A 63,839-nucleotide genomic window follows, 5' to 3' on the forward strand; every position below is an offset into this window, starting at 1 on the left:
TGGCTGCTGTGACTCCTCTCTGTAAAATAAATTCACTACTAGCCAGTATATAGTGACAATATTTGATTTGCATCGTTCAGTTTAGACACGGAAAACAACATCCGGCACAGGTTTCGTGCTAAAGTTGCTAAGCTAACGTCAACAAACTAAGTTATTTACAGTCTTACAAAAACTGAGATCCAACACTACTAGTGGTGCTAAGTTCACTGAAAGAAAGTTAACGGTGTTAGTGACAATATTTGATTTGCACCGCTCAGTCTTAGCCACGCAAGACAACATCCGGCACGAGTTACGTGTTAACGTTGCTAAGCTAACGTCAACAAACGTTAGTTGCGGTCTTACAAACACATAATGGAGATCCAACACTACTAGTCGTACTATGTTCACTGAAATAAAGTTAACGGTGATAGGGACAAAAGTTGATTATGCACCGTTCAGTCTTAGCCATGCAAGACAACATCCAACACTGCAGGAGCTATCTCATCGTTAGCTACTGTTAGCCTCCTCCCGCTAGCTTCGTGTTAGCAGCAGCGCTAGCTGGCTACAGGTCACGTTACTTACATAAATATGCTATTGCAAGGTTCAGTAAATACACTTACCCATCCCTAATGGATCCCTTTTCTTGGCGTTGTCCTCTTCATCGAATCATCAGGGCGCTGAAGCTCCGCCATCCACTCCAACATAGCTTTGCTCAGGGTGAACTCTTAGCTGGGCCTCTTCTCTCTTGACTCCCAGTGAAGGTCTGGATGCGTCAGTATCGTATAGCCGGACCCGCGCTGGAAGATCTCTAAGGGTTAACTCACTAGTTGAAAACCACATGTTTTACTTAATGTGAATATACATATTGGTTCAGGTTTGCCCTGGTCCAGCCCCTAGATATGCTGCTATAGGCCTAGATTGCTGGGGAACATCTTAGGATACACTGAGCTCCTCTCTGGTCTTCTCCTCTTCTTTCTCTCCTCTTCACCTCTTCTTTCTCTCCTTCTGGATAAATTATTGTCTCTTCAATGCACATTATAACTCTTCTTCTTTTCTGGAGCCTCTGTGCTTCCTCGCCTCAAGTTTCCATGGATTGTGGCTGTCTGGAGCCGGTCCTACCAACTTCCTCCTTCCGCCCGTCTCCTACCACCTGTCTCCTACCTCCTGTCTCCTGTCTCCTACCTGCTGCCATGGCCCTGATGATGCCCCTCCTCTCTCTCCTTCTGCTTCGTGGATCGTGGTTATCTGCATCGTGGTCCATGTCTATACTCATTATTCATGTAATGTGCTGAGCATTGTTGCACTCAATGAATAGCCAATAACCCACCAACCAAGCTGTTTAGTATACATCCCAATGAGCCATTTTTAATTATTAAAAGGCAGCTGGGGAGCATTACAGCTGAGAGTAAGATGGGAGATGTGCTGTGCCGTATGGTTCAACCTGCAGCGGAATCAGAAACGCATCCAGAGGACAAGGGCATTGTATACAGAAATGGTAAGAGCCCCATTTCTATCATTTTAGTGAAAGGTGCGACTGAGCACATTTCTGCTCAAAAAACGATAATAAATAATTTGGTTTTAGACATTTATTTACCAGTATCTACCATTTTATTTATACATTTCACTGCTTTTGTGGACCTAATAACTTTGGTAAACCAATTTCAAGCATCAAAACGTTTCGTCCACATGGGTAAAGTTATGTTTTCACAAGAGGTATGAAGAATAAAAAAAAAATTGAGATTCAATTTTTCAGCTTTAGGGCCATATTATGTCTTTACACTTGTGCCTTATGCCAATTGTGCCTTTTATATGACCAATTATATAGAGAGCTGAGATTGTTCTGCAATTTTAGATGTACCACATGGGTATATATCACATATGCAAGTGCCTTTAAAAGGTGAATTTAAGAAATCATGTAAAATAGAGAAAAGGCCTAAGATCCTGAAGGGTTAAAGAGTCTGTTAACGAAAACCTGACTGACTGTGAAGAAAAGGTGAGAAAATTCTTCAGTGAAAAACTACAACTTGACCATTTGAAAATAGAGTTGGATGGGACAAATTGGGTTGGAAATCAGATTCCATCTGCTCATAGGCCCCGACCCATTGTGGCCAAAGTTATTATGCTGTGTTCACACCAAAAGAGTTGCGAAACATGCGCGTGAGTAGATTACATGTAAAGTCAATGCACAGGCGCGAATGGTTGCGAAAAAGCATTGCAGAAATTCACTTTTTCGCTTTTCCGCTTTTTCGCTTGAGTTTAAATATTTCAACTCGGGCGAAAAATTCACCCGACGCGGAGTTGCGAAAGCCAATCGGCGTTGAGAAGCTCCGCCTTACATCACCGCCATCCTGCCGTTACTGAATCAAACTGCTGCTGGAAGCGGCTTCATTCAGACACTCGTCCTGGAGGAGGAGCTGTGTGCGACAAAGGATAATATTATGAACCCAGACACAGAGGCGGTTGTGGGACTTCCTCAACCAGTATAAAGCAGAACTAGTGGTTATTTCAATGGTGAATGGCGAAAATGGTAACTGTTTTTACGGAGTAAAGCCACAGAGATAAGCCGCGCCCCCTTTCCGCAGTGAAATAGCAATAGCAATAGCTGCACCGGCCCGTCCTGGTGAAGAGGAGCTGAGCCGGAAGGAGAAGCTCTCCATTTACTGGTCGGTCTACGTTCCAACCCTCACCTATGGTCACGAACTCTGGGTCGTAACCGAAAGAACGAGGTCTCTGATACAAGCGGCCAAAGTAAACTTCCTCTGTAGCTCAGTCTTAGAGATAGAGTAAGGAGATGAGTTTCCTCTGTAGGGCTCAGCCTTACACGTGCACGTGGCGCGAATTCATGCCGCGTCCAGCGTGGCAGTTTACTCGCGTGAGTGAAACAAGGGTGTTCACACCAAACGCGAAAAATCGTGGCACGAAGGGGGCGTGGCTTAGCTCTGTCGCTTGCCTCTGTGAGAGACAAGCGACGGAGCTTTCATTTCCGCTATCGACCATGGAATAAATAACCACTAGTTCTGCTTTATACTTGTTGTGGAAGTCCCAAACATGTCGGAACATGAAACGCCCTCATATTTGGGTTCATAACATCATCCGTAGCCGCACACAGCTCGGTGCAATTCACCAACTCCTCCAGGAACAGCGTCTCACGTATCTCCGTAAAACGATACCGATTATGCCATCCACCATGAACCACTAGTTCTGCTTTATACTTTTTGTGTAAATTCCACATATGTTGGAACATCAAACTCCATGGTGTTTGGGTTCATAGTATTATCTGTAGTCCCACAACAGCGTCTCAATGAAGCCGCTGTCAGCGCTGGTTCTGGCAGAGAAACAGCAGTTTCATTCAGGAACGGCAGGACGGCGGTGATGACGGGCGGAGCTTCTCAATGATATTTAATTCAGCGATATTAACACTTTGGGGGTGGGGCCCGCTTCGAAGCGGGGCTATGATGTTCACGTTTTGATTAAAGTAATTTCTTCGTGATAATACGGCACAGAGATATGGTTTAAAGTCTACCGGAATCAGTAGACTTCAGCCACTTCCGCGTCCTTTTCTCGCGAGATCGTACGAGATTCACACAGCGAGATCTGAGCATCTAAACATGGATGTGTCATATGATGCATGCAAAAAGCTTCACTGAGTCAGAGAGCACAGGGAATTTTAGCCTGAGAAGCTATTTTTTGAGAGAACGACGCAGCTTCACAGCCTGAAGAATACGAACAGGACAACGCCAAGCAAAGGGATCCATTCCAAGATAGGTAAGTGTATTTACTGAACTTTGCAATAGCATATTCACGTTAGTAACGGGACCTGTAACCAGATAAAGCTGCTGCTAACACGGAGATAGCGGTTGCAAGCTAATGAGAGCTAACAAAGATAGATGACTACAGCGTCTCTATAAGACTCAACGGTGCGTAATCAACTGTTGTCTCTATCACCGTTAACTTTCGATCAGTGAACTTAGTAAGCCTGCTAGTGTTGGATCTCCGTTAATCGTTACTACAGTAGTGTTTACGTCACGTTACCTGTTCATAACACGTAGCTAGCGGTAGCGAGCTAACGGGGCGATTGATGGCTACAGCGTCTGTATAAGACTCAACGGTGAGTAGTCAACTGTTGTCCCTATCACCGTTAACTTTCGTACAGTGAACTTAGTAAGCCTAGTAGCATTGGATCTCCGTTAATCGTTACTACAGTAGTGTTTATGTCACGTTAGGTGCTGCTAACACGGCGCGAGCTAACTAAAGCTATGAACGGTGGGTAATCAACTGTTTGTAATCAACTGTTTGTACTAATGGTTGAATGCACTTATTGTAAGTCGCTTTGGATAAAAGCGTCACCTAAATGAAATGTAATGTAACTGATCAACAATGATGTTAACAGAGAGGAGAAATGAGCTGAAACAAGTGGTTAAATAAATAGGTAAAGTCCCTGAACACACATTTCTCTCTTTAGCATAGAACCCTGAGGTCAGAGTATAAAACACTGAGGTCGGAGCATAGAACCATTAGGTCAGAGCATAGAACCCTTAGGTCAGATCATAGAATCCTGAGATCAGAACATAGAACCCTTAGGTCAGAACATAGAACCCTGAGATCAGATCATAGAACCCTGAGATCAGAGCATAGAACCCTGAGGTCAGAGCATAGAACCCTGAGGTCAGAGCATAGAACCATTAGGTCAGAGCATAGAACCATTAGGTCAGAGCATAGAACCATTAGGTCAGAGCATAGAACCCTGAGATCAGAGCATAGAACCATTAGGTCAGATCATAGAACCCTGAGATCAGAGTATAGAACACTGAGGTCAGAGCATAGAACCATTAGGTGAGAGCATAGAACCATTAGGTCAGAGCATAGAACCATTAGGTCAGAGCATAAAACACTTAGGTCAATTCAATTCAGTTTATTTTATACAGCCCAACATCACAAATACAAGTTATCGTCGGAGGGCTTTTACAATCTGTAACATGACATCCTGTCCCGGGACCTCACATCGGATCAGGAACAACTGGTGGAATCTGTTTTGTTAGCTCTCTGGTGGAGAGAATGTTATTGTTCGTGCTGTTTATCGCCTGACTGTCATCAAAGTCTTCAATGACGTCTGTTCTCTTGACCTGACAGACAATAAACCTTCTAAAAAATCGACTACATACTCCTACTGTGGATTTTCTTAATATTCTAAATATTAAAATTACAGAACATTCAGTGACTCTGATAACATCTTAACCAATTCTTTGAGTGAAGGAACTAAATCTGGAGTCTTGTATTCCGACTCTGATCATTTTCCCATTTTTCAATGCATACTAAGAAAATGATGCAGAAAAGAATTATGAGCAAATCAAATATTTCAAAATGTAAAGATATTCTTACCAGTATTTCATGGGAAGATTTATATGTGAAAATTACGCTAATTTGATATATCAGAAGTTTATAAAAGTTATTAATCTTAGTTTCAATGATTGTTTTCCAATATGTAGTTCACCAAGAAAAGCAGTGAAGTGACAATATGTTTACTGAAGCTACTGAAGTACAGATAATATCCTTCAACTCTCACTCTTACTCACGGTGCTTATAAATCCTGTAGAAATAATTATACCCATTAGATCTGCAAAACATACATATTTCAGTGAAACATTTCAAGTGTTCAAAAGATATAAAAACTGGTGGAAAGCAATCAATCATGTGCTACAAAAACACACATGATTGATCACAAACAATGAGTTTCCATCAGTCTTTTTGGATGGTGACAAATCTCTTGACAAGCCGTCTGATATCGCTCAGAAATGTAATGAATTCTTTGTAAATATTGGTCAGGAATTAGCTAACAATATTCCGCTTGTCATGCAAATCCACTGGATTTTATCCCAAGAAATGTCCCTATTATCTCTAATTGTATTCCCCTTTATTCCTCTTACTGTAATTTAGATTCTCACTTTGAAATAATATTTAGTTTTTTAAAAAGCAACATTCCTTGTTGTGTTATGTCCTCAATGTCTAGTCGATTGGGATCAACAATATTAAACTGTGTTGAGTTTCCAGTCCGGTGCTGCGGCTTCATTTCTCTCAGTATGATTCAGTTTGCTTGATTGCATCTCAGAGTTACAGTCCTGGACCACAATGTGCACATCTGTCTCTGCAGAGCTCTGGGCCCAGCAAGATGAGACCAACATGGATGACCTTGAGAAGTAGATGTTGTCCAACCAATCACACTCAGCAGGCCTGTCAGCTGAAAAGTATTTTAACTTTGGTCATTATTGTAAAGGAGCCACCTCGGCACCTTTTAGATTGTTAGGAAACAGTAGATGTGTTGTGTGTGGTGATCATCAGCCATTACAGTTAAAAATGGATTATTAACCACGTTTGCGGTAAATCTTACAGTTAAATGTCAACACAAACTGCCCTAAATCCCTCTGAGAGAAGAACAATCATTTGAAAGTGCATTCACCTGTGAACGTGATATGAGGAGTGCACTCTGAATTACTAAAATAGTATGCATCATATTGACCAGTGGAAATGAGATTGTAGCTGCTGCCACTCTTTTTTTCCTAAATGGAAATGTGGCAAATATATGAAAACTCATAATAATTTATACATTTGACATTGGAAATGTACAGATTTTTAATTTACATGTATGTACCTTCAATATGTGCATATTTAATCATTTGTATTTGTATTCACTATTTACTTCTTCAAAGTGGTGCCGGTAACGTATTTAACATACCATGCATATGATGTGCTGTTACAGAAACACATCAATGAAACATGGCTGCATACTGACCGGTAGGTCTACTGAATGACATGCTATAAATATTCATCTGCACTCTTGAAGTCGCATGAAACATAAATGGTCTGGACCCTGAAACACAACTTGTTTTCAAGCAGGCTACAGGTCATTTTGACTTCCTATAGTTAAGTAGTGTTGAGATCCCAGAAGAGCATTAGACTGGTCTAAAAAGAGAAGGCCGAAGAAAACCGAGCGTTTGATTAGAAAAATTAGTATAAGCTAAAAGTTGATTGATGCATTTGTATTTCGTGTCGCGGCAATATTTTACCTTACTGGCCGTCAAGTATTTTTCACCTGAAATGACCAATATCCCAAATCCCAAAAACTCATCTCTAAAGTATTTATCCTTGCAAGAAGAGGCTCAGTTCACAGAGACACATCGGTTCTGTGGAAGTGAGCGCTGAAGATTGAATATCGCACAGCGTTATGAAGACAGTTTACAGGGGGCTGTTATTGGAATATTCTGCTTTGGCACTTACAAACAAAGGAGTACTTATCAGCATGGTCACAAGACATGTAGAGATACATACATGTGTCCTGTCAGCGTCCGTACAGCCAACATGGAACATCAACAGGAGAGAATGTTTGCTACTTAGACAGCTGCTGCATAAACCTCCAGTCTCACAATGCAGACCTGGATGGTTTCTCAAAAACTAACTTATTTACCAGTTGAACTATATAAGAATATAAGATACTCATAAGAATGACAAATTCCCATTACAATTGGGACTTAATACAAAGTGATGCAATAACTATAAAGTGATTGTCATAATGATCCTGTTGAATGAGTCCTCAAAAGACTGAGTCCTCATTCAACAGTTATCTATCTTTCCGTCATATGAAATGACTGGCTGTGAGTAAAGAATTAAAGTTCCTATTTGACCATATAAGGAGATGTATCCTGTTAGAGTAAAACACGTGACACGTGAGTGTCAAAATGACCCATCAACACACATACATATAAACGGGTCATTTTGACCCCAAGACAACGGGAGGGTTTAATCTGATGCAATGAATGATATCATGAGCAGTTTACCAACAGCCAGGGTCCATTAGAGAAAAGCTGCCACTAACTGAGGCGACTGATAGCTGCATCGGCCAAGAGGGCCTCCCAGTTGGGTGTAGCTGTGAGTGGAAGCTGGTAGACGTCAGGAGGGACGGCAGGCAGTGAGTTTCCTCGACACCAGATCTCCAGTTATCCCGTCAGGCGAGCAAAACCCAACGGGCTTGGAGATCCGTACCCTTTGAACGGAGAGCTGGTTTATTAGATTATCCTGTATTGTGGCTTATCTCCCGGATCTAACACTTGCAGGACAAGCGGCATGAGAACGGAAAGGACGACGAAGAGGAGGACCTCATAACCTGGACTTTGCTGTGTTGAGTTTGTGTTTGTTTAACCACTTTCTTCTCCGGAACGCTTTATGTTTAATGATGGACTTTTTTAAAATGTTTTATTTATACATTTCTTTGTACATTGTGATTGTGCCTGTTCTTCAGGTCTCTTTGCACTGCCCCACCCTGACCTGACCTAGGGACAACCCATGACACGACACTTCTGCAAATGTTGATATACAACACATGAGTATGTAAGTGCCTTTAAGCATATTCCCCCTCATCGGAACGGGGTCCAGGAGACAGGTACAAGGTTTAGAAGTAGAAACCATTGAAGACAGTTGGTCGAGGTTGATGGGAGAAAAGCATCTATCCATATATAGCATATATCCGGTCTTACAGCTGTTTCTAATGCCCCTCTATTTGAGAATTTATTGGTACTGGTTGATGGCAGGAGATTATTAATCTTGCCTCTAATAGCCAGAATCTTACCATTGAAGAAGTTCATGAAGTCATTACTACTGAGGTCTATAGGAATACACTGATCCACCGAGCTATGACTCTCAGCCAGCCTGGCCACAGTGCTAAAGACAAACCTAGGGTTGCTCTTGTTTTTATCTAATAGTGATGAGTTGAAGGCTCCTCTGGGCCTTCTTTAACACATGAAGCATAGACTTCTATACAACCAGAGGAGTCGCCCCCTGGTGGTCAGTAGAGAGAATGCAGCTTTAACACATGAAGCATAGACTTCTATACAACCAGAGGAGTCGCCCCCTGGTGGTCAGTAGAGAGAATGCAGCTTTAACACATGAAGCATATTCTTCTATACAATCAGAGGAGTTGGTGGACAAGAAAGAGAATGCAGGTGTAAAGAACATTATTTATTATTATTTTTAATACATATTGGTGCCTTTCAGGGCGTGGAAGGAGATGACTCAGAAGACAATATAACACACATCAACACATCTGCTCCCCTCAGCAGTGCAGAATGTGACTGTGAGGGAAGCTGAGGACGTGCAGAAGAGGGGAGACCTTATGTCCACCGGAAACATTCATTTACAACATAACGCTAAATAAAAATAACTCATGAAGATAACATTGACAGATACTCAACAGGATTGTTAAATCATTACCAAAATTCAAATATGACAAATTGGAAATAAGAAATGATTAAATGCATTTTTAACTCTGTTATACAAAGCTCAATATATTACTGCAGTTGTCCTCAGCTCAGCACGTCTTTTCAGCTGTTAACTATTCTAATAATCACTTTCCTATTATTGTTTTTCATTTTTACATTGAACTATATATATATATATATATATATATATATATATATATATATATATATATATATATATATGTATATATAATCATATTGTAAGAACTGATCTCCTTTTAATACATGCCCATACCTTGTCAGTTAAACTGAAGCACTCATGATGTCTGGGCTCTTTGGTGCTGTCCCTTTAAGCCGTCAGGATGGCTGTGATTGGTCTGAGTGTGTGTGATGCTCCAGTGGGGTCCGGAGCAGCAGGTAGCTCCACTACAGTCCTGCTCCACCCTGACCAGCAGACAGCATGAGCACCGGGTCGGAGCCTCTGGTCGGCAGCAGCAGGTCTCTGTCTGCAGCCAAGAGGCACAAAAGTATCCGGAAGAACTCCAGGAGGATTTATTCAGCCTACCAGGACCACCAGCAGGGGTGAGTCTGCTCTTCTTTTTCATTTGGTTGATCTTCTACCAGGATTTCTCCAAGTCTGCATTTCTGTCTCTGTCTGTCTCTGAGCCTTCACTGACTTCCTTTAGCTTATACAATTAGTCCTTTCCTCAATCTAATCACCAGACAGAACCACACAGAGGTTCTTGTGTTTTCATCCACTTGTTGACCTGTTGGTCATGTAACCAACGATGTGAGCTGATCTTAGTTTATTCATCACAATCTACTCAGCAGACATAAAAACAGTTGTCTTCATCGACAGACTGTTTCTAAAATGTACATAGCATTTAAAAAAAAAATAATTCAAAAACATTATGGAGGGAAAATGAAGAAGTACACTCAACATACAGCATTTCTTTCTCAAAGGTCATAAACACAAAATAATATAGATACAATTTCATTCTTGTGAGACGCTGCACAGGATATATTATGAAACAGATGATACACAAGATGAAAGGTAGTAAAACGTTATTTCCTAGCAAAAAAAAATATATATAGACAAGATAGACAGATAAAAAATGGTCCCTGTTAATCATCCTTTGTGACCCACGAAGTGTGTGGTGTCTGTATCAAGATGTGTGTATTGACACAGTTAACACTCCATACATATATATATATATATATATATATATATATATATATATATATATATATATATATATAAAATAAGGCACAGAAATGTGCACAATCAGAATCAGCCGGAACCCTGCCCTCCTTATTTTGTTCCTATTTCGTTCTTATTATTCCAAAAATTTCTGTATGCACAAGCACGCATTAAAGAGGAAGCTACAAAAATGGCAGACACAGCACCAAAAAAGACAAATCCTGCAAAGTGGAACGCTAAAACGAGAGAATGAGCTTGGCGGTCTCTTTCTCTTTCTGCCGGTGACGCTGGGCTCTCCTCTGGGCCCTATTTCTCGTACCTGGCTTACTGAGTTAGCGGGCTAATTGTCAGGATAAGATGACGTAGGTCTGGCTTTCTCGGTTTCTCGAAGCAAGCTTAGATAAATCACCATAGCAACACAGCCAAAAATTTAAACCTGCTCCCGGGCAGGCTTACTGAAATTCACTGGATAAGCTGGCCACTCCCATCGGACAAAAAAGGCAGCTCCCTTCCTCATTGATGAAGGAGCGATATTAGTTATATTAGTTTTATAGGGAGAGAGTTCTTTCAGATCGCCAGGATCCATCCTTTACATTATCATGACTTCCTGTATGTGGCGATATAGATTTTGCCGGCAAGAAATAATTTATTTACGAAAGCGAGCCGCGGACATTGATCACCACAGGCGCAGTTGATCGCCCGTCTCAGACACAGACTATCAGCCGCTGCATGCCGCGCTGTTCTTAAGTTTATTTAGCTCTTAAGAAACTTATGGATGTGTTGAAAGCACTCATAATTATATGACAGTGTTATTAGTACACCATACATATCATTATTGTAGAACATGATTAAGGTGATCGTGATGAGAAGACAGAGAATCACACATCATTTATTTTCACTGCTTCAATTGATTTAATTTCTGATTATGAATAATACATACATACTGATCCGCCCATACACATATTCAAACTCATATACACATATATAATACATGATTCATACGTGCATACAGTACACATATCCTCATAAGTATATATTTATTCGTAAATATAATCTGATTGATTTGGGTGATGAAGCACTTCAAATTAGCCGATACATTTTCCCAGCACTGACGCATTTAACTTGTCTGATATATTTGCGACGCTTATGTCTGGCAGCGGGGGCGCTGTTAAAGTTGCGTTCACGGCAACAATGTTGCAAAAACGTTGGAATATTCGCAACGCGTTTGCTGTGAATGATTACGGTATTGACTTCCTCATATGCCTTCATGATCATCTCCTGCTTCTCATTAGAGAAAAAAATAGAGGTTCCTCTGAGTTTATTTGCCATTGTACTGTTAGAACATCGTGGTGTCAGTGCTCAATTATTATCCCTTCTGAAGAAGAGCGGGCGCGCGCATTTATCCAGATGACTGACGTCTGGCTAGAATTAACGAGACCGTTTCAGCGCGGATCCGCCGTGAAGAAACCCAGATAGCCTGATGTCAATCATCTCGCTAATTTAAGATGGAGATTAGGACATTTGCTTGACTTTGTTTAGCCAGGTACGGGAAATAGGGCCCTGGTGTGGCTGAGCCGGGTGTTTTCAAACAGAAGGCTACATGACACGCCCACTTTACTATGAGACCCACACCCTAAAATAACTCTTGGGAAGATCCTGGGAAGTGTCCTGTTGTACTGTGCACCCGCAGACAGACCTGCATGACAACACCTGCATAGAATGCCGATAACGTTTCCCTGCATGCATCCTTTTGTAAATCTCCATCTTTGTTCGTTAGCCACTGGACAAGGGGACACAGTATTGATCCGCACTAATGGTAGTTATCCCATTCACCAGAGATCTAGGAACTTGACAGAAATTGGAGCGTAAATCAGGACAGAATTTTGAAAGAATACAAGTCAGCAAATTTGGGGATTTTATTATTAATGAAACAGTATTTGATGAATGTGTATCAATTAGGCTGAAAGCAGACCCACAGTCAGATTTATATATTTTAAAGTTATCTTGACAACTAAATACGAATTGGTCAAATTAAATGAAACACATTGACTGTCACAGTTTGTCATTTGAAATGTTTCTAATATGATCGGTTCTGTGATGCACACATACATTATTTAGTCCATGAGCAGTATGAGGACACACTTTAACCAGCCTGGACTGTCTTTTGTACTATTTGCCTTTGCACAGCTGACATCAGGAAACTTTACTCTAACTTTATGTATATAGCCATTAAAAGTGTTTACAGAGAAGCAAAGCATAGACATACGTAACGTCAATACAACACAGATAAAAATGTAACAAAACAAAAGGCAAAAAAGACCATGCCATAAAGGCAAAACAAACAAATAAATACATAAATGAAACAAAATGAGGGGGAGCAAAAGAACTGCATAAAAGGCCATAAAAGGATTACATCACTTAAAAGCATTTCTATAAAATGGGTTTTAAGAAGTGATTTAAAAGAAGTCCCTGATTCTGCCAGCTTGATCTCCTCAGGCAGCTCCTTCCCAGTCGAGGGCTCCTGATGGCAAAAGCACGGTCACCTTTAGATTTAAGCCTCGACTTTGGAACGGCCAGAAGGGCCAGGAGGACCAGGAGGGCAAGGAGGACCAGGAGTGCCAGAAGGACCAGAAGAGCCAGGAGGACCAAGAGGACCAGGAGGGCCAGGAGGACCAGAAGGGCCAGGAGGACCAGGAGGGCCAGAAGGGCCAGGAGGACCAGGAGGGCCAGAAGGGCCAGAAGGGCAAGGAGGACCAGGAGGACCAGGAGGGCCAGGAGGACCAGGGGGGCCAGGAGGGCGAGGAGGGTCAGGAGGACCAAGAGGGCCAGGAGGGCCAGGAGGACAAGAAGGGCCAGGAGGACCCCACCGGGGGATCTGAGACTGCGAGCTGACTCATATGGAGCTAACATCTCTACAATGTAGCTCGGGGTCAGACCCAGGTGGGCTTTAAAAGTCATCAGTAAAATCTTAAAATCAATTCTCAAACAAACAGGCAGCCAGTGGAGAGAGGCCAGAACTGGAGTATTGTGATGTCGTCTGTTAAAACAAGTGAGAAGCCTCGCTGCTGCATTCTGGACTAGTTGGAGGCGGGAGATAGACTTTTGGTTCATGCATGAAAGGAGTTACAGTAGTCCAGTCTAGAGAAAATGAGTGACTTTCCAAGTCAGTGTGACAGTACGGTTTGATTCTGGAGATGGTTCTTAATTGAAGGAACAGTTGTTGTTTTTAATCTGTGATTCAACGTTTAGATGTGAATCAAATATTACTCCCAAGTGTATGGCAACAGGCTTTTCTTTAGCAGACGGGACCAAGTTCGCTCTCAATGAGACAATATGGTTTCTGGTTTTGAGTTGTTGAGCTGAAGAAAGTGTTGTGCCATCCAACAGTTAATCTCAGAGATACGGTCTAGGACAGCAGCTCTCTGTGGGTCTCTAGGTCTCAGCGGAAGGTATATCTGTGTGTCGTCTGCATAGCAATGAAAAGATGTGTTGTGTCGTTGGACGATTTGGCCAAGTGGAAGCATGTAGATTGAAAATAAAATTTGACCTAAAATTGAACCTTGTGGTACACCACAGGTAATGTGAGTTGTCTAAGACGAGTGGTTACCTATGGTGACCGAGTAGGTTCTTTCTAAAAGGTAAGAAGTGTCACTTCTTTTAGACCTAAGTGGCACTGCACTTGGCACTGCACCAGCCAAGTGCAGTGTCCTTGATGCCAACCCAGTTTTTGCGGCGGTCGATTAAAATGGCGAGATCTACGGTGTCAAAAGCTGCACTAAAACTACACTCTCCCTCTGTCTGCTGCTAAAAGGAGGTCATTAGTTGCCTTGAGGAGGGCGGTTTCTGTGCTATTTCAATTTAGAAGAGACTTGTTTTAGAGTTTAACAATCATTTATTACAATTGCATATATTTGAATGGTGCAAAGTCTTTGGCGATTGGACTCCACCCTGAATTCTGATAAGCAAGGGGTAGTGATGCTGATATCTGCGAAGGCAGAATCCCCCTGGAGTCCAGACACTGGTGGTGTTGTTGAAGAAGGGAGTCGCTGTGACCCGATGATGAATGATGAGCAGGACTGAAGCTGCCATCGGTTTGAGCTGAAATGACAACTGACAGCAGCAGAGAGGGAAACCTATTTAAAAGTTTGACAACAACGCTGTGATTGGCTTAACGAAAACTGCGCCGACTGAATCATGCTGAATGGTTCATTCAACATACACGGCCCCAATCAGCTGATGGAGTAATCACTGTGGGGGCATCCCAAATCTCTAAACTGCATCCCCGTTTCCCTCACTTGTGTCCTTGCCTTGCGTCTTAGTCCCTCCCGCCAGGGATCCATGGAGAGACGCAAGGAAACCAAGCGAGGAGAGAAGACACAAGGAAACCAAGCGAGGAGAGAAGACGCGAGGAAATATGTTTTAAGAGACATGAGACGTCCTTTCCTCTGAAGCGTCACGTGAAGCGTCACGTGAAGCGTCACGTGAAGCGTCACGTGAAGCGTCACGTGAAGCGACGTCGGTTTCTGATGACTGCGGCGACTGACAGCTGATCACGTCTGAGCTTTAACAGCTGAGGAGTTTTGTCCGGAGAGTTTTTAGTGAACATTCAAAAAAAAATGCACTTAAAATATTGATAAACATGATCGTATGTTTTCAATCGATTTAATGGTTTCAAACTACTACTTATATTAATGAAGACAAAGTTATCATGAGTGTCAGAGTGGAGATATTTTCTCTGTCGTCTGTTATCGTTTAATTAAACTGCATTGAGTATTTATACACAGTGTGTGTAAATACTGTGTGTATTTATACACAATGTGTGTATTTATACTGTTCTGTGTCCTGCTTATAGGCGCAGGATCCATTGCGCAGGATGCTCTGCTGCGCCTGTGGTTCAATGTACGACTCGATGAGGTCTCGGCAGAGTCGATAGCGCTCGTACAGGAAGTCATCACGATGTGTCCGGTGGGAGTGGCCACCTTATCCAGTGAATTTCATTAAGCCTGCCCTGGAGCAGGTTCCAATTTTTGGCTGTGTTGCTATGATGATTTTTCTTCGTAGAACCGAAAACCTGACCTGCGTCATCTTATCCTGAAAATTATCCGGCTAACTCAGTAAGCCAGGTACGAAGAATAGGGCCCTGGGCATGCAATAAATTTGCCTCCTTTTTTGCTGACAAAATTCAGAAAATTTGACAAGCAGTTGGTGGTTCCACACCAACCACAGGGCATGTGTTGTCCCCATCTTTAAATAGCATCCATTCAAATAGCATGACACAATTTGAATCAATAAACCAAAGAAGCCACGGAAGTGAAGTATCAAACTTTTATTCACACCGAGCTGTGTGCGGCTACGGATAATATTTTGAACCCAAACATGAGGGCGTTTGTTGTTTCAACGTTTTGGGGATTTCCACAACAAGTATGAAGCAGAAAGAGTGGTTATTTCCATGGTGGATGGCGGAAATGAAAACCATGATACGCGCAAGTGTCCTGATTACTGAAGTCTGGTTCGAATTAACGAGATTGTTTGAGCGCGGATCAGCCTTTGAGAAACCGACATAGCCTGACTTCAATCATCGGGGTAATTTAAGCTTTAATAAAACATTGGATTTTCGTTGGTTCACGTACGAGGAACGGGGCCCTGATGTATTTTTCCTTGTTAGAAAGGGTGGGCAAACTGTCAGCAATAATAATAACGTAATACTTTTTTATTGAATGAAACATAAGGGTCATCCCAAAACAAAAGAGATGACATTCTTTGTTTGTTTTTCTTTACAATGTTCGCAGATAATTTTTCATTGTGCCCCTGTGTCTTCTTTTGCAGCTCCTCAGATGATGAAGATAAAGAGGAAGAGCGGGTGGACAGCAACGACCCAGAGGAGATGTTCCAGAACATTCAGTACCAGAAGGAGATCATCGCCAACATTCGGACCAGACCCTGGCCAATGAGACGCAAGCTCAAAGTCCTAAAGTACCCTCATCTGTGATTGATCCCTCTGTGTCTGTGGAGTGATAGTTAACCCGTTCTCTCCTCTTCTGCTGTGAACACACACAAACACACTCACAGGGCTACTTTTCTCAATCAAAGTGCTATAGATATGTTAAAGTCACTGAATTTAAAGCGAGTATGACTCAACAGCTCCCAACCGACTGTGTATCCGGCGGTGTTACTGAAATACATCCAAAGATGAACAGCTAACTGATACTCAGCTATCTAACTGATATACAGTATTCCTTATTAGTTTGCCCCTTATGCTGCAAGAGTTGGACAAGACAAGCATCAACTACCCTTCTAGCAACCCTGTCTCCTACAAATGTAAACCTTACTGCTAAATGGTTTTCCATTTGCCTTTTGGACCAAAAGCCATTGCTGTGTGTATCATGTTCCCTGGCAGCAGTTATTCTACTGCACAAAATGCTGTGTGGGGTGTGTGGGGGAGGCTTGTACCAAGCGCTGGACTGTAACACCACAGACCAAGGTTTATGTCCACAGGAGCATGTGGTTAGGCTTAGACTACTAAGGCACTTTGGTGAGGGAAATATGGTCATTTAGGTAAAATACTGAAAGAAAAAAAAGTCTCATATTTGAAGATGCAATGTACCTGGCCATATACTCCCAAAAAAATAGGGGGCAGTGTTTTACCTCTACACATTCTACATTTACAGTCATCAGTTATAGTAAGCCAACTACTTACTAACGTCGCAACTTACTTGCATCATTCCAAAGAGATAATCATCCTGAAAGTGCTTCTTTTATTTTTAGGCGAACCTGAAACATTTTCTTTTTTACTGTGTGCCATCTTCATTTACTCCTAACCAGTAACATATATATAACTTTATTATAACACCAACATTATTCAAAGAGCCCTAGTAGTTGCAGAGATATACTCTTTTTAGTATCGGTATGCAATTTTCGAGCAGAGGCCTAAGAAAATCGGTTAGTTTTTAAAAGGCTAAATGTGCAATGTGTTACACCTGACTAGACTGCATTTCACCTCTACTACTGGTCCATACAATCTACATTTACAGTCATCAGTTATAGAAAGCCAACGACTTACTAACAGCAGGGCCAGAATATGCAAGTTTCACCCAAACTGAAGCAGCTGAGAGACGAAATAACACGCTGCCTTAGAACCTTCAGGTGAGGCGTCGGCCTGCAGTCTACGTCAGACATCTGAGTGTTGACGGGGACAATAACCGGGCTGTGTTTGCTTTGAAAGAGTGTTTCTTGCACGGGTATACAATTCAAATTCAACAAGGTCTAGTTAGTTGTTAGAGAGAATTTCCTCAAAGATCCGGAACATCAAAATAATGTTCAGATTTAAAAGAAAAGAAAATTCAATTGAAAAATATCTAACAATATTTATCATCGGTTTTCGCGAGATGAATTCAAAATAGTACATAATCTAATAATAAATACATTTATTTCTGTCATCATTCTCCCATTCATACACTAATGGGAGGAGCTACCATGCCAGGTGCCACCTGCCCATCAGAACTAATTTAATTTGTGTGCAGGAACTTTATCTGCGGTTATGGAAACCTCATGATCCAGCTCTAATTCCGTCTTTGTTAACATCATTGTTGGACTGTGAATTAATGTATCTGATCATTTTGGGCTCTTAAGTTTATTTTCTGTGCAACGGCACCGCAGTCCACATATTAGTGACCCCTGGTTTACTGAATTAGATCCAGGGACTAGCTGGATAGCGTGCTCATTTCACTCGATATCTGTTGCAACACAATACACAGGCGTGTTGACAGTCAGCACTGAAACCACTTCACATTCTGCTCATAATAGTTTAATAGTTTAGTTTTAAACTAAAATGATGACCAGATCTAACACGTCGCACCTAAAAGTTACATTTGACTTTATTTTCCCATCCTTAAACATAGTAAACATAACTATAAGGATATTCATCATGCTTTAGTTGCCACATGTGGATATTGGAGGAAAGCCCAATTAATTTGTAATTAAACCTCTCGGACCGCCAACAGTTCATCATCATCAATAAATCCAAGTCTGACAGCCCCGGTCCCTCAAGGTGTTCCCCAAGGTTCAGTACTCGGCCCCCTCCTCTTCCTCCTCTCCTTGCTCCCCCTTGGTAACACCATACACCATCACGGTCTCCATAGCCACTGCTACGCCGATGACACACAGCTCTCCATCACACCCACTACCCACTCCACCCTCACCTGCCTCACAGATATAAAGACCTGGATGCAAGCCAACTTCCTCAAACTCAACAGCGACAAATCTGAAATGCTCATCATCTTCATCATCTCCATCCTCATCATCAGCCCTAAATCACTCAACAAATCCACCACAACTTCTCCCTCTGTACCGATGACCTCTGTTCCTGCCTCCACACATCTGTCACCTTGGTGTCATGTTTGATCCAACGCTCTCCTTTGAACGTAACGTCAAGCACATCACAAAAAACGTCTTCTTTCATCTTAAAAACATCGCCCGTCTATGCCCCCCCCCCCTCCCTCTCCCCTTCAGGCACAGAAACACTCATCCTCGCCTTCAACACCTCTCGACTGGACTACTGCAACAGCATCCTTTACGGCACATCCACCAAAACCATTAACAGACTACAATACATCCAGAACTCAGCTGCCCTTCTGCTCTCACTCCCACCAGAGACCACATCACCCCAGTCCTCCAAAACCTCCACTGGCTCCCCATCCAGCAAAGAATCCAGTTCAATTCTCCTCATCACCTACAAAGCCCTTCACAACCCTGAACCCCTTCATACCTCTCTGACCTCCTGCACCGACACGCTTCCACCCACAACCTCCGATCCACAGACGCCAACTTTCTTACCCACTCTGTCCAAGCGTTGGACCTGGGGGACGGGGCCTTCTCCATTGCTGCCCCTCCCTCTGGGGGACGGGGCCTTCTTCATTGCTGCCCCTCTGTCTGAGGGGCGGGGCCTTCTCCATTGTTGCCCCTCCCTCTGGGGGGCGGGGCCTTCACCATTGCTGCCCCTCCCTTTGTGGGACGGGGCCTTCTTCATTGCTGCCCCTCCCTTTGGGGGGCGGGGCCTTCACTATTGCTGCCCTCCCTCTGGGGGGCGGGGCCTTCACCATTGATGACCCTCCCTCAGACATTCTCCATCACTCATTACTTTCAAAACAGCACTTAGAACTAATTTATTTAAATCTGCTTTCAACCTGTGATGCTAGTTCAGTATGTTTTTATTTTCTTTCTCACTATTGTCAGATTTATTATATTGTTGTTGCTTCTATTGTTTGTCTTTGCCATTTAAAGTGCCTTAAGTACTTTTAAAGCACTATACAATTAAAATGTATTATAATTATTATTAATAACAATAATAATTGTGCTGTCAGATATATTCATTCAAACCGTGTCCTTAGTATGTAAATAAAACGGTATTTGCTGTTGCAGATGAATAGTACATGGATGTCATTTTGAGGAGACAGGGTTGGTTCTAGAAGCTCTGAAGCAACTCAGAGGTCCACTGAAGAATTGTTTTTACCTTGTTGTTTACCTTGTTCACATTTACAGCAGACAAAAAATTTTTCAACGTGTGAACATTCTGCCAGGTGTCCCAATGCCACATGGACCTGAATGTCCGCTAAAGAACCACTCCATACTGAATGTAATGAGACAGTAGAGAACAGGCTGAGCCAGGGAAAAGCAGAGCAGATAGAGCGCTCAAGATGTGCTGAGTATGTGCCATGGATAACAGGTTTTTTATGGGCAGTTTGTTATTACTGCAGAGGTTTTATTACCATCATCAGGGATGGGATGCAAGTCTGCGCTTTTACACCCTCTTTAATCTCAGGCTGAATGTCTGCGATTACTCCCAATGCAATGACTGCTCCTATATCACATCCCATTTTTTTTACTCACCATAACAATAACATATAAGAATAGAATGTGACAAAATAAAACCTCTGTATGCTACAACTGTAAAAACTACGGTTGCTTTCCCTTGAGGTTGCTCTTAGTTGACCCCGGTGCTGGATGAGCTGGTTTCAGTCTGATGGACTGGAAACACAATCATTTTGCATTTTGAGTTCATTTGAATGGAACCAGTGTGCTACTCTCCTAGTCTTAGAAGGATCTGTGTCTTAGTACTGGTTTGAACGGTGGCCGACTAGTGCAAAACATTTCCACTGGGACAAGCGTGCATCGTTTCTGTTTTGCAGCATGTTTCTGATGTTACATTTGTTTTGGATTTACTCATGTGTTTTTGAATTGGCAATTTGAGTAAAGAATACACATCCAGTCAGTGTGTGAGTACATACTGTGTGTCTCTGCGTCCCAGGCAGGCCAGAGAGATCGTTCTGAAGTACGAGGGCCGACTCACCAGAACCCGAGGATACCAGACGGCAGGAGCTGATGTATGTATGGCATTCATACTCACACTATGTGTTTCATCCCATAGCTTTGAATGCAGTTTGTAGTCCACTATTAGAACTTCCACTTGTAAAATGTTGCATAACGTTAACCTTCAAGGGTTCTTTGTGTGTGCAGAAATGAAAAGAACGAAAGTGTTTAAACTGATTGGTTAAAATAAAAAATACTAGCAAATGTTAGAATGAATCCAAATTGTTCCTTCAATGCTTCTGGTTTAGAATATTTATTGCATTCTCAAGGATCCTTTTGGTCCGGTTGTTCTCATACACATTCCATCGCACTATGTATAGAACCATGTAGTCCCTCTGATGGGATCCGTGTAATCGTGGACCGGTGACGTAGTCTAAAGAAAGTGGAGGAGGTCCTTGTGTCCCATGTGAACTACAAGTCCACGTTGACTTGTTTGTCACATAACTAAACCTAAACAAGTAGTTTTGTTGTTGTGCAACGATCGCTCATGTTGCTGGTGAACGCACAGAAAACAACGTTTCTTAAAATAACTTGTCCGAAGATACATTTGTTCCGTTGATCCATGAGCATGGTGGTTATGACCAAGGCCCCCACATCTCACCAGTCACGGAGGCAGACGTGTTTATTTACCATGTTGTCCTCAACACACAAAATACAAACACCGTGGTAACAATGGTTCTGCAGGAATATGAAATTGAAAACAACAAAGATGGCGCTGCTCTGGCTGATTTAACATTACCGTTCATCCAGTTTGTCACATGGGCCGCTTTAGTCCAATATGTGCTCGACACACAACTGCCTGTATGTAGGGGTCTTACTGCACTGCAGTCACCAGATGATACTCCACCATGCTGTGGACCACTGCCTCTGTCTTTCATGCACTCATATCCAGGGAGGGGAAGGAGAGCTTTGCAGCTGTAGCGCAGCAGCATGAGTGAATTTATAGCCATTGTAAAAGCTCTGTTTAATTAAAATGTTCAGGCCCCATTAGCATACATTGAGGTTTAGTGAGCAGTCTGATGATGACTTATTTATTTTACAGTTTGGCTCCCAGATAATTGAAAATGAGAATTATTGGCCCAGCTGACATTATCTTGATTAATAATTATCATCTCAGTTCTGATTTTCTGATGATGTAAAGAGCTTCACAGAGTCAGTTCTTATGTGGACAATATGGATACATATGTGCAACAAGATGACATGTGTGTTTACACACACATGGAAATTGACTCCGGTTACACGTTGCTCTCACACACAATAGACAAAAGACAACAGTAGTCAAAATAGTGCTAATTAGTGCAGATGAAGAAATCTGACTAACTGTTCATCAGAGTGACGGCCAGTGGAAAGAAGCTGTTCCTGTGTCTGGTGGTTTTTGGCATACAGAGCTCTGTAGCGCCTACCAGAGGGGAGGAGTTGGAACAGCTTGTGTCCAGGGTGTGAGAGTCTACAGGGTGAGAGGGTCTACAGCAGGAGTGGGCAAACTTTTTGGCTCAGGGGCCACATTAAATAAAAAAAATTGACAGACGGGCCGGGCCAGTATCAGATGGATGGAGAGTGTTTGTGTGAACCTGTCACGGGAGGACAATGTTGCGGACCCAAATGCAGACCACATGAGAGTATGAGTATCTGGTAAAACAGATTATTGGAGCCAAAGGGAAGGTGGGGAGTCTGTGGTCCGCCACAGGGGGTGCTGGGCGGTGTGAGACCCGTGGCTCTACACTTGAGGACGGCGAGGCCGGCAGGGGGCGGTGTGAGAATATAACGTAAATGACTCAGCATTTTTGTTCAACTCGCTGGTTAAATCTTCATCAATTTGTTCTACACGCCGAGTCACTGTTCTGCGTGATAAACTCAATTTTTCAAATATGTTTTTGCTCTCTGGACATAAGAAACCTGCTGTTTCTACCATACATTCTTTCAAAAACTCTCCTTCAGAGAAAGGCTTACTGGCTTTTGCTAATTTGAATGCTAGCAAAAAACTTGCCTTGGTGCTTGATTCTTGTATAGCAGTTTGTCGGAGAAATTTTTTTTGCTGACTCTTTAAATTGGCTGCCAACCTCTTAGCAGTAGCCGCCCGTTCTGTCGTTGACTGTTGGCTAGCATAGCTAGCATGCTTGGCGGAAAAGTGGCGGCTATTATTGTATTTTTTGAATACTGCAATGGTTTCTTGGCAAATAAGACATGCTGCCTCTGATCGTACTTCGGTGAAAAAATACTCAGTCCACTCATTAAAGACTCTGCACTCACTGTGGACTTGTCTTTTCTTGGGTCCACTCATTGTGACAGAAGGGATCAATGCAGGAGGATGGCAGGAGGCTGACAGACAGAACCCTATATGTCACATGACATGAGCGCGCAGGGTGGAATGTGGTTAGTTATGTTAGTTATACTGAGGAAAAATACTCTGCATGCAGCTGTCAGTTCATTTTACAACTCTAAAACTGTTGTAGTACAAACCCTGTCTCCGGCGACAGAAAGTGATTCATATTACCGTAATTTTTCTAAAGTTAACGCTTTACAACATAATTAAAAAGGATTCTGACCGCTAAGAAGTGGAGCTTTTCAGTGTTTTGTGGTATATTACGGTAATAAAAAAAAAAGAAGTGTCGCCCCTTGTCTGTGGGATCAGTGGGGGAGGGGTGGAATTGACCAGCGCAGCACAGCAAGTGTTGTGTGTCGCTCTAGTTCAGCAGAACACGGCAGGCAGCGGTCCGCACGGCGCTACAGACTGCTGTAACGCCTCTCTGTTCTCGATTTGATTTTCCCAAAGCACGATGACCACAACAGACCAGTGTTGATGTTTCTTCATGCTTTTTATTGCAAAGCGCTCTTTTAGGCTTTTCGTGTGTGTGTGTTCTTCTGCAGCAGTGCCGTGTGTGCAGCAGAAGGCATTACAGCGGTCTTTCTGCTGCAGCAGAACACACACACGAGAAGCCTAAAAGAGCGCTGTGCAATAAATAATCATGAAGAAACATCAACGCTGGTCTGTTGTGGTCATCGTGCTTTGGGAAACTGAACTTGAGAACGGACAAGCGCTACAGCGGTCTTTACTATTACTTTTTTTTTTTTTTTTTTTTAATGTTATAATAATTATAATACTCGGCGGGCCGGATTAAAATGCCCCGCGGGCCGTAGTTTGCCCACCTCTGGTCTACAGGGTGTGAGGGGTCTGCAGTGATCTTTCCAGCCAGCTTCCTGACTCTGGAGGTGTACCAGTCCAGGATGGAGGGGAGGCTGGAACCAATGGTTCTCTCTGCAGACCTGATGATCTGTTGTTGTCTGACTCTGTCCTGTTTGGTGGCCGATCCAAACCACACAGTAATGGAAGAGCAGAGGACAGACTGGATGATGAAGAGCGGAGGACAGACTGGATGATGAAGAGCGGAGGACAGACTGGATGATGAAGAGCGGAGGACAGACTGGATGATGAAGAGCGGAGGACAGAGTGGATGATGAAGAGCGGAGGACAGACTGGATGATGAAGAGCAGAAGACAGACTGGATGATGAAGAGCAGAGGACAGACTGGATGATGAAGAGCAGACGTCAGTCATCTGGATAAATGCGCGCGCCCGCTCCTCTTCAGAAGGGATAATAATGGAGCACTGACACCACGGTGTTCTAACAGTACAATGGCAAATAAACTCAGAGGAACATCTTTTTATCTCTCTACTGAGAAGCAGGAGATGATCATGAAGGCATATGAGGAAGTCAAGACCGTAATCATTCACAGCAAACGCATTGCGAATATTCCAAAGTTTTTGCAACATTGTTGCCGTGAACGCAACTTTAACAGCGCCCCCGCTGCCAGACATAAGCGTCGCAAATATATCAAGTTAAATGCGTCAGTGTTGGGAAAATGTATCGGCAAATTTTAAGTGCTTCATCACCCAAATCAATCAGATTATATTTACGAATAAATATATACTTATGAGGATATATGTACTGTATGCGCATATGAATCATGTACTGTATGTATATACATGTATGTGTAGATTACCATATAACTAGGAGTTTGAATATGTGTATGGGCGGATCAGTATGTATGTATTATTCATAATCAGAAATCCAATCAATTGAAGCAGTGAAAATAAATTGTGTGTGATTCTCTGTATTCTTATCACGATCACCTTAATCATGTTCTACAATAATGATATGCATGGTGTACTAATAACACTGTCATATAATTATTGCTTATTGCTTATTGCTTATGGTCCGGGTCCTGGGGGGCACCAGTGCTTATGGTCGAGTGCTGGATGTGATTTTTCCCAGCCTCACCTGCTGCGTCCTGTATGTCAGGAAGTGTGTGATCCACTGACAGGTGGAGGCTGGCACGGTGAGGGTTAGTACCTCCGGGATGATGGTGTTGAATGCTGAGCTGAAGTCCACAAACAGAACCCTTGTAGAATGATTGTCATTGATGTGAGAACGCTGGTAGACCAAAGACTGTCCTCTCCAGAAACAGAAAGCTGGTTCAATGCACAAACATCTGCAACAGCTATGATTCACATTTACTTGCTTCAGAAGCAAAGGCAGAAGCTGCGGCTGTAGCTCAGGGGGATGAGTGGTCGTCCAGTAACCACAAGGTAGCTGGCTCGATCCCCAGTCCCCCATAATTTACGTGTCAAAGTGTTGCTGAGCAAGACACCCAACCCCCCAACCCCCAGCTGCTCCCTGGGCACCCCACAGGGCAGCCCACTGCTCCCTAACCAAGGATGGGTCAAATGCAGAGAAGAATTTCCCCAAGGGGATTAATAAAGGATAATTTCTTTTTTTATGACCTCTTCAAAACCTCTGTTCCAAGCGTGTTTTGTCCATGACCAGAGCATTTTGCCCAAGCTCCATACTATGATTCCTGAGTCCTGGTCTGTTGAGGGACCCGTACTGAGTCTCCTGTCTCGTCGTGGGTTGGTCGCTTGTAGCTTGTGTTCATTCAGCGTACTTCATTGCAGACACACCTGGCGGAGAGCTGCACCTTTCTAGTTTTCCATGTAAAGCGTCTGCGTATCTTGAGAGCTCTCTGTAAACACAAAGTATGATCATTGTTATTATAAAGGGATCATGTTATTACTGCCCATTGCAGAGGTGTGTGTCTGAAGTGTCCTTAACGTGATCCTCCTCCTGCAGCTGCTGAAGAAACTTTCGCGTTTGCTTTACAACATCGTGGTTCTGTTCATTCCCTGGGAAGTGAGGATCAAGAAAATTGAAAGTAAGTCATCTGTTTTTTTTTTACAGAATGAACAGTAACGCTATCATTTGTTTTATATCCAGTGATGTAATGGCATTTTTAGTACTTGACACCAAGACCTTTGGTTCAGGACAGTCATCCTTTAGTAGTGGTCATACAATGTGGTGTTAGCTCTTTTCAGGGCACAGAAACATACATTAGAGTGTGTGGCTGTGCAACATGTCAACATGTTTCCTGTGTCTTGTTGAGGTCACTTTGGGTCAGGTGTGGCCTCCTACTTTATCTTCCTCCGCTGGTTGTTTGGGATCAACATTGTCCTCACCATCATGACTGGAGCCTTCATCGTCCTACCAGAGGTCAGCAAGTCTCTCAAACTGTTACTTTGATTGTTTCATATATTGTATAGTACTCCATATCATGTGTGAGTCATAGGCATAAATCTATGCTGTGCAGAATGTCCCGAAAAACGTCTCTGGTCACTCAAGTGTCTGTGTGGGCCGAGGCAGCCGTTCTGCTGATGGGTACTCCACCCCCTGATTCTCAATAAGAAGAATAGATATGCATTCTATGGGATGATATCACGTTGCCTGGATACCAGGCTGGAGAATTGCATTACCAGGTTTGTTGACGATTCTTCCAAATAGCCTCGCCAAATAAACATGTGTTAAATATGTAAACACATATTTAATAGAAGTCATGTGATGTTGGGAAGGACTTGATATTGGGGTTAAAGAAACATTAAAAGACATTCGCTGCTCTTCCAAAAACATCCATAAACGTTTCCCTTTTGTCAGCTGATGAATTAACTAACTTCAAACACTGCTGGTTTCCATTAACTCTATAAAGCTACCAAATGGTAGGTACAAAAACTAATTGTTTAGTGTTATTAGTCAATTGTTTGGTCAACTGGTAAAACGCACACTCCATTTACTGGCCTTTTTTCTTTTAGGTTAGAGAAAATGCTACTGGATTTATGTTTGTCACTGATGTGCAGACACAAGCAATTTCCCCACACATTACTCATCCTCTCATTACCAATGGCCGTGTATTTCTTCTGCCTCGCCTTGTTGGGGCTAACCTACTAACCCTAACCCTCTCCTGGTTGGGGCTAACCTATTAACCCTAACCCAAGTGGAGCCAGGGCTCGAACCACCAATCCTCTGATTGAAAGACCACTGAGCCACAGTCACAATCGATTGGAAGCACAGATATTGCGCAACTGGCCATATTCATTCGTGGTGTTTATGAAACTTTGGCGGTCACCAAGGAGTTCCTTGAGTTGATCCCCATGACAGACACCACTACAGCCAATTACATTTTTAGCGCTTTTGTTGAAGTGCTGGAGTGGACTGGACCCGTGCTGTCAGTGGGGTACAGACGGTGCACCATCAATGATCGGGAGAAAAACAGGCGTTGTGACGAGATTCAGGGAGAAAGTACAAGCTGCAAATGGAGGATATCGTTGGATCACGTCATGAAGTGGCATCACAAACGCATCACAAAGCGAAGGAATCTGCATAGCTCTCCTCTGCATATTCCCTCAGGCAGATAAACAGTGGGCTGATGTCTGAATTTTTGGTCTCCATGTTGTTTCTAGTTTATTGTAGAAAGACCTTAAAATAGGGTTTATCATTCAAAAACCTTCACCAATAAATTAAACACAGAGAAATATTGTCGTTATGTATGCATTATTACGCTATGATTTTGCTGATCTGGCCCACTCGAGATCAAAATGGACAGCATGTGGCCCCTTAACTAAAATGAGTTTCTCACACTGGTTAACAGCGCTCATCCAATCACATTTCACTTCTGTTTCTCTATGGACTCGAGAGCTGATTAAACTATATGAGAAGGCCTTCTAGCATGTGTTTTGCCACAGGGACCATTAACGTGCGCTGTGTTTGGCCAGTGTGTCAGTACACACTCAATGGGAGTACATGGCCACCTGTTGCTGGAACTGAAGCGCACAGATAAACTGCATAACCGCGTCACTGAACTTTTTTTTAAGGAGAGAGGATGGACTTTGTCTTTAATGAACAGTATCTGGTAAATTTCCTGTTTTTTTGTGTGTTTTCATCTGCGGTGGTGTTGTGTTGATGTGTCTATGGTGCTGTTTTTACGGGTTGGGCTGTCGGGCGAGGTTGGAGGCGTCTGACCGAGAGGCGCTGCGTAAGTGTGCGTTGCTCAGCTGGGGAGTCCGCTGGTGGTTGAAGCTTAATGGGTCGGTCCATTCACCCCGTGTGAGCTCTCCATGAGCCCAGAATGGTGCTCTGTAAAAGTGCATTGCTGAACGGGAGTCGGCTGTCTCTTTTTTCTCTCTCTCAAAGTGGAGGAGCTCCACGGGTTGGTCCCCACACCCCGTGTGACTCCCTCTATGCTCATGGTGGTGCTGTGTGGCGGAGTAGGAGTCTGCTGTCCACACATGGTGGACGGTATGAACGCGCCGTGTATTGAGCAGCGTATTGAGTGGGTCGGTCTGTGACAGCAACTCCCGGGGCACTTTTCCAAAGTGTCATCGCTTTTATATACAGTATTTACAGTATTTACAATGTCTGTATTATTATCATAATGTATTAGTCTGTGTTTGTTTATACTAGCTGCTGGCTGGAGCTCCGTTTGGAACAACAAGGAGTAAAACTATCCCCAAGGAGCATCTGGCTTCAGCCCAGGACCTGGACACCATCTGGTCTCTTGGGGTAAGCCTCGCTTTCATTTTACGGTTCTGTCAATAGCACATTACAGATACAATGGACCATTGTTCAAACATTACTTTACTGCCTCTCTGACCTCTACTTCAAGGCCACCCCACCTTCTAGGTTAGTATACTGGGCATTTAAAGACCTGTTAGCATTATTAAATATCTACATATACATATCATTTAAAGGCAATAATGAATCACGGTCTCCTGTGCATTAAGCTGTTGTGATCGGTCAGGTTTTTGAAAGGCTACCAACCAGGGTCACTGTGGCTCACTGGTAGAGCAGAGTCGTCCTTCAATCTGCCAACCAGGGTGACTGTGGCTAAGTGGCTAGCATGCCTGTCTTTCAATCAGAGAGTTGGTGGTTCGTGCACCGGCTCTGCCAGTCCATGTTGCTGTGTCCTTGAGCAAGACACTTAACCCCTAACTGCTCCCCGTTGCTGTGTCTACGGTGTATAGAGAAAAATGTAAGTCACTTTCGATAAAAGCGTCAGCTAAATGTAATGTAATCAGATGATCGGTGGTTTGATCCCCGGCTCTGCTAGTCCATGTGTCCTTGGGCAAAACAGTTAACCCCAAATTGCTCCTGTAGCTGTGCCTACCATTTGTGAATGTTAGTTTCTCCTGATGGGCAGCTTGCCTGGTAGCCCCTGTGAATGGGGACATGTAGTGTTTAACACTGTTTAGATATTGGCTCAGTTGTCTTTTTCATACCTGCACCTGTTCAGACATGAACCTCGTTACTGTTTTTTGTCATTAGTATTTTATAGATATGTATATATGCTGTACATTGTCACATTTTGGTCAACAAATCATATTAAGATAATTAAGAAAAATTCTGGCTCTGCTTCAATCTTCAATCAGAATCAGAAATCAGAATCAGAAACTGTTTATTTGCCAGGAATTTTATTTGCCAGGAATTTTTCTAGGCGGAAGGTGTATAAACGTTAGACGAGACAAATAACAATCAACAATCAACGACAACAACTGTGCGTATTAAATTAAGTATAAGATAAAGTGCTCACACAAACAGATGATGGTTAATGTAAGTGTATTTTAAAGTGACATGTGTGTTTAAATATGAAGTGTGCAGGGGATTGACCAGTAACAGGAAAGAAAAGAAAGAAGAATAGTCCTGGGTCAGTCAACTCTGTTGATGAGCCTGACTGCTGACGGGAAAAAACTGTTGGTGTGGCGTGAGGTCTTGGTCCTGATGGAGCGTGAGGATCTCAACCTCCTGCCAGAGGGAAGGGACTCAAACAGGTTGTGTCCAGGGTGAGAGGGGTCAGCTACAATCTTCCTTGCTCGCTTCAGAGTCCTGGAAGCGAACAAGTCCTGGAGGGACGGCAGATTGTAGCCGATCACCCTCTCAGCAGAGCGGATAATGCGCTGCAGCCTGGCCTTGTCCTTGGCAGTGTCTGCGATGTGCCAGACGGTGGTGGAGGAGCAGAGGATGGACTCAACGATGGCAGTGTAGAATTGCACCATCATTTTCTTTGGCAGGTTGAATTTCTTCACCTGCCTCAGGAAGAACATTCTCTGCTGGGCCTTCTTAGTGATGGAGCTGATGTTCAGCTCCCACTTGAGGTCCTGGGAAATGATGGAGCCCAGGAAGCGGAAGGACTCCACAGTGTCGACGGGGGAGTTACACTGGTTGATGGGGGCGGGTGGGGCTGCGTTCTTTCTGAAGTCCACAACCATCTCCACTGTCTTCAGGGCGTTGAGCTCCAGGTTGTTCTGGCTGCACCAGGTCTCCAGGTGGTCAGTCTCCCACCTGTAGGCGGACTCGTCCCCACCAGAGATGACTCCAATGAGGGCGGTGTTATCCGTGAACTTCAGGAGCTTGACGGACTGGTGACTGGAGGTGCAGCTGTTAGTGTACAGGGAGAAGAGGGGAACTGGTGCTGATGGTCCGAGAGCCTGAGATGTGTTACCCCAGCCTCACAAGTCTGTGATCCACCTGCAAGTGGAGTCAGGCCAAGGTGGGACAGGACCAGGCGCTCAAAAGACTTCATGACCACAGAGGTCAGGGTGACGGGCCTGTAGTCATTGAGTCCTGTGATCCTGGGTTTCTTGGGCACGGGGAGGATGGTGGAGGCCTTGAAGCAGGCAAGTACGTGGCATGTCTCCAGGGAGGTGTTGAAGATCTCAGTGAACACCGGAGACAGCTGATCAGCACAGTGCTTCAGGGTGGAGGGGGAGACTGAGTCCGGGCCCGCTGCTTTGCGGGGGTTTTGTTTTTTAAACAATCTGTTGACGTCCCTCTCCAGAATAGTGAGGGTCGTCGCTGGAGAGGGGGGTAGGGAGGCGTGAGCCCCTGATGGGCTGGGGGAGAGGGGATGATGGTCTGTGGCTGGTTGATGGGCCTGGGGCATGGCATCAGGACTGCTTCATTGTCTATCAAAGCGACAGTAGAACTCGTTCAGCGTGGGGGGGTTTCGGCTTGTAGCTGGTGATCTGTCTGAGACTCTCCAGACAGAAGCAGAGTCATTTGCTGATAGCTGTTGTTGCAGTTTCTTCGAGTACAGTCGTTTAGCATCTCAAACTGCCTTACTAAACCTGTATTTTGACTCTGTGTACAAGTCCTTGACCCCACTCCTGAATGCCTGGTCTTTTTGCAGTCTTAGCTTCCTGAGTTCCGCTGTGAACCAGGGTTTGTCGTTGTTATAACTCACCCTGGAGCTGGTTGGAACACAGCTGTCCTCACATAATCTGATGTATGAAGTTACAGCCTCTGTGAACTCATCCAGACTGTTAGTAGCAGTCCTGAATACATCCCAGTCTGTACAGTCCAGGCACGCCCGAAGATCCTCCAGGGCCTCACTGGTCCACTCCTTGAATTTCCGGGTGGTCAGAGTTTCCCAGAGCAACACGAGGAACGGCGTGATAAGCCCTACTGATTGTGGTGTAGCAGTGGTCCAGAATGCTCTTCTCTCTAGTAGGGCATTTAATAAACTGTCTGTATTTAGGCAGTTCATGGCTGAGGTTTCCTTTGTTAAAGTCCCCAAGGACAATAACTAAGGAGTACGGGTAGGTCTGCTCCACACACCGTATCTGCTCGGCGAGTGTCCGCTGTCCTGCGCATTGGCCTGCAGCGCCATGTAAACACCGACCAGGAGGAATGAGGCGAGCTCATGTGGGGAGTAGAAGGGTTTACAGTGGATGATGAGGGATTCCAGGTCCGGAGAACAGTGCTGTAGAATCACTGTTACGTCGTTACACCAGCCGTTGTTGGAGTAGAAACAGATTCCTCCACCCTTCGTCTTGCCGGAGAGCTGCGTGTCGCGGTCCGCTCTGAACAGCTGGAAGCCAGCCAGCTGGAAGCCAGCCAGCTGGAGCGCGGAGTCCGGAATCGATCCACAGAGCCAGGTCTCTGTGAAGCACAAAACGGAGGATGAGGAAAAGTCTCTGTCTCTCCCCACAAGAAGCTGGAGTTCGTCCAGTTTGTTGCACAGTGATCGGACGTTGGAGAGAGCAGCGCTGTACGAATTCCCCGTTTATGGAGACGCATGAGCGCGCCGGCACGTTTCCCTCTCCGGCACCGTTTCCCTCTCCGGCACCGTTTTACTGCGTGAGCCAAGGTGAGCGCACCTTTCACGAGAATGTCCAATAATTCCACAGAAGTTAAAAAAGTTGGAAATAAGTCCGCTGGAGTTGTTCCCCTGATGTTCATGAGTTCATCTCTTGTGAAAGAACTCGGGGAATCACAGCAGAAAACAGCATTTAAGACAAAAACAACAAAAAACAATGAGCACCAACACACCAAGGCTGCCATCTGCAGCGCCATCAATACAAAACCCCCAGACTTAACCCCAAATGTCTCCCATAGTTGTGCCTACAGTGTGTGTATGTTAGGTAGTCCTGATGGACAGGTGGTACCTTCATGGTAGCTCCTCCCATCAGTGTGATTGTTAGTTAGTCCTGATGGACAGGTGGTACCTTCATGGTAGCTCCTCCCATCAGTGTGAATGTTAGTTAGTCCTGATGGACAGGTGGTACCTTCATGGTAGCTCCTCCCATCAGTGTGAATGTTAGTTAGTCCTGATGGACAGGTGGTACCTTCATGGTAGCTCCTCCCATCAGTATGAATGGTAGTTAGTCCTGATGGACAGGTGGTACCTTCATGGTAGCTCCTCCCATCAGTGTGAATGTTAGTTAACTAACAAAGTAACATAATGCTGAGTATCATCACTTTTTTAATTCTAATTAATTGGTTTATGATTCATAATTGAGTTATTATTAACCATTACATATTTTGCTATTCATTCATTATTATTGAATTAAATTTGCTTCAAGCAATAACCATCAAACAGATTCATCAGCATTCACGGTGATCTCTAATGATTCTGTTTGCAGAACTGTTAATGGTTTTAGACTGCATTGACTATACACTCTAGATGAAGATGTATAATGTAGATTGAGATGTGCTGTATCATCTTGTTGTTTTATGTGTGTGTGTGTGTGTGTGTGTGTGTGTGTGTGTGTGTGTGTGTGTGTGTGTGTGTGTGTGTGTGTGTGTGTGTGTGTTTGATCTCCACAGGGATACCTGCAGTACTCGGTGTTATTCTATGGTTACTATGGCAGGCTGAGGAAAATTGGCAGTGCTGGCTACCGGTTGCCCCTCGCCTACTTCCTGGTTGGGATGGCTGTCTTTGCCTACAGTTTCATCATCCTTTTAAGAAAGTAATGCTCTTAACAACTCATACTGACATAATAATGATTTGATGATAAAAATTACTTGGTCACTGCATTTAAAACTTATTAAGGAGCAAATTCATACAAATTATGCAAATGTCTGCTGTTGACCAACAGCAGGCCATCGAGACAGTGCAGACTTTTGACAGACGGACAGTTGGAGAGTCTGAAACAGAGGAGGCTGTTCCATCTCTTGGGACTATCGAGAACTAGCATGTTCCTAACTGGCTCTGTGTTAGCGGTTAGCTTGCCAGCCACACAAGTCCATCAGCTAGCCCAGTTCATATCTTAGTTATTTGTATTATTTTCAGTGCATTCCCCTATGAATTTTCAGCAACACAATCAATCTAACCTGTTTAGGCAACAAAACTACTTGATGAGGAAAAGGTTGTGGTTTGTGTTGAAAGAAGCGTATTTGCAGCGGTCTCTTGGGTTAGATTTCTGTTTGTTTGACCTGTTCATCAATGGAGCTTTCTTCCTATATTCATTCAATGTGTTTTTTTTCTTCAATTTTAGAGCATGACTCATTGATTTCACATTCAGATTTCGTAATGCATTCCCTTAAAACCCTGTCCTCACACAAATAGCCCCATAGGATTTGTGTTGCGCATCCTCATACTTCTTGCACAGATATACTGTTTGCACATATTTCCTGCTCTCCAGCTTTATCCCTTCTTTTTACAATCTGATGCTTCTGTGTGCTCGTAAAACATCTGCTCTTTTATGTGCAACAACCATAGACTGTATTTTAGGAGCGGACATAGTCACCTTAACATCACTCCTTGGTTTGTGGACTCCAATTTTAAAGCCTTGAGTATGGCAATTTGTCGTCGCCAACTTGGACTACGACCAATGCCATGTTGTTCTTCTTGCAACCAATAATCGGAAGTTACCATATTTGGAATGCAGAGGAGAGACTTGTTGGAGGCAGTGACCTGTCAATCACAGTAAGTCGCCCTAAAGCATATTCCTTTTTATGGTCTATTTTACTCTTAAAGGGACCATCATTTACTAAATGGACACCATACTGTATTGAAGAAGACTGGAAACTGGCGATTGAAACCATAAACTCACATTTACAATGTATACTGAGGAAATAAATCAAGAGAGAAGGACGTCTTTTTGAAACCGGAGGAGTCGCCTCCTGCTGGTCAGTTGAGACAAGGCAGGGCAGGCAGACCAGGGAACCAGGAGGATGAACCAGGTACATGCAAGGGAACAAACACTTGGATAAACTCCCAACAGGAATCATAGACTGAGCAGCCGAGAACAAGCTGCACTGAGGTGTAACAACGATCTGGCGAAGAGTGAATGAAGAGATATATGAAGATATACTGTTGTGATGGCGGTTACTCTTTGACCTGGTTCATCCACTTATATATATAAACCAGTGCGCCTCCGGTACTCTTTTCTTGTACTACAACAGCTAAATTGGGCTTCTGTCGATATGCTAGAGGGGAACATATAGTGGTGCCGGCATAGTTAGAGTTTGTGTCAAAATTAAAATCAAGGTAGAATATCCTGAGATTGCCAAAAAAGCTGAGAAAACCTGCTTCCCTTTCCAACATCCTGTCTTTGTGAAGCGGGTTTAAGTTACAGAGTAGACTGGACTAAAGGTTTAAGTTACAGAGTAGACTGGACTAAAGGTTTAAGTTACGGAGTAGACTGGACTAAAGGTTTAAGTTACAGAGTAGACTGGACTAAAGGTTTAAGTTACGGAGTAGACTGGACTAAAGGTTTAAGTTACGGAGTAGACTGGACTAAAGGTTTAAATTACGGAGTAGACTGGACTAAAGGTTTAAGTTACGGAGTAGACTGGACTAAAGGTTTAAGTTACGGAGTAGACTGGACTAAAGGTTTAAATTACGGAGTAGACTGGACATAAAGAACACATGTCGTTGTCTGCCATTATCCTGAGATGGGACCGGCTCGTTGCAGAGAAACAAGCTCAAGTCTCCCACTAATTTGGCGTGATGGTGAGTTGTATTTTTATGCACTTTATATTTATTTTTATGCCGGTCGTATCATATTTATCGCCCACACCATGAAGACCGGTTCGTGAAAATATTTCCACCGGTCCGTGAATCAGATACGTTTGGGGACCGCTGCTTTAAGAGACAAACCGTGGAGAAATGCGTCAAACCTGGCAGAAGAATTCCAGTAACTCTCAGATGCAAGGTTGCAAAAGTCGAGTGCGTAGTCAGAGACTCTCCCGGACCAGAATCCTAGAAGATTCCGGTAAGTCTCTGCTGCTGCTGCTGAATGCGTCTTCTTTGAGTCTGCAGTGCGGCCCGCTCAGAATCTGACTCCACTGAATCTATTTCGGCCAGTTGGTACATCAATACTGAGCTGACTCAGGAGACAGATCACTGGTAAAACACTTTACTAAAGCAGGGTTTGGTACACAGGTGATCAGTCAGGATAAGGAAGTACAAAATCACAAGGCTGAGAGACAACACGTAAGTATCAAACTAAAAGAGGAACATGCTGCTGTATCTAGTTCATGACCTTAGCATTATGCTACCACAAAGTCAAGAGGTGATACCACTGACAGTAATGTTATAAACCACGGCACCCAGACCTTCACTCACAACACCATAGTGAAGGCACTACAGAGCTAACTGTAAATATGCAGTTTAGCATTAAAACGCTGATGTCTTGTGTGCAGCTTTGAACAAGATGCAGTTGATTCACACCATCCTTGTTAGTGTACATCAAAATACAAAAAAAGTGTTGGTATACTATCATTTTGTTTCAAAAGTGGCAAAGAAAGCAAGGGGAATACATACTAATGTCGTGGAGGGCCAGATTGAAGAGTAACTGCCTATCAGGGATGTCCTAAGAAGAAAAGTGAACACATCCGCAATGAGGCAGGGATCATTTCGTTGGTCAACACTAAAAAATATGAGAAGTCTGAGTGCAGACACTTCAGGAGCACCAAGAAGCAGCTTGAGTGCGAGGAGAAGAGCTGAAGCTGGAGAGCTTTACACATCAGCAGCGAAATCACGCTCTTGAATAAAGATAGACCAAAAGCTCAATATCTATCCACCCCGACCTCGACCCTCCACAGACCTTGCTGCTCTTTCTACCATGTTGCTTCCTCACGGCCTGGCTCACGATAACGTTGGTTATATACGGATTGTAGTGCATTCCTGTTTGTATGTGAAACTAAGAGTGAATGAGAACGCCTCCCCTGCAAGAAGTCAACAAGACACAAAGCGTAGCACTAGCTTGTAACACCACCACTAACACCATCACTAGCTTGTAACACAACCACTAGTTTGTAACACCACCACTAACACCACCACTAGCTTGTAACACCACCACTAACACCACCACTAGCTTTTAACACCACCACCAACACCACCACTAGCTTGTAACACCACCACCAACACTAGCACCTGAACATGCTAAAGCGCCTCAACGTGTCTCCTAGTGGCAGAAATGTGCGTTACACCCCACACTACAAATGTAGTGGCTGCACTTAGACTGCCCAACTAAAAATAATACATTATCATTTTTAGAGCCTTAATAATTGTGGAAATAGGATCCAGGTTGAAAAATAGTAAAGTTACCCCCTTTAAGAGGAGTAAGAACGGGCATTTGAAGTGAGGTATGATCAATTTGGCAAAGGCCACAAATGTAAATATATCCTGAGGGTGGTGCCAGAAGAAAGGTTCAGAAATATCCAAATATTTATGCGACTTTGGACAATTTGTTCAGAATCTCACTGTGAACCAAAGTGTTGAACTGGATGAATGAGTGATCGCCCGACTGGCATCAGCGTCGTTGATCATGCATTGTATGGTTGGATCACATGCTCTGGATGAACTCCTGCAGGATGGCCAAGAACTCTCGCCTGAGCCTGGCCAGCGCCTCTGATGAGAACTTCACCTTCTGCTGGAGAGTTTTCTGTGCGTGGGATTACCTGATAGGAAACCCCGAGGCTGCAGAGAGCAAAGGAGCCGCCATCGTCAACAACATCAGGGTCAGAGCCCACCGGACACACTGCTGCACATCTCCAGTTACACTTCCATACGTCCCCTTCTGTATTTCTATTGATTCCTCTCACAACACGGTTCATGCACAGAACACTATGAATCAGAAATTGTGACTTCAATTTACCCTTAAACTAATAACAGCAGGGGTCATCACAACATATTGTAAAATGTTTCTTTGCACAGGAAGCCATCGTTGAGGAGCAGGAAAAGAAGAAGGATACCAGTCTGTAGGTGTCTGTTATTTCCTCCTCCTCCTCCTCCTCCTCCTCTTCCTCCTCCTCTTCCTCCTCCTCCTCTTCCTCCTCTTCCTCCCTTTGAATCATTTTCAAACCCAGGTGATTAACAGCAACCTGGGTGTGAAATCACTACTGATGTCCTCCATTCATCCTGGATTCATTTGAAGAAACAGTAAATCACAAAGAGGCATGACTGGTTAGACAGACACTATTAGAATGTCCTGGATGTCTCTCTCTCTACCTCGACTATCACATTAGTTGTCATCCTCCACTCTGACATACATTTGTAAAAAGAAATTTGTAACCTATATTGTTAAGCAAATAGATCATTATTAGTGCAGTGGGGATGAACACATGCCTGTTGAGAACAAGATGAATTTAGTTTCTGTGTTTTCTGGAGAATCACAAAGAGAGAGAGAGAGAGAGAGAGAAAGAGAGAGACAGAGACAGAGACAGAGAGACAGACACACACAGACACAGACAGACATATAAAAGTGGAGCTCTTCCACCATCAGTGTATTTGTGTTTCTTCAGGGCCGTCCTGATCAGCCTGCGGATCTTAGCCAACATCCTGGTGCTCCTGTCTCTGGCTGGCAGCATCTACATCATCTACTTTGTGGTGGACCGTTCTCAGAAGCTAGAGCAGGAGAAGCCGGAGCTGACGCTTTGGGAGAAGAATGAGGTAACCCCATTGATTAGATTATTCAACATACAATACTGTTACAAGGAATCAATGAAATGGGAGGACCGATCCAGTGCAGCTCCTCATGTCCTTCCGCTCAGAGAGGCTGCTGCTCTATCAGCCACATGAATCCATGTCAGTGTCAGACCAGCAAGTGAGAGGAACATTCTGATGATAGTTTTCTTTCCTGTATTGATGACTTAAGAACAGGTGAAACAAAAGCTTTTGCCAGGATGGTTTTTCTAAGCATTTGTTGCTGTGATCATTTCTCCAACCCTCTAAACACACGTTATGTAAATTATGGCTCAGCTAGAAGAAAAGATGAATTTTGAGATGAACTGATGAACAAAAACCATGTACAAAGACAGTAAGTCTTTGTACATGGTTTTTGACCAGCCCATAAGTGCGTATGGTTGTCATTTTATTGATACAGCTACTCATCTGTGGCTTGTCGGGTCCTTTAGATTTGTTTGCAAGAAAAACAGAATATGAAGAGTGGTATGGACACACATGTAAAGGATTCACTAGCAGGTAGTGCCGGTAGCAGAAGGAGGGGTTGGTCCCAGCATCAACGTCTTCAAGAATTTGCCAAATGTAAAGCTACATGGTGAATTAGGCTTTTACATTGTAAGCCTGGCAAGTTTCTGGCAAGGTGATGTCAAACACACCGAATAGAGGAACAGTATATCAGTATATGCTGTGATCGTATGAGGTAAACTCATCAACTCTCATCCGGACAAAAGGGCTCTGGCTAAAAAGGCAAGTGTATTGTAAAGCAAATTTCAACAACAAGGCCATTCAAAGTGCTTCACATAAAACCAGTAAAAGCATCAACACATAACGCAGAGAAATCAAGATTTAAGAACATTCAGTAAAACACTAAAAAGCTACAAATAGAATAAAAGTTGCAGTACAGTTTTAGGAATACAACACAGTAGTGAGATGCAGCAATTGATACATTTCCTTGAATCTGTTCAATTAAAGGCAACAGCAAACAGAAAAGTCTTCAATCTGGATTTAAAGGAGCTGACAGTCTATGGGGGTCTTTGAAGACCTGCAGCTTTCAGGGACCTTGTTACAGAGGCCTGTGAACACACTGTTACAGTAGTCCAGTCTACTGAAGATAAATGACCTGTGAACACACCGTTACAGTAGTCCAGTCTACTGAAGATAAATGACCTGTGAACAAACCGTTACAGTAGTCCAGTCTACTGAAGATAAATGACCTGTGAACACACCGTTACAGTAGTCCAGTCTACTGAAGATAAATGACCTGTGAACACACGTTACAGTAGTCTAGTCAACTGAAGATAAATGACCTGTGAACACACCGTTACAGTAGTCTAGTCAACTGAAGATAAATGACCTGTGAACACACCGTTACAGTAGTCTACTGAAGATAAATGACCTGTGAACACACCGTTACAGTAGTCTACTGAAGATAAATGACCTGTGAACACACCGTTACAGTAGTCTACTGAAGATAAATGACCTGTGAACACACCATTACAGTAGTCTACTGAAGATAAATTACCTGTGAACACACAGTTACAGTAGTCCAGACTACTGAAGTCAAGTCTACTCAGGAGTCAGTCTCGCCATGCAAGGCCAGCTCAAAAGCCCCACAAAACGTAGCGATGTTGACCTAGCTTGACGGAGTTATGCACGCGTGTCCTCCTGGTGTTCTCATGTTTTCTTAATTTTTGCTTCATGTCCCTTACTCCCGTATCTGTCCATGCTGGATCGGTCCACGTTGATTTAAAAAGCAAGCATGGAAAGTAAAATATGGCGTTAGCACGACTGCATCCAGCAACTAGCTTAGCCAAACCGTCCTGGTGTAGCTTAGCCGTCTGCACAGAAGCTCAAGCTGCTCCTTTCACCCAGTCTGTTGTCTTGTGGTGAGGTCAGGCTGAACTGGGACCAGGTGTTCTACCTGTAGTTTCTCCACCAAAGGTCTTCTCTCTAACGGGTGTTGGAGGAGAGATAATACATATTTAGCGTTTGGTTTTCTGTGAAGAGCTGTGCTCGCACTCGCTGTTGTCATGCCTTCATGTTCTGGCTTTCTCCAGGTGAGTGTGGTGGTTTCTCTCATCACCATGATTGCTCCGTCTGCCTTTGAGCTGGTGTCTCAGCTGGAGATGTACCACCCACGAACGTCGCTACGTTTCCAGTTGGCCAGGTACTCCGTCACCACATTACTGCTGCAGCACTAATTACACACCAGGTCATATGCACACTAACATTGGAAATGTGTGTATGTGTTTACAGAGTGCTTGTTTTGTACCTGGGGAACCTCTACAGCCTCATCATTGCGCTCCTTGATAAGGTCAACAGTATGAGCTCTGCTGTGAGTATAGAACATTAGAAGCATCTGTTTCTTGCATTTCTTTTAAGCCAAAGTGCCCCTAAATAGGGGGTTTGGGAATAAGCTTGGCATAAACCGTGATAAACAATGCTAATTATGAACAAATATAATGATGTTATACAGACTAAACAGCAGAATCTGGGCTACAAGTAAGACATTCCCAGCAATTGTAGAGAAATATGACTTACGGTAAAAGCCGATCTCATCGTTTATCTTGGTATATCCGCATGGCAACACCTTTACGTACTTCCTGTAATGCGTAGAAAAGCATTTCTGGGTCATTTTCTGTCACATTTTCCATGTGGGGGAACTTTCTATATCAGCGAATAAAAGCGAGCGTTTGACAGAGCACTCTGATTGGCTAACACTGCTGTCAATCTCATTTTAGTGGGTTTAGCTCAATTCTATTTGCTCTAGCGATCAAAGGAGGGCTCATGGCGGCTGTAGCTCATGGGGAGCGTGTCGTCCCGTAACCACAAGGTCGCCGGCTCGATCCCTGGTCTCCCCATAGTTTGCATGTTGAAGTGTCCTTGAGCAAGACCCTGAACCCCCAGTTGCTCCCCGGTCCTTTCACAGCAGCACACTGCTCCTTAATTACTAAGGATGGGTCAAATGCAGAGAATAATGTCCCCACTGTGGAACTAATAAAGGATTATTCATTATTATTATCATGCACTGAAATCGCCCAATATGTTGGAGATACAGGCTTGCATAAAGACATGGGGCTGACATGCATATTTGTTCATGAGGACACAGATGAGTTTAGCAGCTTGGTTTGGTTTGGATCGAGTATGTTACTGCTAAATGTGCTAATGTGCCAAAATGGACATTTTGGAGACCTCACCTAAACTGTCTTTACTAAAAACTCTCTTATGTTTTTCTGCGTCACTTTATCAAAGTCAACGCTTGCAGAGATAATGTTCACACTATGATTTTGTCGAGGTTTAGAACTGCACTGCATCATTCCAAAGAGATAATCATTTATTTTCTTTAGGCGAACCTGAAACATTTTATTTTTTGCTGTGTGCCATCTTCATTTACTCCTAACCAGTAACATATATACTATTAGGTACACATCTGAACACATCTCACACGTGTTCCCTTTATTATAACACCAACATTATTCAAAGAGCCCTAGTAGTTGCAGAGATATACTCTTTTTAGTATCGGTATGCAATTTCCGAGCGTCTTTCCGAGGCCTAAGAAAATCGGTTAGTTTTTAAAAGGCTAAATGTGCAATGTGTTACACCTGACTAGACTGCATTTCACCTCTACTGCTGGTCCATACAATCTACATTTACAGTCATCAGCTATAGAAAGCCAACGACTTACTAACAGCAGGGCAAGAATACGCAAGATATACCCAAACGGAAGCACCACTAACCAGCTATCTCGTAGTGTCTCATGTCAGTGTGACGTTTAGCTGGTAATGGATCCTACTCTTGTTCCCTTCCAGGTCCCAGTGAGTCCAGGGAACTGGTCGGACTCAAGCTCCTTCCTGGCCACCATCTCTCAGCCTGCGGTTGACAGCCTTTCCACCCTGGTTTCTGAGATCTCTGTCTCTGAGCCTAGCAACAGTACCATAGCGACCATCGCCACGCTGCTGAGTGCTAGGAACACCATCACAAGCAGCTCAGGGCCCGTCTCCAACCGGACCGCTCTGTTTGAGAAGAACACACGCTCTCAGCAGGACCCGTGCTGGGAGACCTACGTCGGACAGGTAATGGCTTCTGATTGCGTTACACTGTCAGTCATACGGCATCTCTCCTCTTCTACAGTCAGAAGTAGGTCCAGAGGAAACTGTTATGCCGTGTTCACACCGGACGCGACGCGAATTTGCGGCGCGACCAGTTTACATGTTAAGTCAATCCACAGACGCGCTGCGGCGCGAATTTGCGAATTTGCGGCGAGAATCTGCTGCTGTTCCGCCTGAACCAGCGCTGACAGCGGCTTCATTGAGACGCTGTTGTGGGACTATGGATAGTATTATGAACCCAGACACCATGGAGTTTGATGTTCCGACATATGTGGAGTTTACACAAAAAGTATAAAGCAGAACTAGTGGTTATTTCCATGGTGGTTGGCATAATCGGTATCGTTTTACGGGGATACGCGAGACGCAGTTCCTGGACGAGTCGGTGAAATTCACCGAGCTGTGTGCGGCTACGGATGATGTTATGAACCCAAACACGAGGGCGTTTCATGTTCCGACATGTTTGGGACTTCCACAACAAGTATAAAGCAGAACCAGTGGTTATTTATTCCATAGTCGATAGCGGAAATGAAAGCTTCGTCGCTTGTCTCTCACAGAGGCAAGCAACAGAGCTAAGCCACGCCCCTTTGGTCGCGCCGCGAATTCGCGTTTGGTGTGAACACCCTCTTTCTACTCGCGTGAGTAAACTTCCGTGGTAGACGCGGCGCCGCAAATTTGCGTCGCGTCCGGTGTGAACACGGCATTAGGGAAGTCGCACAATTCCATTTTCGATTCAATTTTTTGATAATCTTAATGCAATCTCTATTACAGATATTTACCTTTGAATGCAGAATCAACGAGACAGGATTTGTGGAGGGCAAAATGCACGATGTAGCTTTTTATTAGTGGCTAATTGGATCCTTGTAAAACAATACATGTGTAAACTCTAAACTCCAGACGCTCTTTTCAATGTCAGACTGTAGACAATGACCAAACATCAGAATCCCAGAAAAAATGTATTTTAAGATTTTTGTAAATTTTTAAATATAATTATTTTTTCATTTATTTTACTTCTACTTTAATTGTTTTTATTATTCTTGTATTATTTGATACTCTCTATGTTTTTATAACATCTCCTCATGCAAGTCTTGGCTGTGCTTAAACAAACAGCAAATACAATATTACTGAGCAGGTTTGAGGTTGAGTGGTCTTGTGTATTACATGATGTTACACCACTGAACATGGTGTAACATCATGTAATACACAAGATGTTGCACCATGTTGAGTGGTGTAACATCTTGTGTATTACGTGATGTCCTCACCATGTTGAGTAGTGTAACATCTTGTGTATTACATGATGTTACACCATGTTGAGTGGTGTAACATCTTGTGTATTACATGATGTTACACCATGTTGAGTGGTGTAACATCTTGTGTATTACGTGATGTTACACCATGTTGAGTGGTGTAACATCTTGTGTATTACGTGATGTTCTCACCATGTGTCTCCAGGAGATGCTGAAGCTGTCCATCATTGACATGATCTTCACGGTGGCCAGCATCCTGCTCATCGACTTCATCAGAGGTTTGGTGGTTCGCTACCTGAGTGACTGTTGCTGCTGGGATTTAGAAAGCAAGTTTGTAAGTTGTACACAATTTGAGCTTTTGTGTTATAAACCTTTAAAAGCATTTGCTTTGACCGATTGCTGACAACCAGTGCAGACTTCAGCAGGATGTTATACTCGTAGCCAACAAAGAGTCCAGCACTACTTTGTATCTGCACTAAGCTATGGAAAGGCTACGTGTTAATCAGTGAGCTCTAGAGGAGTTCCCCTGTTTCTAAGCCAACCTTCCTGTCTGCAGCCTCGTGTTTAATGGACAGATGAGAGAGAGGTATTGATCTTCTCACCGCCTCTAATCTAAGTGAACAAGTACATTCCTCAAAAATATCAAACTATTACTTCCAAGGTACCTTATGGACTTTTCTTGGAAACAGAGTTTCTGTTTATCTCTCATGTCACTCCCTTAACCACGCTGTGTGTGTCCTTGAGCGCTAACACATGTGTTGAATGCATTTCCTTCTGCATAACACATGAACAAAACTGTGATCTTCATAAGTAGAAACACAACCTATAATCCTGGGCTACAACACGTTCTAACAATGAAGAAAACAACTCCCTGCTTCATGACATCATCAAACAATATCTTTAGTAATTGTTTTGATTGAGAGACCCCTAATGGCAAACATTATAGGATAGGATAGTTCATGATGAATATTTAAGCTGCATTCAGAAGCAAAACAAACATGTTTTAGGTTTAAAGGTGGTGAAAGCTTGGCTCCAGCTCTGTGGTGCACAGGAACTGCTTCTCCATGTTTAACATGGACCCTCTATCTGCTGAGAGGGTTCATATGGACCTCATCACTTATTGTACCTACTTATTTGAACCCTAACCACAATCCTTTCCGAGGCCTACACTGGTGCCTCGACCTGACCAGGATACCTAAAGTAACCCAAGTAACCCTTTGTTGGAAGACACCATGCAGTGAGTGGAGACTGACCCGCTCTGACACATGAAGATGACACTAACGGACCTAGAGCATTATGTACACCTAGAGCATTATGTATTCCTAGAGCATTATTTATACCTAGAGCAGTATGTACACCTAGAGCATTATTTATACCTAGAGCATTATTTATACCTAGAGCATTATGTACACCTAGAGCATAATGTATACCTAGAGCATTATGTACACCTAGAGCAGTATGTACACCTCAAACATTATGTACATCTAGAGCAGTATGTATACCTAGAGCATTATGTACACCTAAAGCAGTATGTACACCTAGAGCATTATGTATACCTAGAGCAGTATGTATACCTAGAGCAGTATGTATACATAGAGCATGATGTACACCTAGAGCATGATGTACACCTAGAGCAGTATGTACACCTAGAGCAGTATGTACACCTAGAGCATGACTTACACCTAGAGCATTATGTATACCTAGAACAGTATGTATACCTAGAGCATTATTTATACCTAAAGCATTATTTATACCTAGAGCATTATGTACACCTAGAGCAGTATGTACACCTAGAGCAGTATGTACACCTAGAGCAGTATGTACACCTAGAGCAGTATGTGTACCTAGAGCAGTATGTGTACCTAGAGCAGTATGTACACCTAGAGCAGTATGTGTACCTAGAGCAGTATGTACACCTAGAGCATTATGTATACCTAGAGCAGTATGTACACCTAGAGCATTATTTATACCTAGAGCATTATTTATACCTAGAGCATTATGTCCACCTAGAGCATTATGTATACCTAGAGCATTATGTACACCTAGAGCAGTATGTACACCTCAAACATTATGTACACCTAGAGCAGTATGTATACCTAGAGCATTATGTACACCTAGAGCAGTATGTACACCTAGAGCATTATGTATACCTAGAGCAGTATGTATACCTAGAGCAGTATGTACACCTAGAGCATTATTTATACATAGAGCAGTATGTATACATAGAGCATGATGTACACCTAGAGCATGATGTACACCTAGAGCATTATGTACACCTAGAGCAGTATGTATACCTAGAGCAGTATGTATACCTAGAGCATTATTTATACCTAAAGCATTATTTATACCTAGAGCATGATGTACACCTAGAGCATGATGTACACCTAGAGCATGATGTACACCTAGAGCATTATGTATACCTAGAGCAGTATGTACACCTAGAGCAGTATGTACACCTAGAGCATTATGTATAGTTTGAAGCTACATGTTGAGCTTTAAGGTGAGCACAAAGCAGATGAATGTGAACATAGCTTTCTAGTGTCAAACTCTTACTTAACATTTAGTAAAACACATGTTTTAGTGTAGGGTGACTTTAAACATAAGTCTTGTTATGGTGACAGTGTAAGCAAAAACAATATATGTAATGTACCCTATGGTGGAAAAACTGAAGAAAAAAAAAACAACACAATGATTTTTCTGTCTTTTCTCAGCCTGAATATGGAGAGTTCAAAATAGCAGAGAACGTTTTGCATCTGATTTACAACCAAGGGATGATCTGGTAAGTCCATACATGTATCCAGATACAGAAAATGTAATATGGATATCTCTTTCATTCCACTGTGTCACCTTGGCCTTCACTGTGTGTGTAATAGATGTCATTCAGAGGTAATAGTCTCCATGACCTGTTTAGAGGAACGTGGCCCTCTTGATCTCTCCATTACACCTCTGTGTCTGCTGCACTCTGTTCCTTCAACTCATTCCAGAACTGTCGCCTTGCAGCAATGAAGCGAAACTATGAGCCCCAGGATGTAATGTGTGTTATATGAGGTGTGACCCCTGTGTGTGTGTGTGTGTGTGTGTGTGTGTGTGTGTGTGTGTGTGTGTGTGTGTGTGTGTGTGTATTACTGACTCTTCTCCTTCTTTCCTCCAGGATGGGAGCCTTTTTCTCTCCCTGTCTTCCAGCTTTCAACATGTTGAAGCTGATTGGTCTGATGTACCTGAGGAGCTGGGCCGTCCTCACCTGCAACGTCCCGCATCAGCAGGTGTTCCGAGCCTCCAGGTCTGACAAACACACATACACACGCACACGCGCACACACACACTCACCTGCAACACTCACACAAACACACACACGCACACACACACACACACGCACACACACGCTTGTGCTTTCATGTGGGTGCTGTTAATATGCTGTACGTGAGTCATCTTCGCTGATATCAAGAATAACATATTGAAAAGTCAAATGTGTTGATGTCACCAAACTGACATCAATTAATACTAATATCAAACTGCATGTGCATCTGCAATGACAAGCTTTGCAGGTAAGTAAAGCATACGTACAGAACTAAACTAATGGGGAATGCCCACAGAAACAGCTGATTGCCTGAGTCAAGAGTTCCTACCTGTTAGCACTGAGCATCTTAGCTACAGAGCATCATCATGGTGATGGGCTGAAGGCCAGCAGGATGACACTGATCCAACTGCTGACCCGGCAGTCAGAGGTCTCTTTGGGCCTGAGTTGTGTTCATCCTTAGATAAACCTGTTAGCACCTTTAGCATTGGTAGCTTCTAGCCACCAGCTCAGCCGTCTCCATGTTGAGTCGTGTGAAGGAAATATATTTAAGCAATAAGGTACGAGAGGCAGTACTGTGTCGTGCAATAATGTACTGTTCAAGGGAGTTGTTATTATTAGAGAAAGCAAAAACCCTCCTAAGAGGTGGAGGCTAAACAATTCTAAACTCACTATGACAAAAGAACTGAAAATCTCTCTAAGGGAGGCTGTCCAAGATTCAACTAAACTAAGTACTAAGAACCAAAAACCTGGATTAGGAAAGTTACAACAAAAATCGCTCTTTCGAGGTAGGATAAGACTTACGAAAAGAACTTGGTAGCTATGAACAAGGCTTTGGAGCTGGCCTAGGTGATCGGACAAGAGACAAAACACTTTGGCACAGGACAAAGGGAAGACGCAGACTATAAGCACATGAGGGTAATGGGGAACAGGTGGAACCAATCCGGGATCAGGGGAGACTATGGGTACATCCCAAGTCTCTAAATTGTCGTTTCCTCGCTCCTCGCTCCTCGATTGAACCGGAAGTGGTTCTGCGCCGCCATCTTGACGGCCGTTCCAAAGCTCTTATTCTGCTCGGAGGAGCGAGGAGGGAAATCGGAGGAGCCATCATCGAGGAGCCCTGAGAGCAAGCTTCCAGGAAGTGTTTTAACGCTGGACACGCCCCCTCACTGTTCATCTGTTATTTGATTGGACGCTGCAGCTGAGCAGACTGATCGCTGGAGTTTCATACCAGAGACGATCACAGATTAAACTCAAGTTATATATTATATCTGTTTTCTTATTCACCATTTGGTTCAAATATGTTCATTGTAGGTCTGAACAACAAAAGGACCTCAAACAACTGTCTTCAAAGATTTGATCTGTTGTTTCCCTCAATAACTTGTATTATGTATGTAATTAAACTCAGAGAGAGCTGGAGAGAGGAAACACTTGTTTACAACACGTAATAAAGATAAACTATATTTATATTGTGGGTTATTTTATAATGATGTCACAATCAGAACATCCCGCAGTAAATAATAAATAAATAAATAAGACGCATTCCGCCAGTAGAAATGGATCCTGCGCGTATAAGCAGGACACATCACAGTATAAATACACACACTGTGTATAAATACACATCACAGTATATAAATACTCAATGCAGTTTATTAAACGGTAACAGACGACAGAGAAAACATCTCCATTCTGACACTCATGATAACTTTGTCTTTATTAATATAAATTGTAGTTTAACACCATTAAATCAACTGAAAACATACGATAATTGTTATCAATATTTTAAGTGCATTTTTATTGGAATGTTCGCTAAAAGCTCTCCAGACAAAACTCCATCAGCTGTTAAAGCGACTGACATCTGATCAGATGTGATCAGCTGTCAGTCGGCCGCAGTCATCAGAAATCAACGTCGCTTCACGCGACGCTTCAGAGGAAAGGACGTCTCATGTCTCTTAAGACATGTTTCCTTGTGTCCTCTCTCCTCGCATGGTTTCCTTGCGTCTCTCCATGCATCCCTGGTGGGAGGGACTAAGACGCAAGGAAAAGACGCAAGTGAGGGAAACGGGGATGCAGTTTAGAGACTTGAGATGTACCCAATCAGACGGTGACACATGAGGAAGAGCAAGTGACCTGAAACGAGAGGAGAGTTAGGCTTTAAAATAAAACAGGAAGTTATGAGACAGAAACCCAAGACAAGACAAACCTCACCGCGGTGTGACAGTCTGTTCATTGTGTCTGTGTCTAATATGTCTGTGTTTATTGTGTCTGTGTCTATTATGTCTGTGTTTATTGTGTCTATTATTTATGTCTGTGTCTATTGTGTCGATCTCTTTTATGTCTGTGTTTATTGTGTCTGTGTCTAATATGTCTGTGTTTATTGTGTCTGTGTCTATTATTTCTGTCTGTGTCTATTGTGTCGATCTCTTTTCTGTCTGTGTTCATTGAGTCTGTGTCTAATATGTCTGTGTTTATTGTGTCTATTATTTCTCTGTTTATTATGGCAGTGTTTAATATGTTTGTGTCTGTTTCTATTGTGTCTGTGTCTATTATTTCTCTGTTTATTATGGCGGTGTTTAATATGTTTGTGTCCGTTGTGTCTGTTTCTATTGTGTCTGTGTCCTGCGTGCCTCTCGCATTATATCAAGATGACTTGTTCAACAGGTATGTAACTGAAGTTATGGGTTTAACATCATCAATGGGCAATCTATTGCAGATTTGGGGATATTTAAGTTTTTCTTGGAACACTATAACTAAATGCTCATAACTGTAAAGTGTAAAGTGCAACACAGACAGTCGAAGATCAAAAGAAGCTTTCATTGCTTCAGGCAGAGGTTTAAGTGAAGGGCCAGCGGTATTCAGGGTAGCGTGGGTCGTCTGAACCTGCTCCTCTAGTCCAGGTCCATGAGTCCTTGGGTAAGACACTATACCCCAAATTGCTCCTGAAGGCTGTGCAATTGTCATTTAAATGTGAATCAGGTTCATCCTGATGGCAGGTTGACTGTGTGGCCCCTGCTTCAGTGGATGGGTTGGTGTGACTGGGCCCCTGCTTCAGTGGATGGGTTGGTGTGACTGGGCCCCTGCTTCAGTGGATGGGTTGGTGTGACTGGGCCCTTGCTTCAGTGGATGGGTTGGTGTGACCGGGCCCTTGCTTCAGTGGATGGGTTGGTGTGACTGGGTGAATGCTGTAGTTTCACAGGGCTTGTTGTTTGAAGACTAGAAAGCTGTTACACTCGTACAGGTTTCCTGAAGCATAAAACACTGCTGAGCAATCAAGAGTAGATGTACTGCTGTGTGGGGAGTGTGATGGAAGCCAGGTGTGCATTAATGAAAACCTTCAGAATTGTATTACTCAATGCCAGTTACTCTGACCGTGAGTTTGACTTCAAAGGGTTACCTTTCAAAAGAGACCAAAACCATGCATGTACTTTAGGTTTGCCTTGGGTAGGCGCTTCAACACTACGTCATCATTCACCCATTCACACACTGATGGGAGGAGCTACCATGAAGGTACCACCTGTCCATCAGGACTAACTAACATTCACACTGATGGGAGGAGCTACCATGAAGGTACCACCTGTCCATCAGGACTAACTAACATTCATACTCTGATGGGAGGAGCTACCATGAAGGTACCACCAGCACTATCTACTTATTATTACCCATCACACACTGCAGGTACAGCTGTTTTAGGGTTCAGTATTGCCGAGGACATGGACTAGTGGAGCAGGGGATCAAGATCAAACCGCCGATGGAAAGATGACCCTGCTCTATGGGTGTGAGCGTGTGCCTGTGTGTTGGGTCAGAGAGAGAGAGAGAGAGAGAGAGAGAGAGATAACTCTGTATACTGGGAGGCGGGACCCTCCGAGGAATTTCACTCATTGATCAGAACCCTTTTCTCCTTATTTATTAAAACAAATGGTTTCAGTCACACACACACACACACACACACACACACACACACACACACACACACACACACACACACACACACACACACACAGAGATGCCTACGGCACTCAGCTCCCTTTGGATTTATGTAACAAGGCTGTCATGGCCTCTTTCAGTCCTTATCAGTCACTCCCAGATGTGGTGGGGAATCTGAGCAGCCACACGCACACACACAGACACACACACACACACACACACACACACACGCACACACACGCACACGCACACACACACACAGTCCACCAGCCATCTAAGTGAACATGTAATGAGAGCCATTAGATTCAATTCAATTCAATTGACTGGCATTAGATGCAGTTGTGCTGGATGAGAGAGTCTGACAGTGAATAAGATGGTGTACTAACCCTTCACTTTACTGTAACCATGACAACATGTCTGATAGTGAATAAGATGGTGTACTAACCCTTCACTTTACTGTAACCATGACAACATGTCTGATAGTGAATAAGATGGTGTACTAACCCTTTGCTTTACTGTGTAGAGATGAACACTGTAACCATGACAACATGTCTGTTGGCCATCAGATGGCTGTAGTTGTAGATGTTGCATTGATCTGGTGTTCCTGCCTCAGAGGACAGTGAAGACGTGTTGTCAGCGGTTCCTCTGCGGTGTGACGTGTAACACTGCTCACCATGTAGAGCCTGTCATGGTATCACTGCTCACCATGGAGAGCCTGTCATGGTATGACAGCTCACCATGTAGAGCCTGTCATGGTATCACAGCTCACCATGTAGAGCCTGTCATGGTATCACTGCACTAGCTATGAATGCTGTGTTCATGCAGTGAGAACATGCAGCAAAGGCTTTAAAGAGATGGAAGCTTCATTAAGAACCTGTTTACCATGTGGAACCTTTGTTCAACACAGAGTGAGGACGTACTGAGTCGTAGAAGAAGATCAGATCAGGTCATCTGTCTTCGTCAGGTTCAATCACAGTTGATCACGATGATCTCAGTTTGTGAAATGACCTCTAACAATGCTTTGTGTTCAGATTACGTCTTGAATGAATGAATACATACTTTATCTTGCCACCACTGAAAGGAAATACACAATCACGGTTTGAGGTCAGATGAGTATGTTTGTTAGGTATCTTTAACTCATGTAGAGTCTAAGTGGATTCCACTGGGACACAGATGCAGGTCTCCTGTGTGAAGGTCCTCTTCGGCCCACCCGTCCACTTGGACCCCTTGCCTCTTATGCCGTGTTCACACCAGACGCGACAGATTTTTGACATGTCCGCTGGGCGACGCGTTTGAGGCGGCGCGAAGTCGCGCCAGTTGAAATATCCCAACTCCGGCGACAAAGTCATAGTTGCGTCAGCCAATCAGCGTTGAGAAGCTCCGCCCGTCACTGTTGTCTTGCTGCTGCTGCTCTGCCAGAAGTAGCGCTGGTAGCGGCTTCATTCAGACGCTGTTGTGGGACTACGGATAATATTATGAACCCAGACACCATGGAGTTTGATGTTCCGACATATGTGGAATTTACACAACAAGTATAAAGCAGAACTAGTGGTTATTTCCATGGTGGATGAAGGAATCGGTATCCGTTTCACGGAGATAAGCCAGACGCAGTTCCTGGAGGAGTCGGTGAAATTCACCGAGCTGTGTGCGGCTACGGTTGATGTCATGAACCCAAACACGAGGGCGTTTCATGTTCCCACATGTGGATTGGGACATGGGACTTCCACAACAAGTATAAAGCAGAACTAGTGGTTATTTATTCCATAGTCGATACTGGAAAAGACAGCTCTTTTTCACGGAGAGACCAGATGGTGATAAGCCTGCCCCCTTTGTGGCGTTTGGTGTGAACACCCTCTTTTCACTCGCGCGACCAAACTGAAGCGGTAAACGCGACGCGACAATTCCTGTCGCGTCCGGTGTGAACATAGCATTAGACTTAGGTTCAGACCAGCTCAACACAGGCTCCTGAAGCCATTGGGATAGCTGAGCACAGGACCATTGTGTCTGTAGTCCTGTCTGTTAGCATGTTAGCCTCCTACACCACAGAGGACAGCAGAGGTATGCACAGAGCTACCAACTCTCACGGTTTCGCCGTGTGACACATGCTTTTGCATGTTTTCACACGCACTCACGCCACACAACCAATTTCTCACGGCCAAAAAGAAATTCTGATTTGGGGCCGAGGCGCGTTCGTTCCTTTTCAAACTCCCCGACGATAGATGGCGCTAAGGAGCGTATCTGTAAACCTATTGGCTGCATAGACATCCTATTTGCCCCAAAGCAGGGGCGGACTGGCCATAGGGGACAGGCCGATGGTGTCAAGCGGCCCTGCCTCCGAGATCGCCGGCCATGACTATATTCTATGGCTCAGAGAAAATGTTAAATTTACTCTAATACATGATATTGATGATCACTGACTGAAATTTATAGTAGTCCTGGCGTCCGTACTCACACTCATGGTTTCCACACCCAGCATGCAACACTACTGATCTGTATTCACATTCATGGTTTGGATGTTGCTTGCAGGTTTTCAGGATATTCTGCCATTAATTTAATCCAAAACACCGGCACTCCAGCAGAGTTGAAATGTACATTTAAGTTTCATTTTCGGGGTAACGTTATCACGTAACCTCTTGACATGTGTCAAGACTAAGAGGCTCAGACGCACAGACGGATGTATCCGCTCATTCTTCAAAATAAAACAGATTTTTAGATTATTATTATTTTTTGCATTCTTTCTGTGCGGCCCGGTACTAAGGGGATCTTGCGTCACTCGCTCGCAGACGCAGACGCAGCCGCAGACGCAGCCGCATTTGAGTGTGACTCCACAGCATGGCACCAACACGTAAACCTTTAAAGGAGTTTACTGATATTGTTGTTATTACCATGTGACTATAATACACCTGGGCCGGCAGACTTAGTTTAGGTTCTGTTACTTAACTTATTGTTTTCTTATGCACCTTCAACACCCCTACCCCCACCCCCACCCCCCCTCACACACACACCACTACTGATACCACTGATGTTCACACCCCATCATATGTTCTGTTCTACAATACAGTTCATACTAATTCTACCCTCTGATTCCAGTTTCTTTATTGTGTCTTTCTCTGCTGACGTTTATTCCTTAAGGCTCTGTAGTTATACATATCATCTGATACTAGCACCGAGTTAAGCATATTCATCTAGCAGACTATACCTACCTTGGAGTGTTGCAATAGCCAGTATCATCATATTTAGCCAGTATCATCAGCAACATTTTGATCACCCCGACAAAATCTCATTCCAAGGTTTTTTGAAAAGTTGGCAGCTCTGTATGCAGCAGGTGGAGCGCTGGTCAGGATACAACACGTTAAGAGCTCGTGGTCATTTCATGGATTTCTGATAGCAGGCTGTCAGAACATGCGATGATTCTGTTGAAGTGGTCCAGCATGAAGACCTGCAGTCCTAGTGACCGCTGCTTTGGCTTCAGCATCACTTCATGTACGTCTGTTACAAGTGTCAACATGCTCCTTCTGAAGCTCTGCTGCCATTTCGAACATCTGAACATTTTGATTTGACTATTTGATGTAAACACATGTTTTATTAACTCTGTCCATGCTATTAGGATTGCAATGGGGGTAAAGGTGATGTGAAGCTGAGGTTACGGATATATAATGCCAGAGTAACAGAGTAGTACCTGTCCTGTAAGAACCATGCTGTCCCAGCATGCAGTAGCGGCCGCCTATACAACTTTTCCCACAATTACTTCAATTTATTTAGCCTTTTGCTGAATTGTTGGACAGATTGTTCAACATGTTCAAACACAAAATGTTGTCTTTGCTTTGCTTCTGGTGTTCAGATCAAACAACTTCTACCTGGCCATGCTGCTGTTCATGCTGTTCCTGTGCATGCTGCCCACCGTCTTCGCCATCGTGAGGTACAGACCTTCACAGCACTGTGGACCCTTCAGGTAGAGCATGTTTCATGAGTCATGTTCCCCTTCATGTATAGACTGTTGGCCTCCTCCTAGCCTTGGAAAAAACATATATATTTATTTTAATTACATTACTTTTTCTACAGCTAAACACAACATTTGTGTTCCTTGTGAAGACATTCCTCTATCTTGTGTGTTTTCCAAAGAGTAGCTTAATTACACATTGTAACTGGATCTATGTAGACCTTACATTTACAGATCAAGGTTATGTAGACCCAGGTCAGATCAACACAATGGCAACCACCATGTTGATATGAATGTTATGTCCGTAAACTAGTAGGTCAGCACAGCTGCAACCTGAACCCTGAGACGTGCGATTGTGTTTATATTGTTTATCAATGTTAACTCCATAAAAGTACCTACATGTGTGTTTCAGTGGTCAAGAAAAGATCTATGACATCATCTCTGAGACGGTGGCCAGTGATTTCCCCCTGTGGTTCAGTAAAGTGATGAGTTACGTCACCAGCCCTGTGGTAGTGCTGCCGGCACTGCTGCTGCTGTTGTAAGAGCGCGCGCACACACACACACACACACACACACACACACTATAACATCGACATGTCATCTTGGCTCTGTGTGTTTCAGCATGCTGATATACTATCTCCAGGCCATAGCCAGATCCCTCAAATTCACCAACAGCCAGCTGAGGATGCGGCTCCAGACTGTGAGTTTGTGTAAACGCTGTATGACTGTACTTGTATATCTCTTTTCTAGTCTTCCAACAACTCCATTCACACAGTGGTGGGAGGGGCCACCATGCTGTATGTATTTCAACATGTATACTTTTTTGACACAACATAATAATGTCTCTCCATCGCAGCACGTTTGCTTTCAGCTGATCTGGTTGCCCATATTCAATTCAATTCAGTTTATTTTATATAGCCCAACATCACAAATACAAGTTTGCCTCGGACGGCTTTACAATCTGTACACATAACATCCTGTCCCGGGACCTCACATCGAATCAGGTAAAACTCCCCCAATAAAGATAGTAAAAACCCTTTCACAGGGAAAAAAGGGGAAGAAACCTGAGGGAGAGCAACAGAGGAGGATCCCTCTCCCCGGATGGACAGAAGCAATAGATGTCATGTGGCCAGAATGAATAACGTAACAGAGTTACAGCACATTACATGAGTATGACAGAAACTATTCATATAATGAGTAGTAGGCATGGTCCATGATCCAGATAGCCACGATCCATTAAGCAGAAGGAGGTAGAGAGGAAGGGGGGGCATCAGCAGGGCCATGGCAGTAGGCAGGACCGGGGTCCTCCCCCCTGGTTCCAGGCAGCCACGATCCATGGAAAAAGAAAGTAGAGTTAGTAATGTGCATTGAAGAGACAATCATTTATCCAGAAGGAGAGAAAGAAGAGGTGAAGAGGAGAGGAGTAGCGAAAGAGGAAGAGAAGGAGAGAAAGAGCTCAGTGTATCCTAAGATGTCCCCCAGCAGTCTAGGCCTATAGCAGCATATCTAGGGGCTGGACCAGCCCTAACTATAAGCCTGAAACAGCCCTAATTATAAGCGCTATCAAAGAGGAAAGTCTTAAGTCTACTCTTAAATGAGGTGACTGTGTCTGCCCCCCGGACTGAAAGTGGAAGCTGATTCCACAGAAGAGGAGCCCGATAACTGAAAGCTCTAGCCCCCAACCTACTTTTTAACACTCTGGGAACCACAAGTAACCCTGCATTCAGTGAGCGTAATGCTCTCGTGGGGTAATATGGCACTATAAGGTCCTTAAGATATGATGGTGCATGTATGAAGTTAAGGCTTTGTAGGAAAGGAGAAAGGATTTTAAATATGATTCTCGATCTTACAGGAAGTCGGTGGAGAGCAGCTAGTACAGGAGTAATGTGATCTCTCTTCCGCGTCCTCGTTAGTACACGAGCTGCAGCATTCTGGATCAACTGGAGAGATCCAAGGGATTTACCGCAGCAGCCTGATAATACGGAGTACAGTACAGTAATCCAGTCTTGAAGTAACAAATGCGTGGATCAATGTTTCTGCATCGCTTTGACACAGGATGTGCCGGATCTTTGAGATGTTCCGTAGGTGAAAAAAGGCGGTCCTTGAGATCTGTTTCACGTGGGAGCCAAAGGACAGGTCCTGGTCAAAAATAACTCTGAGATTCCTTCTGGTGGTGGTGGATGCCAGAGCGATGCCATCCAGAGGAATCATATCATCAGATACTTGATTTCTGAGGTGTTCTCGGCCGAGTAGAATAACTTCAGTCTTGTCCGAGTTCAGTAGCAGGAAGTTGCAGGTCATCCAGGTTTTGACGTCTTTAAGACACGCTTGAAGTTTAGCGACCTGGTGGGTTTCATCTGGCTTGATCCACAGATATAGTTGAGTATCATCAGCGTAACAGTGAAAGTTTATGGAGTGTTTTCTGATAATGTTGCCTAAAGGAAGCATATATAAGGTGAATAAAATTGGTCTAAGCACAGAACCCTGTGGAACTCCATGGCGAACGGCAGTGGTAACCGAGGCCTCATCGTTTACAAATACAAACTGAGATCGATCTGATAAATACGACTTAGACCAGCTTAGTGCTGTACCTTTATTACCAATCAACTGGTCTAGTCTCTGTAATAAGATGTCATGGTCAATGGTGTCAAACACTGCACTAAGGTCTAACAAGACCAGTACAGAGACCTAGTCCCCTATCCCCATATGATGAAGGATAAGGCAGGAATATGACCAGTTATGTTGACCGGTGATAATTTGGTCGGCCTTGAGTACTTTTATGGGTACAAAACACGCAGAACAAGGATTTTTGATGGCAATAGGATATCAATATTTTAAAATCATGCAGATGCTCCAGCAACTCTTCTAGCTCAGCCTCCCGTGAGGCCTCCAGGAGAAACCAGATGCTGCCTCCTCCAGCCAGGAGAGCTCCACCTCACTGCTCACTGGTCCTCTGGGAGACAACCCCAACACCACGCTGCTGGAGGAGGCACAGGAGAACCAGGACTGAGCGGCGTAGACTGTGTCTCAGAGGTAGAGAGGGTCGGCTCACACTTCCAGTCCATGTCGATGAGTTCTTGGGCCAGACACGTAACCCCAAATGGCTCCGCAGGCCGGGGGAAGGCTCTGGATAGTGATGGTAGAGGCACCTTGCATGTCGCCCCTGCATCAGAGAGTGAAGGGTGTGAACGGGCAAAGGAAGACCAGTCCAAAGACTAGAAAGGCGCTGAGAGGTTTTGGAAAGGACTGGCGCTTGTCCACACTACCGCTTTTGTTCAAAAGGGACCGCCAAATTCCACACAAAATGAAAAAATGCAAGTAGCTTGTAGCAATGTTTATGCTAAAATGTAGAAAATATTTAAGGTAGAATTTTCCTTTAATCTCTCCAGGAGCGGACCGAAGACAAGAAGAAAGTCTTCCAGATGGCTGCAGGTATCTCTGGAGGTTTCTTGTGTGTGCTCCGTTGTTTCTCATGGTGTCGTGACCCACCCCCCGTGACCCACCCCCCGTGACCTTTACCCCATCTTAGCCAGATTGCAGGCTCCAGAAGCTGCGGCTGACAAAAAGCCGGATCAGCAGGATAGCGACATTACGAGCCGGGAGGCCTCCATCAACACGCCATCTCCCCAATGGAACGGCAGCGTTACCAACTTTACTTCTCCTGTTCGTCATGGAAACAGCATCCGCACCATCACCCAATCAGCTTCCAGGCCGGACCTGAACCGAGGGAGGGCGTCCGGGTCCGTCAGGAGCCCGACAGTGACCGTACTACCCAAACACATACCCAACAGGTCTGGCACGCATGGTACATTGTCATAAAACAACGGCCACATGATGGATTCATACCATGTCATTGATGTTATTGTAGAATGGATAAATGGTGAACATGTAACCATGGCAATGTGTTAAACTACATTGTAATCACCAGCTAATAGTTAGTTTGGTTCCTTTGAACTGGTTTGAAAGCTGCCCACTGAACCCTTGATTGGGCTTAGTCTTTTCTAAGTTTCTTTCTCCGGAACAAGGTCGATTGTTCTGAGCTTACGACCTCAAATAAAGGCATCGATCACATTGAGACACATTCAGAACATACACAGTAGTGTGCAACAACACAGAAGCTGACATTCACATGTATGATCTCTAGGCAACGGGACGAGAAGTCTCTGATTGGAGTCGGTTTGGTTTTGACTCATCACTCATCAGAGAGAAAGAGGCTTTGGCAGAACTGTAATCTGTGAACCCATCGGCTACACCAGAAAGAGAGTGTACAGACGTATTGTTGTCACATGTAACTGATGGGTTTGGAAATTGCTGTTTACCAGAGGGAACTCAAATTCACTCAGCATTTCCTAAAAGGAAAGTCAATACGTTCTCTTATAGTAGCGTCGGACTCAACCGTCCCCAGACAGAAGCTGCTCTGGGTCAATAGACCCATTGGTGGTCCTCATGTCTTATCACTGCTATGAATAGTTGTGATGTTATTTAGCATTCTAGTTTTGGCATTACTCGTCCAACGATTCATTGTTCAGTTTTCAGTTACCTTATAGCTAACCTGCGTTTTCTAAATGCTGTCTCAGTTTCTGAAGAATACTATTTTGTGGGAAGCTGAATACTTGTAAGTTACGGGAATGTTTTCTTGCATGAAAAAGGTCCAAATCAAACCTGTGAATATTGGTTTTAAAAAGGACCATACCAGTGTTGTTGCATGTTTCACAACATGTTGACCGAATAGCCTACAGCATCCCTGCTGAGTAACATTCACATGTTTACTCAAGCTTTGTTGTTGTGAACCTTGTTTGATTACCTATGCGGTGAACAGTGTAGTCAATTCATTGGAACCTTTCATGAAGCATTCTGCAATGATACATACCGACCATAATATGACCTGATATGCATGTGTTGTCCTCTCCTGTAACAGACCCTGTCTGTGTGGCCCCGGTGGTGCCTGCAGGTCCAGGTCCCACCACCTGGCGTACGACCCCCCAGCAGGCGGTTCTGACCACGTCCACTCTGCCCCCCTGCACAGGAAGGTCATACGCGCCATCCATCCGGTCCAGGCTGCCGGCATCATCGCCGCACAGAGTTACGGCGGCCGGCGCGGCCACACCACCCGCTACGTGATCATCAACGAGCACGAGCGCAGGAAGAAGCTACTGCGCTCCAACACACGCGTCCCACGCCACTTCCTCATGGAGGAGCCTGCAGAGATCCTGCAGCTGTACCCGCGCAACATGAAGCGCTACGCACCCCGCGCCGTGCACCACCAACCGCAAGCTCACCGGTCACACCCCTCGCATCTGAGTGAGGAAGAGGAGGAGGAGGAGGAGGAAGAGGAGGGAAAAGGCAGAAGAAGGAAAACTCATCGGCCGCGGTCCCTCTCTGACCTTCACCAGCCGGCTCACTTCTACATTGGGGACCGCGTAGAGAGCCACGTGTCCGCCGCTAGAGGCGCTCACACTCGAGCTCGAGGAAGGTGTGGAGGGGATGAAGAGGAGGGTGAAGGAGACATGGACTGGGGAGATGTAGAGTCTCACTCCCGGGTCCAGGCCACTGTGAGAGGAGCCGACTCGCTGCTTGTGCGAACCAGGCGTCACTGCCAGTCCCCAGCCAGGACCCGGCACACGGAGTCCTTTGTGAAACCCAAGACCAGACCCAAGCTGGAGACCCCTCTGACCGAGTCTGACTCCGCCTCCCTGGCCTCCAGCAGCGACCAGCAGAACAGCAGCACTGACCAGTACATCCAGGTCATCCACAGCAAGGAGCCCCATCTCAAGGCTGCAGGGAAGCTGGCCAAGAAGAAGTCCAAAGCCAGCTTTGATCTGAATGTCATCGAGTCAAATGACCTTGTTTGCTCCAATGTATGACCTCTCTGCTCCAGTGTATGACCTCTCTGCTCCAGTGTATGACCTCTCTTCTCCAGTGTATGACCTCTCTGCTCCATTGTATGACCTCTGCTAAACCATGTGTTCTGTTCACAGACACTACAGGCTACACTGCTTTAAAGCACATCCTGAATATTATTGTAAATGTGATGTTTTCTTTGATGTGTGTGGTCTTGTCACATTTTAAACCACCACATGTACATGAGATACAACATGGTGGATGGTGTCATTGTGTTAACATCACACAACAACACTGACGCGGTTGTGTAACAGTAGCGGGAAACAAGCTCCGTCCTCCACGTCCAATAATGACGTCAACACTACAATTCCCAGCTTGCTTTGCGGCAACATACGAGGACTCCAGCTGCAGGTGCGTGACGCCATTAAGATTGCGAGGAGCTTTTGCCTTCAAAATAAGATACATGGTACTTGTCGCTTACGTAAATATGTTGCTGTGTAAAAGAACAATATCCACATTCGTGAATAAATCCCTGAACACATTTGAAATGTGATTAAAGCTTTATAACAGCGCGTGGTATTTGTTTTATACGCTTAAGTATGTGAGAAGGGATTTCTTTTGAAAGATACACCGGAAGTATCTTTTCTCTGACTGAGGTGACACCACCGCTCTCAATTCTTATATTTCAGGAGATTAATTCAAATCGTTTATAAGTTAAAGGTTGTGGCCGAGAGGAGCGGGCTGTCGCGCGGCCCTAGAGGGTTGAGGGGTCAGTACCCGCCGCGCACGCGCGCTGCTTCGTGAACGAGCGGGCAGCGGAGCGCGCTCATTCATTGGGCTAACGCTAGCTAGCTAGCTCTGTAGCTTCTACTCTCTCGTGCTCGTTAAATGGTCGCTGCAGCTCGTGTCTAGTGTCTGAAGGAGAGGAACCGGGACACCGGGTCTGAAGGTACCGGGACACCGGGTCTGAAGGAGAGGAACCGGGACACCGGGTCTGAAGGTACCGGGACATCGGGTCTGAAGGAGAGGAACCGGGACACCGGGTCTGAAGGTAACGGGACATCGGGTCTGAAGGAGAAGAACCGGGACACCGGGTCTGAAGGAGAGGAACCGGGACACCGGGTCTGAAGGAGAGGAACCGGTACACCGGGTCAGAAGAAGAGGAACCGGGACACCGGGTCTGAAGGAACCGGGACATCGTCAGCCTTGACCCCGGTGCCGTCGGCTAGGTTCACGACCAGCCGCCATGGACTACGAGCAGCAGGCGGCGGCGGTGGGGGACTGCCTGCTGGGCTACAAGAGGGACGAGTCCGGCTGGAAAGTCTGCAAGAAATCGGTAACCGTTTGCTGCTGCTGCTGTTGTCCGCCATGTGTCGCTGCTCTCCGGTAGCTCACCGGCACCGGCAGGTTGTGACGTCACCTGCCGGGTCCAGCAGCTCTGTTTTATCTTCACTGACTCAGTGAGAGACTCTGTAGATAAATACCTTATTCATGTAGCAGATGATATAACCAGGGGACAGGGTCCCACAGGAGGTCCACGTAGAGGAGGTCCATATAGACTAGGTCCACGTAGAGGAGGTCCACGTAGACTAGGTCCATATAGACTAGGTCCACGTAAACTAGGTCCATGTAGAGGAGGACCTCATCAATGTGGGCCTCATTAATGAGGCCCACATTGATGAGTCCCAGTGCCCCACTAAGGACCCAGGTCACATGACAGCCCAGCAGCCTCCATGTGCTCAGTGACATCACTGTGTACTCAGTGATGTAACTCTGTACTCAGTGATGTCACCAGGGCTCTCAAGTGTCACGCATTGAGCGTGACTATCACGCATTTCGGTCTTAAGTCACGCCCTCCCGCCACACATCATATTTCTCACGCTGAAAAAAAAACTCTAGGCTATTTAATGTGCCGCAGCGCGCAAACATGACCTGGTCGCGCTGCCCTCACCATGATCAGCCAATCAAAAAAAAGTACTCAGTGATGTCACTCAGTGATGTCATTCAGTACTCAGTGATGTCACTCAGTACTCAGTGATGCCACTCAGTACTCAGTGATGTCACTCAGTACTCAGTGATGTCACTCAGTACTCTGTGATGTAATTCTGTACTCTGTGATGTCACTCTACTCTGTGATGTCACTCTGTACTCTGTGATGTCACTCAGTACCAGCTGTTCCCTGCTCCTCACTCATCTACTCTGTGTTTCCTTTGCAGAACGACGTGGTTGTGTCTTGGCGTCCCTCGTCAGAGTTCCCTGGGAATGTGTGAGAAAGCTGATCTTCTTTTCTCGTTCCCATCTATTTATATTTCATCAACAGTTACACAATGCATCACATATGTAGGCTTCAGTAGTAGAACAGCTTTCAATCAAAGGACCAGCACTTTGCTTCTTGTGTCCTTGTGTCCTTGAGCATCCCTAAGCTTTCTTCCCTTTTTCTCCATTAAAGGGTTTTCTGGGGGAGCTTTTCCTGTACATATGTGAGGTCCCAGGACAGAGGAGCCCTCAGTCTGTTGCCCTCTGAGGCAAATTTGTGATTGTGGGGCGTTAGTTAGTTAGTTAGTCCTGATGGACAGGTCGTACCTTCATGGTAGCTCCTCCCATCAGTGTGTGAATGTTAGTTAGTCCTGATGGACAGGTGGTCCCTTCATGGTAGCTCCTCCCATCAGTGTGAATGTTAGTTAGTCCTGATGGACAGGTGGTACCTTCATGGTAGCTCTTCCCATCAGTGTGAATGTTAGCTAGTCCTGACTACTTTGGCATGATATTTAATAGCTAATATTAGCTCCACAAGCAGATAATTTAGTACCACTTTTAAAGATCCTTAGATTGTCAAATGTGCGTTGAACACAGTTGTATTAAATGTTTAGTCGTGCAGTTGAGAGAAGGTTTGAGGGATGAAAGAAACGTATTTTCATTGATCAAAATGGAGGGAATGAAAATACATGTGACTTGAAAGATGCAACCATAATAAATGGTTGTGAAATAAAAAATGGATTGACACTAGGGCTGCAACAACGAATCGATACAATTGATAAAAATCAATTATGAAAAGAGTTGCAACGAAATTCATTATCGATTCGTCGCGTGATTATTACGGCAGTCAATAAGTCACGGAGAGGAGAAGAGTAACCGGCCGCCAGCGTTTCTGAGATTGGAGTGAGACACGGAGAAAAGCTGAGG

General features: G+C 44.2%; 2 protein-coding genes across 2 annotated transcripts in view; both read left to right on the top strand.

Annotated features, from left to right (window-relative positions):
* Window positions 1-9,684: 9,684 nt before the first annotated feature.
* On the top strand, window positions 9,685-60,679 carry tmc3 (transmembrane channel like 3; the record flags this gene model as incomplete). The annotated part of the gene is made up of 22 exons (XM_079216589.1): window positions 9,685-9,806; window positions 16,252-16,398; window positions 20,729-20,804; window positions 25,919-26,000; window positions 26,229-26,335; window positions 28,577-28,675; window positions 33,218-33,360; window positions 37,213-37,360; window positions 37,557-37,600; window positions 38,144-38,291; window positions 40,361-40,470; window positions 40,560-40,638; window positions 42,113-42,376; window positions 43,862-43,990; window positions 46,368-46,435; window positions 46,808-46,936; window positions 54,717-54,827; window positions 55,228-55,353; window positions 55,437-55,515; window positions 58,205-58,247; window positions 58,345-58,606; window positions 59,842-60,679. The coding sequence occupies 22 exons, from the start codon at window positions 9,685-9,687 to the stop codon at window positions 60,677-60,679; spliced, it is 3,354 nt and encodes a 1,117-aa protein (XP_079072715.1).
* A 1,046-nt stretch (window positions 60,680-61,725) lies between these two features.
* stard5 (StAR related lipid transfer domain containing 5) overlaps window positions 61,726-63,839 on the top strand; it is a 12,662-nt gene continuing 10,548 nt past the window's right edge. The window contains exons 1-2 of the mRNA XM_079216655.1: window positions 61,726-61,992; window positions 62,873-62,922. Of these exons, the coding sequence (XP_079072781.1) occupies window positions 61,903-61,992; window positions 62,873-62,922 (140 nt within the window). The 5' untranslated portion in view covers window positions 61,726-61,902. The remainder of the gene's footprint in view (window positions 61,993-62,872; window positions 62,923-63,839) is intronic.

Source organism: Taurulus bubalis (genome assembly GCF_910589615.1).
Source record: "Taurulus bubalis genome assembly, chromosome: 4".
In the NCBI taxonomy this organism is placed as follows: domain Eukaryota; kingdom Metazoa; phylum Chordata; class Actinopteri; order Perciformes; family Cottidae; genus Taurulus; species Taurulus bubalis.